Here is a 60183-nt window from a genome sequence, read left to right on the forward strand (position 1 = left end):
GAAGTGTCAGTCAGACTCCTATGAAACCCGATTCTTTGTCAGCACCAGACTGACAAACACTTAGAAAGTAATACAAAACAAGAGCACAAACGTGTGCAATATCTGTGAGGCCCCAAACCAGTCAGACACTGCTTCCTGAATTTAGGTTTTTACATGAAATATATAAAATAAATTAGGGACTCTCACTTGTTTAACTTGTATCATCCAAGTCAGCAAGAGGAAGGGTTGAGAGTTTCACACCTGATATGTGTCCTCAATTTTGTAATCGTGTTCTGGCTTTTAGGACTTTCATTCATTAGAACAACTGTAGTCTGTATACTGTAGGTTTATTACACTCTAAACAGACCCTATCCACCCTGCTAAAAACGTTATTAGAATGGTAATCAGCATATAGCGACCCCTGTAATATCCTCATCTATCTCCTAGTCAGTAGATTTCAGTGTTATCTGTTTGCCCAGAGTTCTGCTCTAACCAGGGTCACTGAGGACGGAAGAATAGATTATAGTTCTCTGTCAAGTCTTTCCTCTGTAGGTGTGCCCTTTCCTATGCCTGTTTGTATTATGCTTGAGAGCTTCTTCCGTCTTTTCAGTATTGTAGCATAGTTGAAACTTGCTATGGCAGACTCAGGGAAGCACAGTGTATGGAAATGTCTTGTGGATGTGGTTTCCTGGGAAGGGGTACTCTGTGTAAATGCAGACATGAGAAGTTGTATGTCTCCTGAATCAGAGGGTTCAGGGGAAGGTGTCCCTGAGGCAGCTGTAGGGATTGGGTATTCATACTCCTTTTAAACAGTCATTTCTGCTGATTTATATTGTTTGGTGGATCCTCTTAACCATTTCGTAGTGTTGTGTTGGAGAATACTCTTGGGAGTCCCTTGGACTGCAAGAAGATCCAACCAGTCTATCCTAAAGAGGATCAGTCCTGGGTGTTCATTGAAAGGACTGATATTGAAGCTGAAACTCCAATATTTTGGCCACTTCATGAGAAGAGTTGGCGCATTGGAAAAGAACATAATGCTGGGACGGATTGGGGGCAGAAGGAGAAGGGGACGACAGAGGATGAGATGGCTGGATGGCATCATCGACTCGATGGACATGGATTTGGGTAGTCTCCGTTAATTGGTGATGGACAGGGAGGCCTGGCGTGCTGAGATTCATGGGATCACAAAGAGTCGGACACGACTGAGCGACTGAACTGAACTCAAATCCACAATGTCTTTAGAAGCTGCAAGTTCTTTTATTTAGGTGACCATTTCTGAAGAAAACTTTAATCTCTTTTGAGAGCAAATCTCTTCAGTTGTGAAAAGTGAAAGTCGCTCTATTGTGTCCAACTCTTTGTGACCTGATGGACTGTAGCCCATGAGGCTCCTCTGTCCATGGCATTCCTCAGGCAAGAATACTGGAGTGAGTTGCCATTTCCTTCTCCAAGGGATCTTCCTGACCCAGGGATCTTCCTTGGGGGTTGAACCTGGGTATCTCGCATTGCAAGCAGATATTTTACCCTCTGAGCCACCAGAGAAGCTGTTGCTGTACGTGTGGCTTTAGTCTCAATGAAGCATCCTAGGCATTTCCAATGATTAGGTTATGGGGATACTCAGGATCAATGGAATGTCACTGCTAGTTGTCAAAACCTTACTCAGGAGCCCAGTCCTGATTTTGTGTTAGCCAGTCACAAGTAGTGCTTACTAAATATTTTTAAGTCCTTATTTCATGCATTTGAGGATTGTTAAGTATGCTGGAGTGGGTTGCCATTTCCTTCTCCAGGGGATCTTCCTGACCTAGGAATTAAACCCGTGTCTTCTGCACTGCAGGTGGAGTCTACTGATGAGCCATCTGGGAAGCCAAACAAAGGAAGAGAACTGGGATTTGACGTTGGACAGACCCAAGTTCAAACCCTATCTCTTGTATTTGTCAACTGGTAAGCTTTGGCAAGTCACCTCGCTTCTTTGAGTTTTAGTCTTCTTATCTGTAAAATAAGCATTGTAATTTGATCTGTATCATGAAATTGCCATCAGTTCAGTTCAGTCCAGTTGCTCAGTCGTGTCCTACTCTTTGTGACCACATGAATCACAGCACGCCAGGCCTCCCTGTCCATCACCAACTTTCGGAGTTCACTCAAACTCATGTCCATCGAGTTGGTGATGCCATCCAGCCATCTCATTCTCTGTCGTCCCCGTCTCCTCCCACGCCCAATCCCTCCCAGCTCAGACTCTTTTCCAGTGAGTCAACTCGTCGCATGAGGTGGCCAAAGTACTGGAGTTTCAGTTTTAGCATCAGTCCTTCTAATGAACACCCAGGATTGATCTCCTTTAGAAGGGACTGTTTGGATCTCTTTGCAGTCCAAGGGACTCTCAAGAGTCTTCTCCAACACCACAGTTCAAAAGCATCAATTCTTCAGCGATCAGCTTTCTTCACAGTCCAACTCTCACATCCATACATGACCACGGGAAAAACCATAGCCTTGACTAGATGGACCTTGGTTGGCAAAGTAATGTCTCTGCTTTTTAATATGCTCTCTAGGTTGGTCATAACTTTCCTTCCAAGGAGTAAGCGTCTTGTAATTTCCTGGCTGCACTCAGCATCTACAGTGATTTTGGAGCCCCCCCAAAATAAAGTCTGACACTGTTTCCACTGTTTCCCCATCTATTTCCCGTGAAGTGATGGGACAAGATGCCATGATCTTTGTTTTCTGAATGTTGAGCTTCAAGCCAAACTTTTCACTCACCTCCTTCACTTTCATCAAGAGGCTTTTTCTGCCATAAGGGTGGTGTCATCTGCATAAAGAGTTCAAATAAAGTAATGCATGTGGAAACATGGTGGCAATTGTAAACTCTTGTGCAGTACTCTTTGGTAATAATTCCAAAGGAGAAGGTACTTACTGTTCTGGGGAGTTTATATATTCTATCGGATCTTTGTATGTTTGAGAGGGATCCATTTTTCCACTGTAGCTGGGGATTTTGATAGAGGTGATTTTTTAAAATGGCCTTTCCCCCATTTGAATGCAGAACAACAATATTGCAGTAATTCTATTAATTAAAAAAAATCAACAGTGTATCCATTTTTAGGATACTGTTCAAGAAGAGAATGCAGAAGAGCCCATCTCCCCTGAGTTCTCTAAGCCCTGGTCCCTGAGTTGCTCTCTTGAGCCCAAGGTATGGGGCCAGATGCTCTCATCCAGGGATGGACACAGCATACACGAGATGTGGATGGTGTGCACTGGGACATCCCTTTCTATAAGAAAAAAGGGAATCAAGTTGACCAATGTATGTAAAATAACTTAGTAATGAGAGGTTCTAACATGAAGGTTCTTTTCATGGGTGTGTTAGGAATGTAATGACAAAGAAAAAAGAACTCCAAGATTGCCACAGACTGAAAAGAATAATAATAGTAAACTGCTGGTGGGAGTATAAACTGTCATAATCTTTTTGGGAGGTACTGTCAATAAGTACCAAACACTTTAAAAAGTATGTTTCTTTTACTCAGAATTTCTGCTTTGAGAAACTATCCCAAAGAAATAGTTAACAATCTGTGTGAGGATATGTGCAAGATGTTTAAATCACTATCCTTACAATATCAGAAAGTTGGAACTAACCAAAATTTGTGCAGTAATGATGGATTTGTTATTTACTAATATGTACAAGAGTTGACTCTCTGGAAAAGACTGATGCTGGGAGGGATTGGGGGCAGAAGGAGAAGGGGACGACAGAGAATGAGACGGCTGGATGGCATCACCGACTAGATGGACATGCATTTGAGTGAACTGCGGGAGTTGGTGATCGACAGGGAGGCCTGGCGTGCTGTGATTCATGGGGTCGCAAAGAGTTGGACATGACTGTGCGACTGAACTGAACTGAAATAGTCTCCCAAGATTCTCTTTGGAAAATTTCTTAATGATGCATCCACTCAATGTGAATTCTGCTTGGTTTAATACAAATAAAGTGAGCACCCTAGCCATCAATGTGTCATTTTTATCATGAGATCAACCTCTCTCTGAATTTACTCCCCATCTTGGAAAATGCCTCCAATACTTCCCAAAGAATACTTCTACTCATATTCCTCCACAGCATGTTCTATTTTGGTTTGTATTTGGCGTTAAACAACACACGTTACTATGTTATCACACACAGCCGGATGTACACATCCACAAACAGGCACTCTGTATGCAACCACTTTTTGATCGATCTCTTAACTCTTTCCTGAGGATGAACAGTAGAAGGAAATATTTTCTCTAGCTTATATCCCTTAGAAGATACAGGTTTATATATGATGTAATTTCAGTGTTCTCTGAAATAAGCATAAATACACACAAGTCAATGTAGTAATTTTTTATTCCTACAAGTCACATTAAAAAGAAAACTGACAGAATTTGTTGCACTAAGGAGCTTCATGGAAGAAATCATGCTCCGTTTGCTTTTATGATGGATATCCAAGCTGTTAAACTTTTATTTTTTATTTATTGGAGGCAAATTACTTTACATTAATATATTGGTTGGTTTTGCCATACATTGACACGAATCCGCCCCGGGTGTACCTGTGTTCCCCCTCTTAAACCCCCCTCCCACCTCCCTCGTCCCCCTATCCTCCCTCCAGTTCATCCCCGTGCACCAGTCCCAAGCATCCTGTATAATGCGTAGAACCTGGACTGGTGATTCATTTCACATATGATAATATACATGCTACAATGCCATTCTCCCAAATCATCCCACCTTCACCCTCTCCCACAGAGTCCCAAAGACTGTTCTATACACCTATGTCTCTTTTACTGTCTCGTATACAGGGTTATCGTTATCGTCTTTCTAAATTCCATATATATGCATTAGTATACCTCTTTCAGGCTCTGGATTGAAATTTGGATCACAAAGAGAAGGCAGTCCTTGTACATAGGATAAAGTTAGAGTACTTTCCTTTATTAACTATGTAGAAATTTTTGTCTTAAACAATAGTGAAAATCTGAGTTAGGAGAGGAAAAATAAGAAGGATGAAAGAAATGAATAATAACTCTTATTTTCATTTATTTTATACTATATCTAATGAGATATAAATTGAGCAAGTTTAAAGTGACTTGATATACCTGTATATTGTAAAGTGATTACTAGATAGTGTGAGCTAAGATCTTTATCTTGTCAAATATTTATTCTCCTTAAAAATTTTAGAAAGCTTTATTTTTTGACTCCTCACAAATTAATTTTTAGCTGGAAGTGCTTTTTGCCAAGATCTCCCATTTCTTCTACCTCTTTGCCCCGGGTAACCACCATTCTTCCCTCTGTTTGCAACAAGTTCAGTCTTTCTGGTGCCACATGTGTGTGAGATCATACAGTATTTGTCTTTCTCTTCTGACTTATTTCACTGAGCATAATTCTCTCAAGGTCCATCCATGTTATTGCAAAGGGCACTATTTCAATTTTTCTCACTGATGAATAATATTCCTTTGGATATGCACAGAACTTTTTCTTTAGCCATTGACCTCTTTGGTCACTTATGTTTTTTCCGTATCTTGTCTATTGTGAAAAATGAGGCCATTGAACATGGGAGTGCACCTAGAATTTGGATTGCTGGATAATATGGAAGTTCTATCTTTAGTTTTTTTGGTATCTTCATATTATTCTTCATAGTCGCTTACCAACTTATATTCCCATCAACAGTGCATAGGTGTTCCTTTTACAACTTCACCAATTGTTGTTATCCTTTCTTGTTTTAATGATAGCTGTTCTTTTATTTTCTTCCAGCCTCTTTGAGGAATAATATTTTCTTCTAAAAGTTTTATGAATTCATGTCTTATATACAGTATTGCATAAGTTTAAGATGTATAGTGATTTGAGTTACATACATTATGAAATGATGATCACAATATGTGTGTATATCGTTTTTCAGATTCTTAATTTTATCGGGTACAAAAATAGTTGCAAAATATTGACTATAGTTTCCTCTGCTGTACAGTTGGTCCTTGTTCTATTCAGCCTTTATCTTGTTCTCTTCTAGAGATAGAAGAGAAGATAGAAGAGATACAGTCTTCTCGGTTTTGACAGAAGTCTCAGGAGTCTTATTTTCTCAGCCCTGAAAGACTCTTGGAGCTTAAGTTCTGCCCCTCAAAGACGTATAGCTTAGCTTTTTAGCCCCTGCTACATGACGCGTCATAATTTGGCAACTGCCTTACTGAAGAGGACTATGTGTTAGAGAACAGACCCCTTACCCTAGTGAGTTTTTGTTTCCTAAGCACAATGGAGTTGTAGGATAGGTTATTCCATATTTTTGAAACTTTGGTCTGGCTTTCTGGCTTCCCAGGGAGTCCACTGGAAAATAGAAATGTCCACTGGAAACATCTGGCCACATAGTTAAGTCTCTTTAAGTTTTCAGCTTGTCACTCTAGCCTTACATGGGTGTTTGGCTTTTCATGTGTTCATGGCAAAGTCCCTCTCTATGGGCCATGCTCAATCCTCAGCTCACACTCAAGCCCATCAAATGCTCTATGAGAAAAAAAAGGCAGTTGCCCTTCAGCTAACCTCTGAATTGTTCAGTGCTTTCTGCTATTCATGTCTACACCAACCTCATCACTTTCACAACTTTCTAATGGCTTCAGAAATATGGTTGCTAAAATTAATTTGACCTTTCCAAGTGCAATTGTTCCTCAATATCGGCCAGGGGTTGTTTCAGGCACTCCCTCCCACCCACTCCTATACCAGAAAAGTTGGATGTTCAAATCCTTTATGGAGAATGACAGATCAAATGGATCCAATTTGGTTGAGCCTGTGGCTAAGGAGGAGTGACTGTACTTTCATTGGGAACTTTGGTCAGCTGTATCCTAACGCATCTTACTCGGAAATGCAATTCAGAAAAGGCTACCTGGAATGAAATGATAAATTTTCAGCATTTATTTGCTGAAAAGGAAAAATGTAAGCATCTAGATGATTATAAAGTATGGAACGTTTGTGCCAAAAGATGATACGGTTATCAGTGAAGCTAGCTGTCATGGTTTAAAAGAAGACCCCAAGGGGTTGTTATAAAAAAATCATATCTTCTGTATTACAACTCTTATTCATTACAAGCAGAGGTAAAAATAGTACAGAATTCAACAATTCAGCAGTCTATTTTCCCTTAAATAAAGAAAAATCCTTGTTCTGTTATTTCATTAGCAGAATGATACATGAAAATCCATGCAACTTACCATTATTAAATAAGAAATATTTAAGAAGAACATATTTGCACAAAGGTACACTGAGGTTACCAGACAATTATTTCTGTTTTTTACATTGTTTTATAAATTCTCTTCAGTATTTGCTCTTTTATCATATGCTATTAAATACTGAAAAATATTGAAATCTCTGGTAAGTGAAAATATCTTTGGCTACTAGCAAATTATACATTTTTGCATGCTATATTATACAAATACAGATATACAAGCAAATATTCACAAAAATGTCTTTTTCAGTCAAGATAAGCCTAATTCAAGGCAATATAATACCCAGTAGTAGAATTTTCATCTGAAAATTATCACTATTATTTTTGTCTCAAGACCTGGTCACTGAGTATCTACATGGAATGAAGAGACCAGGAGACTAACAGGACACATGATCTTGAATTGAAATCTTCAAGACAAGGTTCATCTGAGTTGGCCAAAAATTGCTAATATCTAAACACTGATGCTAAAGCTGAAACTGCAATACTTTGGTCACCTCATGTGATGAGTTGACTCGCTGGAAAAGACTCTGATGCTGGGAAAGATTGGGGGTGGGAGGAGAAGGGGACGACAGAGAATGAGATGGCTGGATGGCATCACCGACTCTGTGGACATGAGTTTGAGTGAACTGCGGGAGTTGGTGATGGACAGGGAGGCCTGGCATGCTGTGATTCATGGGGTCGCAGAGAGTCGGACACGACTGAGCGACTGAACTGATCTGAACTGAAACACTTTAAATCTATTAATGATGGTCAATGGATAGAAAAAAGATCACTTAGAAGATAAACCCAAATTTTATGTGAAAGTAACAAAAATACTTAGTGTGATCATTTAGCATCAAAGTATTCTGCTAATATCTGGTTTATTTAAAACTTTTAAGAAGTAAATGATTTGAAGTCCAGCATCCATACAGACAGTGCAAGTACTTTAAGTTTCACGTTTGATGAATTTTCACAGATTGAATACTTTATATCACCAACATCCAGATTAAGAATCTCAACCTGACCAGAACTCCAGAATGCCCCTCCCCCACATATGTTCCAAGGGGGATCTCCCAGTCCCCAGGGGAACCACTGTTCTGACTTTCAGTACCAGAGTTTCATTGTGCCTGGGTTGAATTTTATGTAAATGGAATCACACAGTAGGAATTATTTTGTATCTAGTTTGCTCACTCTAAGTCATGTTTGTAAGAATCATTCATGTTTTTGTATGTGTAATTATTGTTCATTCCCATTATTGTGTAGTACATGATATACCATAGTTTATTTTTAGAACATCTTATTTAGCATATATTCTCCCTAGCAAAAGGTTTAGCTCAATGGTTTAGCCTCTGTCTCACGATATGTCTCAGGTAACTGGAACACTGTCTTGCACATGGTTGGTGCTGTATAAGGATGTGTTGGATTAAATTAACTAGTTTTTAGTCACTCAGAAGTCTTCCATTGCAGAACTTCCTGAGCCTGCAAGCGCTGCATTAACTCTGTCTCACGTCTAAGATTCTCCTCATTTGTCTCCTTAGTGCCCCTTTGACTTCCTTGTTTCTCAAAGTGTAAATCAGGGGATTAAGCAGGGGAGTCACCAGAGTATAGAACAGTGCAATGCTTTTGTTCACATCCTGTGAATAGCTGGAAGGAGGCTGAAGGTACATGGAGATGAGCGTCCCAAAGAAAATAATGACTACCGTTAGGTGAGAACCACAGGTTCCAAAAGCCTTCTGTCTCCCTCGGGCAGACTTTATTTTCAGGACTGCATGGGTAATGTGACCGTAGGATACTAAGATGAGTGACAGGGGGACAACCAAGAAGAACACACTGACAGCAAAGAGTTCAGCTTCATTGAGGGAGGTGTTTGTGCAGGCCAGTTTCAGCATCACTGGAACTTCACAGAAGAAATGGTCCACTTGGTTTTTACCACAGAGGGGAAGAGTCATGGTCAGTGCTGTCTGGACTACAGAATTGCCGAAGCCTGTAAGCCAAGCAGTTACAACCAGCTGCAAGCAAAGCTGGGGATGCACGATCACCATGTAGTGGAGGGGACGGCACACGGCTACATACCGGTCATAGGCCATGACCGACAGGAGGACACACTCTACTCCCCCAAGTCCCAAGGCAATGAAGAGCTGGGTCACACAGCCGCCATAGGTGATGGTCTTGTCCTTCCCCTTAAAGTTGGCCAGGGTCTGAGGGACAGTGCAAGTAGTTAAACAAAGATCCATAAAAGAGAGGTTGGAGAGGAAGAAGTACATAGGGGTGTGGAGGTGAGGATCCGTCGTTGACAGAAGTATAATGGTGCCATTGCCCAAACAGCTCAAGAAGTAGATGATCAGGATGACCACAAAGAGAGCTGTTTCCAGCTGGGGCTGGTTGGAGAAGCCCAGGAGAATGAATCCAGAGAAGGCACTGTCGTTAGCTCTTTCCATTGTACTCTGCTTATGGAATTAAGAGAACTCCTTACTTGTAAGCTGCTTGTTTAATCCACGTCTTTTCCCCCTGAGTAAGGAGAGTTTATAAGGAAGCTTGAGGTGTTTTCACAGTTTCTCAAGGTGCTAGAGAGTTACTATGTAAGAGTATCTTCTGTGTTTCAGGCCCTGACCTAAGCATTTTCTATACAATTCGTCACAACTCTGTGAGTTTGGCATTACCATGATTTCTGCTAAATATGTGAAGGAATTGAGGGTTAAAGAGGTGTAGTGATTTTATCAGAGTGATGTACTTAATAAATCACAGAGGCATGCTTCCAACAGACTCTAAAATATGAGTTCTTAACTGCTGGGATACTGTCTTTATAATGTATGAACTTCAAAGATAACTCAAAAGCTTCTCAAAAATTAAATCTAGATTTTCAAAATAAGTTAAAAATATGTACTGCCTTAGTCCTTCCCTGGATGATTGAAATATTTAAACTGGCTTTCTTGCTTCTGCTTTGTGTAGAGAAAAATATTTCTTTCTGAAGATGCGCAGACAATAAAATTTACTATTAACAATTTTATTCAAATGGGAGATACATATTTTAATAAGTGAAGTCATGGAGTCTGTAATCATGTCTATTGATTGGAAAACATTTACTGGAAATGATTTAGAATTCACTGTATCCATAGTGTATGTTCCAGAGGGACTAAGCCTAAGAAACTCTCATTGTTACCCCTTTCAGTGAAAACTCAGCAAAGCATCATGAGTTTTTGTTTTCCTTCTTTATGTGTTTTAAAATTCCTTAATATGATAGAGCAAATACTCTTTTTCAACTTTTTGTGTGCACTTCCTATAAATTCAGACCTCACATTAATCATCCTCTTAAATCATCTGGTCTTGTTTTAGAAATCAACCTCTGTCTGTCTGTATATATATCTCTCTCATACACAGATACACCACACACAAACTATGAAGCAGGGTTTTAGAAACTGAATTTAGGAGTTAAAGTCTTCTTGCATATTGCCAAAAGAATTAGCCTTCCGAAAAGAATTGCCTCACTTCCCTTCTGGAAAACTTCCAGTGGTTTTCAATTGCCTTCAACTCAAATTCCAAATTCCTCATTATGGCATACGAGAGCCTTCATAATCCTTTTCTTACCTTCCCAGTATTTTCTCTTGCTATGCTCAATTTCCCATCTTTAGAATTTTATAAAAAATTTATTCATTTCAATTATTTTTGGCTGTGCTGGGTCTTCATTGATGTGTGGGGGCTTTCTCCATTTGCAGTGCGCAGGTTTCTCTTTTTGTGGAACACGGCGTCTGGGGCTGCAGTCTTCATTAATTGCGATGCATGGCTCCATAGTTGTGGTTCCCGGGCTCTAGAGCACAGGCTCAGGAGTTATGGTGCATGAGCTTTGTTGCTCTGAGGCATGTGGGATCTTCCTGGATCACAATCGAACCCGTGTCTTCTTCATTGACCGGGGGATACTTATTCCCTGAGCCACGAGGGAAACCCTCTCATCCTTAGAATTTCCCGACATATTAATACCCGAATGTTCAATGTCTATCTGGTTTTTCTCATTTTGAAATTCTCTGACCACCCCAACTAATACTCCCCTCAAGATATTGTCTATTATATGGCCCTGCTTTTCGTCTTCAGATCACTCATTACTATCAAGAATTTTTCTTGTTTCTTAAAAAAAATATCTTATTTCTTTTCTAATCTGCCTCAGTAAAATGACAGATTTACAGATCAGGAAATTTGTCTTTTTAAAACAAAATCATTATATGTGTAGAATAGTGCCTGACATACAGGAAACCATCAACACATGTTGTAATGCGTGCAGTTGAATGCAGTTGAATCAACATGTAATGTATGAATACATTAATATGGTTAAAGACTTAGAAAGTTTTTTCTTATATCAGATAGAAATATGTGTCCTCAGTGTTTATTTCATAGTGGTTTTTATTCCAGGCTATATAGCCCTGAGATTATTTATAAAATGTGTAATAAATATGTAAAATATATGCTATGTAAATATAGTATAGGCAAATATCTCTGAATATAAACATTTATGTATTTATTGTTTTGGTTTCAAGCCCCTTTTGTGCTTGTAAGATACTTTGGCGATCCCACGGACTAAATCATATTTGTTTTTGTGTACGGAAATCCAGTTTTATAAACGTAGACTTATATTTGCCTCTGAAGAGAGACTGATTTTGGGGTAGAATGAGATGCACGCCAGAGGATGCCAGACAACACCATCTCTGGTTCTATTACTGATTCTTCACCCAGCCCCACTGTCTTGTGTCTTAGCCAAAGGGATAGAGAGTCTGGTGGCAGAAGCTAAAGATACTGGAGGGCCTCTCTTGGGCTATTTTTTCAGTGAGTGAGTAATGAAACTCAATGGAAGAGAAAGGTATTCTACACAGAGATAGGCAAAGTGGAGAGAGGCACAGGTGCTTTAAACTCCAGAGAACACAGAGCTCATGCAAGAACTTCCTGGGAACTGCCAGAAACAATTCATTTTGCCCAGACTGCAGGGATTGTTTTTGTGTTTAGTCGCTAAGTCGTGTCTGACTCTTTTGTGACCCTGTGGACTGTACCCACCAGGCTCCTCTGTCCATGGGATTTCCCAGGCAAGAATACTGGAGTGGGTTCACCATTTCCTTCTCCAGACAATCTTCTGACCCAGGAACTGAACCCGTGTCTCCTGTATTGGCAGGTGGATTCTTTAACATTGAGCCACCTGGGAAGTCCTAGGTGGGGTTGAAATAATAGATAAAACAACAGCCTGTTGTTTATTATCACTCTTGGGCCTATGGGCTGATACAGTTTCAGGAAACATAGGCTAGAGCTGTATCATATCACTAGGCATTGCTCTTGCCACCTAGGGGGACATTCAGAAATGCTTGCTGAAAAAGTCTTCTCTGACATCTGTGGAGACTTTAGCATTTCACCACGGAATATCAAGTGGGCATACCTAGAGGGGAAGGCAGGCTCTGAGCTTTGCAAGAAGCAGAAGGAAGAAAATTATTAAAAGTCCTTCTTGTGAGGTTTCTTCTCTGTACTTTCCGTTAACTCTATGTCTGGCTGGCAAAACAGAAATCTCTGTTTTTATTATTTGCTACCGTTTCTATCTAGAGTCCCCAGAAAGTTCTCAAGTGAACTCTGTTCCCTCTCCCTGGTGAGCAGAACCCTCTATTTTCTTCCCCTTCTGATCTAAGTCTCTCATCACTACTGTTCTTCCAGTGCCTGCTTTGACAAAAAGGATGCTTTGTCGGGCACCAGTGCTCTCGGAGCTGCCAATGTGACTAATGTTGATGCAGCCCTGAGATTTCCGGGTCCCACAATGCCAATGGCTTTCACCACTTTGCAATTAAAATGTAGAAGGCCTCTCTACCTTACAGTAGCTACCGCTAGTGTGTAGATCTTTCTCTTCTCCTTAAAGAGAAATGTCCAAGAGAAAGTGGTCCCTGTGATTATCTCCACCTTTCATCAAAGACTCTGCCCTTTCACTCAGGGGTCTTTGAAGGGTGTTGGGGGATGGCCAGGTGAAGTATGGTTTGCTCTTGGGCAGAGGACATATGAAAATTTAGAATTTAAGCTATTACCACTTCATGCTGTGTGGACTGAATAACAAAGGAAACCTGCCTGCAGAGAGAGAAGAAAAAAGTAGATTTGAGAAAAAGAAAGAGAGTCACACAATGCTCATCTTCAAGTTTGACTCATTTCTTAACGGCTTTGACCAGGTAAAGGTCATCGTACTTACCAGATGCTCATATCAGGATGCAAATATCTTCTGGGAAGAGCGTTTGGCTTCCAAGTCAGCCTCCAGCGTAATGGGAAAAATAGAGAAGAGAAAATGTTGCTTTTGCCTCCAGATGTAAAAGGATGAGAAATGGAAATATTCTTGTGGAGTGTATGTCTGGCTTTTCAGAACCTGAGTGACCACAGGACTTCCTTACATTGAAATTTACAGCTTCTTTGTAGCCTCTGGGAACCCAGTCTTTCTCAACTCCAGTAATAGTATTTGTCCCCATGTGGGTTTCCCAGTATCAACCCTGGGGATAACGTCCCTGACAGACAATTCTCCAGGAGCTTCAGGGAATTATAAGATGTGGAAGTTGTTAATAGGCTTTCGGGAAGGGTATTAGAAAATCCTTCCCCCAACAGGCCCTGAGACAACAAATATCAAAGATTCGGTTCAGTTCAGTTCAGTTGCTGAATCATGTCCAACTCTTTGTGACCTCAGGGACTGCAGCATGCCGGGCCTCCCTGTGCATTGCCAATGCCTGAAGTTCACTCAAATACATGCCCGTTGAGTCGGTGATGCCATCCAACCATCTCATCCTCTGTCATCCCCTTCTCCTCCTGCCTTCAATCTTTCCCAGCATCAGGGTCTTTTTAAATGAATCAGTTGTTACATGAGGTGGCCAAAGTATTGGAGTTTCAGCTTTAGCATCAGATCTTCCAGTGAATATTCAGGGCTGATGTCCTTTATTAGACTGGTTGGATCTCCTTGTAGTCCAAGGGAGTCTTATGAGTCTTCTCAACACCACAGCTCAAAAGCATCAATTCTTTGGTGCTCAGCTTTCTTTATAGTCCAACTCTCCTGTTACCACAACTCCAATGACCATGAGTAGAACCAGACCAACAATGATGTCTGTGTTGAGGACGGAGGGCTGAGGAGATACTGTGGAGGAAAGAGAAGGGGCCCAGACTTCAGGTTTGACTCCTGACCTTGCTGAAGGGGTCCAGAAAGGCTCCAGCTTTATCTGAGAAGAAGCACCACCCCAGCCTCCTCCTGACCCCATCTCAGAGTGAGAGTCTCCTGAAGCCGCTTGTGCTGCACATGGCACCTGTATCTCTGCTCCTCTCCAGAAGGGACCACTAGGGACCCACTTCTGGAAGATTCCATTCACTGAAGGCCCAGGTTTACAAGCTCCATGTCCTGGGTCTGGTCCTCCATGTCATGCTGCCAGGTCACTGAGATCTCCTCAGGGTAGAAGCCCAGGGCCCAGCATCTCAGGGGGACCTTATGGTCAGAGATGGGGTGATGGGTCACATGTGTCTTTGGAGGGTCTGTGGAGGATGAATCAGAAAATTCCCATTTAGTGTTACCTCTATGGGTCCCTGAAGCAGCATCCTGTGACCATCCTGAGAATAAATAGGACAGTGGGTTTGGAAAGAAGCAGCACAAACACCAAACACCAACCTGGTCTTGGAGGCCTGGGCATGTTCCCGAGTCCTTGGAAAGTTCCGGAGTCAGGGTGAGAGCCAAGGTAGGAGGCACCATGTAAGGGAGAGAATACAGAGTAATGGTCCTGACTTGGATGGAGACCGAATGACCCAGAAAAGCTGGAGTCAGGCCTCCAAACATGTCCTTAGGGTGAGAACTGGCCCTGAGAGACAGTCATGGGTCACAAGATGGCACCCAGGGAGAAGGAGCACCGCCGACCATTTATATCAGGGATGGTTTACTGCTCCTTCCTCAAAGAGACTGGATTCCTTAATTGTCCTTCAGGGAAGTGGAGCCCCTGGGGAGTCACTCTCTTGTATGGAATATGAAAACCTGGGCGGATTCCTCCCTCTGCCGACAGGATGCTGGGGCACTGTTTCCCCAGGGTCCCCACTTTCTTCTCCTTGTGGGAATCCAGGTCCAGCCTGAGGGGGGATCAGGGAAGCCCCGTGCCCCTTGTACCTGTGTGCAACAGTGTGTCCTTCCCATTCTCTTGGTGTCTGGGTAGCCAATCTCCGCAGTCCCCCTGCAGGTCATTCCTACTGTGACCTGCAACACCTCCCTGCTCAAGTTTGAGCTTGGAGATCTGAGCTGCTGTGTCCACTGTGGTCCAGGAGTGCAGGTCCTCTTTCAGGGCAAGGTAATATTTGCCATCGTAGGCAATCTGACAGAACCCGAGGCAATAACTTATCAAATATGCAATTATCCCATCACTTCATGGGAAATAGATGGGAAACAGTGGAAACAGTGTCAGACTTTATTTTTTTGGGCTCCAAAATCACTGCATATGCTGACTGCAGCCATGAAATTAAAAGACACTTACTCCTTGGAAGGAAAGTTATGACCAACCTAGATAGTATATTAAAAAGCAGAGACATTACATTGCCAACCAAGGTCCATCTAGTCAAGGCTATGGTTTTTCCCATGGTCACGGATGGATGTGAGAGTTGGACTGTGAAGAAAGCTGATCGCCAAAAATTTGATGCTTTTGAAGTGTGGTGCTGGGGAAGACTCTTGAGAGTCCCTTGGACTGCAAGGAGATCCAGCCAGTCCATTCTAAAGGAGCTCAATCCTGGGTGTTCATTGGAAGGACTGATGCTAAAGCTGACACTCCAATACTTTGGCCACCTCATGCGAAGCGTTGACTCACTGGAAAAGACTCTGATGTTGGGAGGAATCGGGGGCGGGAGGAGAAGGGGATGACAGAGAATGAGATGGCTGGATAGCATCAGCGACTCGGACATGAGTTTGAACTCTGGGAGTTGGTTGGTGAGGGACAAGGAGGCTTGGCGTGCTGTGATTCATGGGGTTGCAAAGATCAGACAGGACTGAGTGACTGAACTGAACTGAACTGATACCTCTTTCAGGAGAAGATGGGGAGATGGGTGTTTCCATATGTTCCCTCCACATTGAGCCCTGGGTGGGCAGGTGCAGGTAGTGAGTTACAGGCTGTTCCTTTTATGCTACTGTCCTGTTGGACCCAGAAATGCAAGCCACTGACCAGGTGATCAAGGAGTGTGCCCTCTGGCAGCAGCCCCAAAATCTGGGTGGCCATACGAGTGCACAAATTCTTTTCACAGAGACACCTGGGGTGTGACAGAGGGAGAGCACGATGATGGTACCTGTTGGCTTCTCAGGTGCTTGGTGAGGATTGCAGTTGACCCCTAGATGTGTGTTAGAGGTCTTAGCTTTTAAGATAAGGGAATAGGCTTCTTTCAGGGACAAGCTGGAGGTTTCAGTCTGTGTCTGTGTGCTGTTCCCTGGAGAGAGAGCCTCAGTGAGTCTGGGTGAGCCTGCTTCTCAGTTCATTGTAGCCTCATGGATTTCATGGACACAAACTGCATTGACTCTCAGACGTATGTTTTGGAGGCCCATGTCTCCAACTCTCACATCCATACAGGACCACTGGAAAAACCATACCCTTGACTAGACGGACCTTTGTTGACAAAGTAATGTCTCTCCTTTTTAATATGCTGTCTAGATTGGTCAAAACTTTAATTCCAAGGAGTAAGTGTATTTTAATTTCATGGCTGCTATCACCATCTGCAGTGATTTTGGAGCCCAACAAAAGAAAGTCAGCCACTGTTTCCACTGTTTCCCCATCTATTTGCCATGAAGTGATGGAACCGGATGCCATGATCTTAGTTTTCTGAATGTTGAGCTTTAAGCCAACATTTCCCCTCTTCTCATTCACTTTCATCAAGAGACTCTTTAGTTCTTCTTCACTTTCTGCCATACGGGTGGTGTCATCTGCATATCTGAGGTTATTGATATTTCTCCCGGCAATCTTGATTCCAGCTTGTGCTTCTTCCAGCCCAGCATTTCCCATGATGTACTCTGCATATAATTTAAATAAGCATGGTGACAATATACAGCCTTGACGTACTCCTTTTCCTATTTGGAACCAGTCTGTTGTTCCATGTCCAGTTCTAACTATTGCTTCCTGACCTGCATACAGGTTTCTCAAGAGGTGGACCTTTGATATATTTACCTTAAAGATTAGGTAGACACTGCCTAATTGGTTAAAAAGATGCTTACTCCTTGGAAGGAAAATTACGACCAGCCTAGACAGCATATTAAAAAGCAGAGACATTACTGTGTCAACAAAGGTACATAGTCTAGTCAAGGCTATGGTTTTTCCAGTAGTCGTGTATGGATTTGAGAGTTGGACTATGAAGGCAGTTGAGCGCAGAAGAATTGATGTTTTTGAACTGTTGTGTTGGAGAAGACTCTTCAGAGTCCCTGGACTGCAAGGAGATCCAACCAGTCCTTCCTAAAGGATATCAGTCCTGGGTATTCATTGGAAGGACTGATATTGAAGTTCCAATATTTTGGCCACGTGATGCAAACAGCTGACTCATTTGAAAAGACCCTGATTTTGCGAAAGATTGTGGCAGGAGGAGAGGGGGATGACAGAGGATGACATAGCTGGATGTCATCTTCGACTCAATGGACATGAGTTCGGGTAAGATCCACGAGTTGGTGATGGACAGGGAGACCTGGCTTACTGCGGTTCATGGGGTCCTAAGGAGTCAGACACGACTGAGTGACTGAACTGAACTGAACTGTATTGGTAACTCTGTGATCCCTAAAAGTTGTTTATGAATATTAGATACAAATTAATTTGCATTTAAAATTAAATAACTGAATGACTTCTTATTTACATATGGAGAATATATATATATACTTTTGCAATTGTATAAAAAAGTCTTACGTGTTTAGTAAAATATCTAAGCTATTAAAAGAGGAGAACTAAGACAACTGGGAAGTTTAGGGAATTATCTGAGCTCTGTCATTTATGAGAAGTTATTAAAGAGGCAGATTAAGTTTTCTCTTACATTCTCCTTGATATTCATTTTCCCTGAGGATTGTCATTTCTGGGCAGCTAGGCAACATCAGCTAATTAACGGTAGAGGACAAACATTCCCCAGAGACTTCAGCCAGGTAAACCATTTTCACCAGACCAGTTTTACTGCAGTTTCATACTAATCTCATGCTTTCATAATGAGGTTTCCGTCATAGAGCCAAACATTATATTCAGAAGGAATCCTGAGAGTTTGAAATTTCCTTTCTATGTCATCCTACCAGCTAGGCACAATGCCGATCTTCAGTATTGTGTGAAGGTATTTGACGTTATCAAGAGAAAGCATCTTCTTGCTTAAGGAAAACTTAAGGATATTCCAGTGCTGATAGAGTCAACTTATGTACTCACTGCATGCAACCTGTATCCTTAGTCTACCTACTGAGGTGTCAATGCCCAGTACTGTATTAAAGGCAGGAACTGAAAATGAGGTTCAGTTCAGTTCAGTTCAGTCGCTCAGTCGTGTCTGACTGCGACCCCATGAATCACAGCACGCCAGGCCTCCCTGTCCATCACCAACTCCCAGAGTCCACTCAAACTCATGTCCATCGAGTCGTGATGCCATCTAGCCACCTCATTCTCTGTCGTCCCCTTCTCCTCCCGCCCCCAATCCCTCCCAGCATCAGAGTCTTTGCAAGTGAGTCAACTTGTCGCATGAGGTGCTTCATCTGATTTAATAAAATACTATTATGTGAGCAGCCTTCGAGGCACAAAGACTTATAACCAGTGGAGCAGGTAAACGCAACAGTGAACATGGATTTCAGTTCAGTTCAGTTCAGTTCAGTTGCTCAGTCATGTCCGACTCTCCGCGACCCCATGAATCACAGCACGCCAGGCCTCCCTGTCCATCACCAACTCCCGGAGTTCACTCAAACTCATGTCCACAGAGTCGGTGATGCCATCCAGCCATCTCATTCTCGGTCGTCCCCTTCTACTCCCGCCCCCAACCTTTCCCAGCGTCAGAGTCTTTTCCAGTGAGTCAACTCGTTGCATGAGGTGGCCAAAGTATTGCAGTTTCAGCTTTAGCATCAGTCCTTCCAATGAACACCCAGGATTGATCTCCTTTAGAACATGGATTTAGAATACCCATATTTAGACTGTACTTCAACTTGTTCACTATACGGCTTTTGATAACATAGCTTCTGTGAATTTAATATTAAATTATAGTGAACCTCAATTAGCATCATACTGTGAGATTATCTGTAGGATGCAAATATTAAGCAGTATTACTAGTATAATTTTTAGGATCACTCTACTGTCATTGCCTTCAATATATGTGGACAAATGGCATTTTTGTGGAAAGGCATGTGTTAGGATACAGTGGATACATGGAATTCCCTGCTTCTCTTTCTTCGTCTATAAGTCATTTCCCTCTCCCAGAGAAAATAAGACACTAATATCATTTAGTGCACAGTCTCGAAAGGTCCTTATTTTCAGTATCTCATAAAATGCACATTCCTGTTAAAGATTACTCTAAACACTGCACTTTGCTTTCGGTGAGTAAAACTGGTGGCACATAGCTCTGAAGAAGTTATACCATCTTTAATTGCCTTGTCAAAATAGACACACATACCCAAGTACTAGTGACTTTGCTCTTGTGTCTTTGGAAGTCTTCCAGACCTTTGACAGGGAACCACATTTAACATCTTGCAACAACCCACAAGGGAATGTAATCTATAGGGAAAAAAAGAGTCATTATGCTATACACTCAAAACTAATGCAATACCTATTGCAAAACAACTACACCTCAATTGAAAATAATAATAATATTTGCCACCATGCATTTTACATAGTGCAGTGCTTTTGAAGCACATCCATAATTTTTGACACTTGTTCAAAAGGAGGAAGGGTCTAATTCTTCTCCCAGTGATTATGGGCTGGTAGCAGCAACTCCGGAGAAGGCAATGGCAAGCCACTCCAGTACTATTGTCTAGAAAATCCCATGGATGGAGGAGCCTGGTGGGCTGCAGTCCATGGGGTCGCTAAGGGTTGGACACGACTGAGCGATTTCACTTTCCCTTTTCCCTTTCACACATTGGAGAAGGAAATGGCAACCCACTCCAGTGTTCTTGCCTGGAGAATTCCAGGGATGGGGGAGCCTGGTGGGCTTCCATCTATGGGGTCACACAGAGTCGGACACGACTGAAGTGACTTAGCAGCAGCAGCAGCAACTCACTTATAGTGAATAGAAGCCAGTGGAAGTGATGAGGTGTGACTCTCAGGGTCAGACTAGTAGAAGTGATACAGCTGCACCTGTCTGTTTGTCTCAGAACATGTGCCTTAGGTGTCCTGATCCCTCAGTGACCTTGCAGGGGTCCTTCAGGAAGGCCAGGTGGGGAGGTCCCTTGGGGACAGGGGAGATACCTGGGGAGTCCCAGCTGCCCCAGCCCCTGATGTTTGTCTCCCAGTCCCTGGAACCAGACATGGGAATGGGGAAGCCTTCAAAGTGACCCCAGTTCTAGCCACCAACTGACTGCAACCTTGTGAGAGACCACAAGTGACAATAGCCCAGCTCAGTTGCTTTCAAATTCTTGACCAACAACATCGACAAGAGCTAGTTTACAACTATGGCTGTTTTATCACTAAAATTTGAACTGATTTGTCATGTATTGATACATAAAAATACACATGTTATCAGCTAAGAACACAATGATAGGTATTGTAAGCTCGGTTTCAGAAATGAGAAAAACTAAAGTTTAGAGAACTTAAGAAATTCAAGGTCCTTTGGCAAGATGGCGGGGGGTGAGGAGTCGGGTGTGACCATGAGTCAGCCACATCTTTCTCGCCAGGATCTCTCCACATTGGATGTTACCAGGTTGACACCACTCTTGCATGAAGTTATCAGCAGACAAGCCACAATTAATATAGGTACAATTGGTCACATTGCTCATGGAAAATCTACCGTGGTAAAAGCTATTTCTGGAGTTCACACTGTCAGATTCAAAAATGAACTGGAAAAAAATATTACAATCAAGCTTGGGTATGCTAATGCCAAGACATGTTTCCTTTGTTGACTGTCCTGGCCATGATATTTTGATGGCTACTATGCTGAATGGTGCAGCAATGATGGATACAGCTCTTCTGTTAATAGCTGGTAATGAATCCTGTCCTCAGTCTCAGACTTCTGAACTGCCATAGAAATTATGAAACTGAAGCATATTTTGATTTTGCAAAATAAAATTGATTTGGTAAAAGAAAGTCAGGCTAAAGAACAGTATGAACAGATCCTTGCATTTGTACAAGGTACAGTAGCAGAAGGAGCTCCTATTATTCCAATTTCTGCTCAACTAAAATATAATATTGAAGTTGTCTGTGAGTATATTGTTAAGAAAATTCCAGTACCTCTCAGAGACTTTACTTCAGAACCCCGACTTATTGTTATTAGGTCCTTTGATGTCAACAAACCTGGCTGTGAAGTTAATGATCTTAAAGGTGGTGTGGCTGGTGGTAGTATTTTAAAAGGAGTGTTAAAGGTGAGCCAGGAAATAGAAGTCAGACCTGGTATTGTTTCCAAAGATAGTGAAGGAAAACTCATGTGTAAACCAATCTTTTCCAAAATTGTATCACTTTTTGCGGAACACAATGATCTTCAGTATGCTGCTCCAGGTGGTCTTATTGGAGTTGGACCAAAAATTGACCCTACTTTGTGCCGGGCTGATAGAATGGTGGGGCAGGTGCTTGGTGCAGTTGGAGCTTTACCAGAGATTTTCACAGAATTGGAAATTTCCTATTTTCTACTTAGACGACTTCTTGGTGTATGCACAGAAGGAGACAAGAAAGCAGCAAAGGTACAAAAGTTGTCCAAGAATGAAGTACTCATGGTGAATATAGGATCACTTTCAACAGGAGGAAGAGTTAGTGCCGTCAAGGCTGATTTGGGTAAAATAGTTCTCACTAATCCTGTGTGCACGGAAGTGGGAGAAAAAATAGCTCTTAGCCGAAGAGTTGAGAAACATTGGCATTTAATTGGTTGGGGTCAGATAAGAAGAGGAGTAACCATCAAGCCAACAGTAGATGATCAATGAAGATTATCAGTTAAATAATATATTTGGATGAAATCAGAATTTCTCTTCACAACCTAGTGGCATAATTTCAAAACAGTACTAGCAAATACATTTCATTTCTTTAGTAGAGCTGTTTTTATTTTTTTCTGATGAGAATTAGTTTTTATTCTAAAATAATAGGGTCAATGATAAGTTTAAGAATTAGCATGTTGATGGGTTCAACCCACATTTTAGCAGTGTCACTTGTGCATCAGTTCAGGTTTCAAATGAAGCTGCTATTACAACCAGCCTTTGCTAGAGTACGCATACCAGTGAACCTGTTTGAAATAAAGTTTTTCTCGGGGAGCACGGGAAGATGGCGGAGGAATAGGACGGGGCAGCCACTTTCCCCCCAACAAAATCAACAAAAGAACATCTGAACGCTGAGTAAATCCCACAAAAAAACTTCTGAATACCGGCAGAGGACATCAGGCACTCAGTAAAGCAGCCCATAGTCTTCGAAAGGAGGTAGGAAATAGATAAAAAGACAAAAAGAGAGACAAAAGAGGGAGGGACAGAGCTCCCTCCCGGGAAGGGAGGCTTAAAAAAAAGAAAAAAGAGAGAGAGAAGTTTCCAAACACCTGGAAACACTGGCGAGTGGAACCTCAGAGGGCCGCATAACTGGGAGACAAAAGACATAAATAATTAAAACTCACAGACTAAGTGCCCAGAGGAAACTCTCAGCGGAGAAGCAGCGCAGACACCCGCGCCCCTCACTAGCGGGCGGGGGCTGGGCAGGGAGGCGCCGGCAGCAGCGCTTAGAGGGAGAATTGGCGGCGGCACATAGAGGGAGAGCGGCTGTGCGCTTGGAGGGAGAACTGGCGGCTGTGCGCTTGGAGGGAGAACCAGCGGCTGCGCTTAGAGGGAGAACCGGGCTTGGGCGCCCCAGGGCAGACTGAGGGCTCGAACTTGGGATACCAGAGCAGAGGCTGCAGCTGAAGGGCGAGGAGGCTGGAAAAAGCCTGTGAAAAAGCCCCAAACCAGCCCCGCCCACAGAACCCTGCGCAGAGCGGAGCGAGCTGGCAGCGGGTTGCCCTTCCCCCAGCCCCTGCCAGCGCGGGTGGGGAGGGGAGCCAGCGCTGTGGTGAGGGCAGCCGCGGCCCCAGAGAGGCTTCCTGTGCCAAGCTGCAGGCAGGCTTCCTTGCTGGCCAGGACTTCTAGGGTTCGGGCTGGTCGATACCTGCCTGAGAAACTGCGCTGGTTGTACCCCCAGAAAACCGAGTGGCAGGGACGGGGAAGGCGATAAGTCGCAGTGACCACGCTCGCCAAACGCCTGGTCACCTGAGCTGCTAGGACCGGGGAAGGCACAAAACGCAGGCCCAGCCAAGTCTGCGCCTTTGTCGAGTACCCGAGGACCTGAACCTGAGCCGCTCAGACCTGGGAAGTGCATGCAACCCAGCGCCACCCGAGGACAGCTTGCAGCAGAGCAAACTAAAGCCTAAGCAGCATAAACAGGGAAAGCACACACGCCTCGAGCGGGAGCATTCCCAGTGTAGCCGAGACACCACGAGCACTCCCCACAGACGCCAGGGATATTTGTTAGCTGTTCCTCCCTCCCTACAGCAGGACTGAATAGGAGAGCCAGGAAAAAAAAAAAAAGTGTCCACCACTGCATCCTGGTGTCAGGATGGGAATTAGACCCTGAGGAGACCAGAAAACAGAAGAGGGAGAAGCCTTGAGCCTCCTGCAAGAATAAGACTGAAAACCAGAGGCAGAGGCTTAAGGCCAAATCCTGAGAACACCAGAGATCTCCGGTTCCAGAGAACATTAATTGATAGGTACTCATCCAAGGCCTCCATACATACACTGAAACCAGGCACCACCCAAGTGTCAACAAGTTTCAGTGAAAGGCATACTACGCAAGCTATCCAGCAACACAGGAGAATAGCACTGAGCTTTGATATACAGGCTGCCCAAAGCCATCCCAAACCCACGGACATCTCAAACTCATTACTGGACACTTCATTGCACTCCAGAGAGAAGAAATCCAGCTCCACCCACCAGAACATCTACTCAAGCTTCCCTAACCAGGGAACCTTGACAAGTCACCCATCCAACCCCACACACAACGAGGTAACTACATAATAAAGAGAACTCCACAGACTGTCAGAAGACAGAAAGGCCACCCGAACACAGCAATATAAGCAAGATGAAGAGGCAGAGAAATACCCAACAAGTAAAGGAACAGGATAAATGCCCACCAACACAAACAAAAGAGGAAGATATAGGGAACCTACCTGATAAAGAATTTCGAATTTTAATTGTGAAGATGATTCAAAATCTGGAAAGCAAAATGGAGTTACAGATAAATAAACTGGAGAAAAGGATTGAGAAGATGGAAGAAATGTTCAATAAGGAATTAGAGGAAATAAAAGAGTCAATATACAATGAATAATACAATAGATGAGATCAGAAACACTCTCGAGGGCACAAACAGTAGAATAACGGAGGCAGAAGACAGGATAAGCGAGCTAGAAGATAGAATTATAGAAATAAATGAAACAGAGTTGGAAAAAGAAAAAAGAATAAAAAAAATGAGGACAATGTTAGAGACATATGGGACAATATTAAATGCCCCAACATTCGAATCATAGGAGTCCCAGAAGAAGAAGACAAAAAGAAAGACCATGAGAGAATACTTGAGGAGATAATAGTTGAAAATTTCCCTAAAATGGGGAAGGAAATAATCACCCAAGCCCAAGAAACACAGAGAGTCCCTAACAGGATAAACCCAGGGCGAAATACCCCAAGGCACATATTAATCAAATTAACAAAGATCAAACACAAAGAAAAAATATTAAAAGCAGCAAGGGAAAAACAACAAATAACACACAAGGGGATCCCCATAAGGATAACAGCTGATCTTTCAACAGAAACTCTTCAGGCCAGGAGGGAATGGCAAGACATACTTAAAGTGATGAAAGAAAATAACCTACAGCCCAGATTACTATATCCAGCAAGGATCTCATTCAAATATGAAGGAGAAATCAAAAGCTTTACAGACAAGCAAAAGCTGAGAGAATTCAGCATCACCAAACCAGCTCTCCAACAAATACTAAAGGATCTTCTCTAGACTGGAAACACAGAAAGGGTATATAAACTTGAACCCAAAACAATAATGAAAATGGCAACGGGATCATACTTATCAATAATCACCTTAAACGTAAATGGGTTGAATGCCCCAACCAAAAGACAAAGGCTGGCTGAATGGATACAAAAACAAGACCCCCATATATGTTGTCTACAAGAGACCCACCTCAAATCAAGGGACACATACAGACTGAAAGTGAAGGGCTGGAAAAAGATATTCCATGCAAATAGAGACCAAAAGAAAGCAGGAGTAGCAATACTCATATCAGATAAAATTGATTTTAAAACAAAGGCTGTGAAAAGAGACAAAGAAGGAAACTACATAATGATCAAAGGATCAATCCAAGAAGGAGATATAACAATTATAAATATTTATGCACCCAACATAGGAGCACCGCAATATGTAAGACAATTACTAACAAGTATGAAAGGGGAAATTAACAATAACACAATAATAGTGGAAGACTTTAATACCCCACTTACATCTATGGATAGATCAACTAAACAGAAAATTAACAAGGAAACACAAACTTTAAATGATACAATAGACCAGTTAGACTTAATAGATCTCTATAGGACATTTCACCCCAAAACAATGAATTTCACCTTTTTCTCAAGTGCACACGGAACCGTTTCCAGGATAGATCACATCCTGGACCATAAATCTAGCCTTGGTAAATTCAAAAAAATTGAAATCATTCCAAGCATCTTTTCTGACCACAATGCAGTAAGATTAGATCTCAATTACGGGAGAAAAACTATTAAACATGCCAACATATGGAGGCTGAACAACACACTGCTGAATAATGAACAAATCATAGAAGAAATCAAAAGAGAAACCAAAATATGCATAGAAATGAATGAAAATGAAAACACAACAACCCAAAACCTCTGGGACACTGTAAAAGCAGTGCTAAGGGGCAAGTTCATAGCAATACAGGCACACCTCAAGAAACAAGAAAAAAGTCAAATAAATAACCTAACTCTACATCTAAAGAAACTAGAAAAGGAAGAAATGGAGAACCCCAGGGTTAGCAGAAGGAAAGAAATCATAAAAATTAGGGCAGAGATAAATGCAAAAGAAACAAAAGAGACCATAGCAAAAATCAACAAAGCCAAAAGCTGGTTCTTCGAGAAGGTAAATAAAATTGACAAACCACTAGCCAGACTCATCAAGAAACAAAGGGAGAAGAACCAAATCAATAAAATTAGAAATGAAAAGGGAGAGATCACAACTGACAACACAGAAATACAAAGGATTATTAGAGAATACTATCAGCAATTATATGGCAATAAAATGAATAACTTGGAAGAAATGGACAAATTCCTAGAAAAGTACACCTTGCCAAAACTGAACCAGGAAGAAATAGAAAATCTGAACAGACCCATCACAAGCACGGAAATAGAGGAAGTAATCTGAAAGCTTCCAGCAAACAAAAGCCCAGGTCCAGACGGCTTCACAGCTGAATTCTACCAAAAATTTAGTGAAGAGCTAACACCTATTCTACTCAAACTCTTTCAGAAAATTGCTGAGGAAGGAAAACTTCCAAACGCATTCTATGAGGCCACTATCACCCTAACCCCAAAACCTGGTAAAGATCCCACAAAAAAAGAAAACTACAGGCCAATATCACTGATGAACATAGATGCAAAAATCCTTAACAAAATTCTAGCAATCAGAATCCAACAACATATTAAGAAGATCATACATCATGACCAAGTGGGTTTTATCCCAGGAATGCAAGGATTCTTCAATATCCGCAAATCAATCAACGTAATACACCACATTAACAAACTGAAAAATAAAAATCATATGACTATCTCAATAGATGCAGAGAAAGCCTTTGACAAAATACAACATCCATTTATGATAAAAACTCTCCAGAAAGTGGGAATAGAAGGGACATATCTCAACATAATAAAAGCCATATATGACAAACCCACAGCAAACATTATCCTCAATGGTGAAAAACTGAAAGCATTTCCCCTAAAGTCAGGAACAAGACAAGGGTGCCCACTCTCACCACTACTATTCAACATAGTTTTGGAAGTTTTGGCCACAGCAATCAGAGCAGAAAAAGACATAAAAGGAATACAAATTGGAAAAGAAGAAGTAAAACTTTCACTGTTCGCTGATGACATGATCCTCTACACAGAAAACCCTAAAGACTCTACCAGAAAACTACTAGAGCTAATCAATGATTACAGTAACGTTGCAGGATATAAAATCAACACACAGAAATCCCTTGCATTCCTATACACTAATAATGAGAAAACAGAAAGAGAAATTAAGGGAACTATTCCATTCACTGTTGCAACAAAAAGAATTAAATACTTAGGAATATATCTACCTAAGGAAACAAAAGACTTGTACATAGAAAACTATAAAACACTAGTGAAAGTAATCAAAGAGGACACTAATAGATGGAGAAATATACCGTGTTCGTGGATTGGAAGAATAAATATTGTGAAAATGAGTATACTACCCAAAGTAATTTATACATTCAATGCAATCCCTATCAAGCTACCAACGATATTTTTCACAGAACTAGAGCAAATAATCTCACAATTTATATGGAAATACAAAAAACCTCGAATAGCCAAAGCAATCTTGAAGAAGAAAAATGGAACTGGAAGAATTAACCTGCCAGACTTCAGGCTCTACTACAAAGCCACAGTCATCAAGACAGTATGGTACTGGCATAAAGACAGAAATATAGATCAATGGAACAAAATAGAAAGCCCAGAGATAAACCCACACACCTATGGACACCTTATCTTCGACAAAGGAGGCAAGAATATATAATGGACAAAAGACAGTCTCTTTAACAAGTGGTGCTGGGAAAACTGGTCAGCCACTTGTAAAAGAATGAAATTAGAACACTTCCTAACACCATACACCAAAATAAACTCAAAATGGATTAGAGAGCTAAATGTAAGACCAGAAACTATAAAACTCCTAGAGGAGAACGTAGGCAAAACACTCTCTGACATAAATCACAGCAGGATCTTCCAAGACCCACCTCTCAGAATATTGGAAATAAAAGCAAAAATAAACAAATGGGACCTAATTAAAATCAAAAGCTTCTGCACAGCAAAAGAAATTCTAAGCAAGGTGAAAAGACAGCCTTCAGAATGGGAGAAAATAATAGCAAATGAAGCAACTGATAAAGGATTAATCTCCAAAATATACAAGCAGCTCCTGCAGCTCAATTCCAGAAAACTAAGTGACCCAATCAAAAAATGGGCCAAAGAACTAAACAGAAATTTCTCCAAAGAAGACATAAAGATGGCTAACAAACACATGAAAAAATGCTCAACATCCCTCATAATCAGAGAAATGCAAATCAAAACCACAATGAGGTACCATTTCACACCAGTCAGAATGGCTGCTATCCAAAAGTCTACATGCAATAAATGCTGGAGAGGGTGTGGAGAAAAGGGAACCCTCTTACACTGTTGGTGGGAATGCAAACTAGTACAGCCACTATGGAGAACAGTGTGGAGATTCCTCAAAAAACTGGAAATAGAACCGCCATATGATCCAGCAATCGCACTCCTGGGCATACACACCGAGGAAACCAGAATTGAAAGAGACACATGTATTCCAATGTTCATTGCAGCACTGTTTATAATAGCCAGGACATGGAAGCAACCTAGATGTCCATCTGCAGATGAATGGATAAGAAAGCTTTGGTACATATACACAATGGAGTATTTTTCAGCAATCAAAAAGAATGCATTTGAATCAGTTTTAATGAGGTGGATGAAATTGGAGCCAATTATACAGAGTGAAGTAAGCCAGAAAGAAAAACACCAATACAGTATACTAACGCATATATATGGAATTTAGAAAGATGGAAACCTGAACCCTGTATACGAGACTGTAAAAGAGACATAGGCATATAGAACAGTCTTTGGGACTCTGTGGGAGAGGGTGAAGGTGGGATGATTGGGGAGAACGGCATTGTAGCATGTATATTATCATAAGTGACCAGTCCAGGTTCAACGCATGATGCAGGATGCTTGGGGCTGGTGCACGGGAATGGCATGGAGGGAGGATATAGGGAGGAGGGAGGTGGGAGGGGGGTTCAGGAGGGATAGCACATGTACACCTGGGGCGGATTCATGTCAATGTATGGCAAAACCAACCAATATATTAACGTAAGGTAATTTGCCTCCAATAAAATAAATTAAAAAAAAAAAAAAGAAAGAAAGTTTTTCTCTAAGTTTTTTTTTTTTTTAAAAAAAAAAGAAAAAAAAAAGAAATTCAAGTAAGTTGCCACTCAGAAGACAGAGAGCAGGGTCACAAATGCATGTCCACCTGATTCCAGAGTCCATGCTCCATTCACCACACCGGGGCTGCTCATTTGATCCTCTTGTATCTCTGAACCATTTTAGGCCACTCACATAAGGTGAATAAAACTGAGAGGACTGGAACTCGATCTTTGTGGTACTTTAGCAATTGAAAGTTAGCTTTTTTCAGTTGCAAGTGTTCTTTAAAGCTTACATTGAGTAAGGTACATGTCAGTTGGTAAAAGAAACAGAAATTCCTATAGAAAATCACCAACTTTAAGAACTTAACTGTTCCTTATGGAAGCCAACATTTTGTTCCTAGACATTTCATCCTATTGTAGTGCATTCATTATGTCTCAGTATGGATATATGGAGCAATTTAAATTCAGGGTATTTTTCTGTCATTAAACATGCCCTTCAGTAATTGAGTAGTAGCACATATGTGAATGTGAGCATATTAGATTGTACACTTTCATTTTTCCTCAGCTCCTATTTCTCTGAAATTACAGAATGTTTCTTAAAATGTATGGTCAATATCTGTAGTTTTAAAATGTCCATTTTCTCAAAGAAGTGAATGTATGTAATCTTCCAAATGCTAGTTTGATAATTACAACAATGAAGGTCCATTTTGTGGTTTTATATCAATGTATTTTTGAATTTATTGTTAATAAAAAATGATCATTCTTCAATTGAGGAGAAATACTAATTTGAGAGGAGACACGTGGGTCAGAAAAGGTGATCTGAATGTTTAATTTATTGGTGAATTAGGCAAGTGACAAGGTGGTGTGAAATATACACTGGTGACTGTCCTTCCATCCTTGCACACACTTATGAATGGACTCTACATTTTATATGAGTGGACTCTCGTTTTTTTGAATGCTTTCAGTGACCAGCTCAGATATTTTCTACTGGCTGCTGGACTGACCACACATATTTGTCATGAGTATTGACTGACAGCTTCACAGCCCTTTCCTTCTTTAGAAAATTGCCATCAGTTGAATGGAGCCACATTGCCAGAAGTTCCGAATATGGTTGGGGCAGCTTGTAGTCAATGACAGACTGGTGGGATTTATAAAAGTCTCCTTTTTGTCAAGGTGGAACTACATCTGACACAATGCATGCTCCACAGCTTGTTATTCTGTATAGTAGTAACTAATCACATCTAAATAAATAGGTATTTAAGTTTACCTGAATTAAAATTAAATTTAAAATTCAGTTTTTTATCTGCCCCACTTGAAAGGCTCAGATAGCAGCAGATAGATAGCAGTGATTGTGTAAGTGAAGACAATATTTTTATCAGCAGATAGCTCTATTTGGAGAGTCCTTTTCCAGCTTTCTATGGGATCATGTTCATGCTATTCCATTTGAGATCACATCCTTGCTTAACACATTATTTTATTTTATTTTTTTTAAATTTCAATAAAACTGCTTTTATTTTTTTTCATGTTTTAATAAACACTTCGTCTTTTTGTATTGCTTTCTTTTTCATCACAATAATAGAAATATAACACCATATATCACTGTAAAACACATTTCCACATAAATGCTGATAAGCACAAAATATTTTTCATCATTTACATTTTAACTGTAATAATATATGGCAGGATTAAAGCTGCATCCATCATGTGTCTAACTAACCTTGCTGTAATGAATTTTTAAATGTAATGGTTTCTGTCGCAAAGTAAAATCGTACATAATGTCTAGTGACACAGTACGCTGGTGGATGGGTGGTTTTGGAAAATGGAAATGCAACTTCATTTTTAATTAGATTTATAAACTTCAGCACCTCCACCTCCAGCCAGCTTCCCAACCCTCCCTCCCACCACCATTATTTATTTATTATTTTTTTTAAATGAGGCTTTTAATTAATGTTTGACAGAGCTGATTCAGGTTGAATAGACTAAATTTCTTGAAACAAACTTACTTATATTCCAGAGTCCTTTAAAAACTTAATAGCATTTATACATTGAAGGTATTTGATTTTCTTGTAACTAGCACTTCAAATGCAACAAGCATTTGAAGCAACAAGCATTTGACCCAACAAGTAAAACTTTCTACAGTTCATAACTTTTATAAATAAAATAAATTAAATGTACAGTGAATAAGTTCTCTGAAATATTTCAATATTTCTGCAGGTTTAGTAACATCATAAAATACATTTCAACTAAAATTCACAAATCTAAAAACCTGTTAGGCATTTTTAGGCGTTTTAAGTTGGAAATGAAGACCAATGTTACATCGTAATATGCCAATTACAAATAGTACTTCAAATAGCAAATACTACAGTTTCTCCCAAACTTTAAAAACTGTTCATGAACTCAACACTGAACTATTGATGGCTATGAGAATTGTTTCCTAGCCTTTTTGAAAATTTCAACCCATTTACGTTTAAGGTAATTATTGATAAGTACGATCCCGTAGCCATTTTCTTTATTGCTTTGGGTTCAAGTTTATACACTCTTTCTGTGTTTCCTGTCTATAGAAGATCCTTTAGCATTTGTTGGAGAGCTGGTTTGGTGATGCTGAATTCCCTCAGCTTTTGCTTGTCTGTAAAGCTTTTGATTTCTCCTTCATATTTGAATGAGATCCTTGCTGGGTACAGTAATCTGGGCTGTAGGGTATTTTCTTTCATCACTTTAAGTATGTCTTGCCACTCCCTTCTGGCCTGAAGAGTTTCTGTTGAAAGATCAGCTGTTATCCTTATGGGAATCCCCTTATGTGTTATTTGCTGCTTTTCCCTTGCTGCTTTTAATATTTGTTCTTTGTGTTTGATCTTTGTTAATTTGATTAATATGTGTCTTGGAGTATTTTGCCTTGGGTTTATCCTGTTGGGGACTCTCTGGGTTTCTTGGACTTGGGTGATTATTTCTTTCCCTATTTTAGGGAAGTTTTCAACTATTATCTCCTCAAGTATTCTCTCATGGTCTTTCTTTTTGTCTTCTTCTTCTGGGACTCCTATGATTCGAATGTTGGAGCGTTTAACATTGTCCCGGAGGTCTCTAATATTGTTCTCATTTCTTTTAATTCGTTTTTCTTTTTTCCTCTCTGTTTCATTTATTTCTACAATTCTATCTTCTAGTTCGCTTATCCTGTCTTCTGCCTCTGTTATTCTACTGTTTGTTCCCTCCAGAGTGTTTCTGATCTCATCTATTGCATTATTCATTGTATACTGACTCTTTTTTATTTCTTCTAAGTCCTTATTAAATCTTTCTTCCATCTTCTCAATCCTTTTCTCCAGGTTATTTATCTGTGATTCCATTTTGCTTTCAAGATTTTGAATCATTTTCACCATCAAAATTTGAAATTCTTTATCAGGTAAATTCTCTATATCTTCTTCTTTTGTTTGTGTTGGTGGGCAATTATCTTGTTCCTTTACTTGCTGGGTATTTCTCTGCCTCTTCATCTTGCTTATATTGCTTTGCTTGGGGTGGCCTTTCCCTCTTCTTGCAGTTTGTGGAGTTCTCTTTATTATGTAGTTTCCTCGCTGTGTGTGGGGTTGGACGGGTGACTTGTCTGGTTTCCCTGGTTAGGGAAGCCTGTGTCGGTGTTCTGGTGGGTGGATCTGGATTTCTTCTCTCTCCTTTAGAAGACAAAGGGCTGCTTTTCTGGGAGCCTGATGTCCTCTGCCAGTATTCAGAAGTTGTTTTTGGACTTTACTCCGCGTTCAAATGTTCCTTTGATGAATTTGTGGGGGAGAAAGTGGTCTCGCCGTCTTATCCCTCCGCCATCTTGTTCCTTCCTCCCCAGAACACTGGATTCTTATATTCCACTTGGTCGTGGAGTATCTCTTCCCAGCTGCTCCAGCAAGGTGCAGCCGCTGTACCTTACCTTGGACGAGGGGTATCTCCTCAAGGCCGCCCCTCCTGCTTTGAATGTGGATCAGTTCCTCTCGGCCCTGCGGTACCCAAGCAGCCACTGCCTCCTGGACGTGGTACAGCTCCTCTCGGCCACCGCGCTAACCCTGGGCGCGGGGTAGCTCCTCTCAGCCACGATTCTGCACGTGGTCGGTTGCGCCAGAGCCGGGCGTCTCTCCTGCTTAACACATTTGTCTGTGCTGTTTTGCTTCCCTGATTCTCTTTGTCTTGAGGATATTCACTCAATAAACAGCATGCAAAGGAATTCCCATTTCAACCTCTTTATCCCAACCTAGTCAAACTCTATCCATAGTGATTAGAAGTGTTATTTCTGAGACTGTGACAGATCCATTGCTTCCTCATTTATGTGTTCTTCATTGCCATTAGAATGTCGATAGTGAATAATCCTATCTCCTATAGGAATTCCAGGCATTTTAGTTGTTGGTAATATATGAACCTGAAATCAGCAGAAAGAAGAGGTAAGTACTGGTCACTGGAGGTTGAAATTCTGTTGTGAAGTGACTACTTTTGTTGCTTAGTCACTAAGTCAAGTCCACTCTACAACCTCATGGACTGTAGCCTGCCAGGATTCTCTGTACTGAAGTGGATTCCATTTTCTTCTTCAAGTATCTTCCCGATCCAGGGACTGAACCTGCCTTTCCTGCATCTCCTGCATTGGCAGGTGGTTTCTTTACCACTGAGCCAACAGGGATGCCCGTGAACTGATTGTGCACAGTGAATAAATTTTTGGAGTTCTTGTTAAATTGGTATAGTAATTTTAGGTATCTCAGGGACAAAAGTTAAGCACTATAATCGAAGGTGGTATTTTCAGGCTCTGAGCAATTTATTTTTTACTCAATACAAAAAGACCAGCATATAGCATTCACAAATATAATGCATTAAGAGTAGAGATAACTTTAGCCAGAATATATCTATGAGGAAGTATCTTAGTGATACATTGAATGTAATATAATCCTTTGTATAAGTACATTCTAGCTCATAAATTTCTATATCTGAATGCATTTTAGAGATCATTTTGCATTATTCTCTTACATGTGAGGTATGTGAAAATCAAGTTATGTAGAATTATGAGATACATATTTAAAATAAACTTTCTCCATCGGTCTACATTTTGTTACTCTTTCTAATCACTCTCCCTTGATTTTCTCTCATTCCCACTTTCTCTAAGATGTACATAAATAATCATCATACTTTCATCCTATTAAACTCAATCTAAAACAGACATTTTATATCTATGATTGATGCAACTCGAGGTTCATTACTTGATTTTATTAATATTATTTTCTTATATTAATTTCAATATAAAATTTTTGTGAATAGTAAAGAACTAATTGATTTAAGATATATCAGTTTCAATGGATACATCATTTATTCAAATATTTGCATATAAAATCACACGACCATGTCTTTGAACATGATAGATTTTCCTCTTCATCTCTGCGCTTTTTTGGAAGATACCTTTAATAAATTGCTAAACGCTTGATTTGACAGGAGCTATGTGCTAACAAAGGATGGAACAGAGAAGTGAAAGCTCTTTCACTGGATTTATTATATGGGCTTCTCTGACAGGCTTCAACTTGAGCCAGTCCTCTTTGTGGTCCTTCTGATCTTCTACATCTTCACTTTGCTGGGAAACACAACCATCATTGCATTGTCCCACTTGGACCCATGTCTTCACACCCCGATGTACTTTTTCCTCTCTAACCTGAGCTTTCTGGACATGTGCTACACCACCAGCATTGTTCCACAGCTCATATTTAATCTCAGCAGAGCAGACAAATCCATCTCCTTTGGTGGCTGTGTAGTTCAAATGTACATCTCTCTGGCATTGGGATGTACAGAATGTATTCTTCTAGGAGTTATCGCAATTGACCTCTATGCAGCTGTTTGCAGGCCTCTTCACTACACAGTAATCATGCACCCCCGTCTGTGTGCCCTGATGGCTTCTGCTTCATGGATCATTGGTTTTGCCATTTCTTTGTTGCAGACAGTGCTTGTCTTCCTTTTACCACTTTGTGGGAGAAATAAATTAGACCACTTCCTTTGTGAGATCCCTCCTTTTCTCAAACTTGCCTATGTTGACACTACTATGAATGTGTATATGACCTTTTTGGCAGTGTCATCACTCTTCTCACACCTGTTTCATTAATCATGTTCTCCTATGGTCGGATTGTCAGGGCGGTCTTAAGAATCAAGTCCACTGCAGGGTAAAGAAAAGCATTTGGCACGTGTGGATCCCACCTCATGGTGGTCTCCCTGTTCTTTGGCACAGCCATCTCTGTGTATTTTCGGCCCAGTAGCAGGGACTCCAGGATCAGGACAAGTTCATGTCTCTCTTCTACACTGCCATTATCCCCATGACCAACCCCCTCATATATACACTGAGGAACAAGGACGTGAAGGGAGCAATGAAGAAGGTACTTTGGAAGGACTCTGACTCCAGATGGTTGGCGAGGAGGACAGTTTAATGGAACGTCTTTGAACGCCAGAACTATTCAGATATATATGTGTGTCCCATGAGTCATCTAAAATTTCCTCTGGCAACTCTGATTGGAATTTGTTTACTTCATTCCCTTTGAAAAGTGAGTGTTCAAATTCTAAGTTCATGTATTTGTTTCAATTGCCAGAAATGTGTATTCAGTGTTCCGACAGCATCTGTTCTGTAGTTATTTTTATAAACAGTTCCAGGGTTTTTCTTGTTTGCACTCCCTTTTAGGTACATTATTCCACATCTATTTGCAAAATGACATATGAATATATTACATGAAATCACAGTCAAAGTAAGAACAAGAAACCACTGAAACACTGTATGGAATATTAACATTTTATCATTTCCTAAGAATTGCTAATGCTACAACTCATCAATTCAGATGCTAAAGGGTAGATATCAGTTAGCTTCTTCTGTATAACAAATCACTTCAAAGCTTAGTTGCTTAAAACACCAACCATTAATTTATCTCACAATTATGTGCATCAGCATTTGGGCTAAGCTAAGTGGACAGTTCATCTGGTCTCGGCTGGACTCACTCAAATGCCTGCAGTAGGCTTCTGGGTCTACCTAGGGCTTCCTGATCTAGAATGCCACAATTGGCATGGTTTTCATCTTCTTGATGTGGTGTCTTATCTTCCAGTACGATGGCCTGGAATGTTCATATGGGGGAGGCCGATTTCCAAGTCCTTGTGACCGATTTATTTATTTTTCTTGATTTTTGGATAACTTTATCTTTTTTTAATTTTTATTTTTATCGGAGGCTAATTATTTTACAATACTGATGTACACCCGGGGTGGACTCATGTCTATGTATGGCAAAACCAACCAATATAAAAACCAAAAAAACCGATTTATTGTTTAAGATATGGCTACTCTCCTGCTTGCCTGTCCTGTCTTTGTGCATTGTTTACCGCTACAAATAGTAACTGTTAGGGTCTGTTCTTTGTTCCACATGGGGGGTCTAGGAGGTCACAGTGTATTTCCATAGTCTCTTTCCTCAGTCAACAATAAGTAGGGGCTTTCCTGTTGATCTAGTGGTAGAATCCTGCTGCCAATGCAGTGAACACAAGTTACATTCCTGGTCCAGGAAGTTCCTACATGATGCCGAGCAACTCAGGCCATGCGCCACAGCTACCAATGCAACTCTCTAGATCCATGAGCCACAACTACCGAAGCCGGCATGTCCAAGAGCCCGTGGTCCCCAACAAGAGAAGCCACAGCAATGAGAAGCCCTTGCACCGCAGCTAGGGAAAGGCTTCATGGAGCAATGAAGAGTCACAACAAAGACTGAGCACAGCAAAAACAAAAGAAAAAATCCAACCAATGGGAGGTCTTTCCTGTTGGCCCAGTGGTTAAAGTCCTCGCTTTCACCGCAGAGGTCGAGGGTTCTAGCCCTGGTCAGGAAACTAAGATCCACATACCATGCAACATGGCCAAACATTAAAAGACAAAGAGAACAAATCAGTAAGTGGGGACACAGAGGGGTCTGTCACCAGCAAGGGCCCTACATGGAACTGCTCAGATTCAGAGTGAAGATTTGACTAACGGGAAATGGGAGCTGATGAGCAAATTATTTTTCCTTTCTTCTCCTGGGCTGGGGATCTGTTGGATGTCTCCTAGGACATGCTTCAGGGGGACACTTCAGGTCAGAGTGCATTACCCAGATTCTATTTTTGTATCCTGGCAACTGCTAATGGTCATTAATCCTGGGAACGAAATGAATGGACATTCTCGAATCACCAGTTCAGGGTCGATGCATATTACAGGATGCTTGCGGCTGGTATGCGGGGATGACCCAGAGGGAGGATAAGGGGAGGAGGGAGGTGGGAGGGGGGTTCGGGAAGGGGAACTCATGTACACCCGGGGCAGATTCATGTTAATGTATGACAAAATCAACCAATATAATATTGTAAAATAATTAGCCTCCGATTAAAAAAAAAAAAAAAAAAGAATGAAGGACATTACATGAGGAGAGATTTTATAGAAAGAAGAGGTTTGAAGACCAAGGTTTGAGGCAGCTCAACATTTAATGATTGGGTAACAAAGAATTTTAAGACTCTTCATGAGATTGGAAGGAAAATCCAGAGATGTGAGAGGAAAACTCTATTAGTTGAATTAAAGGCTAAGCAGCTGTAAGAAAAAGACCCTGAAAATCCAGTAGTTTAAAAAAGAGTCTTTCTCTGTCTACCGCTGTCTCTGTCCCCTGCTTTCTCTCTCAGGCAGGGGAGTAGCTTGTTAACAACTGTGGAATATTTCTGGTCTACCTTATACTTAGTGGCTCCCAGCCTTTAAAGGTTTGTCAAGACCTCTTAATGCTCTAAAGCGGAGGATCTCAGTCAGCGTCTAGATGGAGGCTGACTGGAAGGTGGACCATCAGGGAATAACTTCAAATATGTAAGTATACCGTTGATAGCTTACAGTGAACGATGTCAGATTCGTGATTTCCGAAGAAGAAAATTTAACTTCGGGACCAGGGACCAGGCTTGATCACTCAAGAGCTTTTGTGTAGCAGAATTTTATTAAAGTATAACAAGGGACAGAGAAAGCTCCTGACATAGACATCAGAAGGGGGACAGAGTGTGGCCCCTGCTAGTCTTTAGAGGGATGTTTCTAACAGCTGCTGCTGTTAGAAAACTATTAATCAGATAAGAGAGACACATGAAGACTGACAGAGTTTCACCAGGCCCCTTTCCTACAATATGCATTTTTGAGATAGGGTGGCAGGAGGTGTGTCATCCCTCAGCCATAAATCAATTGATATGAATACTGGTTTGTTGAGCGATTATCAGTCAAAGTTAGTCTTAGTTGGAACCATTTTGAAGAAAGGCAAATTGCAAAGTAAATACATGATTTAATTAACATAGCTTAGGAAAAACATTTCCATGAGAAAAACGTATTGGTTAGCTCAAGGTTTGAGAAAAGTTAAGTTCAGGTAGAACAAGGTGTGGTCATGGCAACAGAGAATTTTAAGAGAAAAAAGTCTGACACTTGTAGTTTATTTCCTCCTGCCTCTTAACAGAGAGAGAACAAATGTCTGAGACTTGCAGCCTATTTCCTCTGTTTGGAGACCCCTGGCATTCTTGCTTGTTACCCTCTCATCTGTTTCAGGAGAAAAGTGGGAGATGTGAGCTTCTGTCTGTTCCCTCCACATTGAACCCTAAGTTGGGGGGCGGGGGGAGGCACAGGCAGCCAGTTAGGAGCCTTTCCTTAGTTTGCTACTGTCCTGTTGGATCCAGGAACATAAGCCCTGGCAGGGGCCTGGACTACACGATAAGGAGTGTCTCCTCTGACAGCAGCCCCAAAACCTGGGCGGCCACACATGTGCACAAGATCCTTTAGAGACACTGGTGACCTGGGGTGGGACAGAAGGAGAGCATGATGATGGCACCTGTTGGCTTCTCAGGAGTTTGGTGAGGATTGCAGTTGACCCCGAGATACTTGTTAGAAGTCTTAGCTTTTAGGATAAGGAAATAGGCTTCTTTCAGGGACAAGCTGGAGGTTTCAATCTGTGTCTCTGTGCTGTTCCCTGGAGAGATAGCCACAGTGAGTCTGGATGAGCCTGTTAAGAACTGTTTCTGAGTTCTTTATAGCCTCATGGATTTCATGGATACAAGCTTCATTGGCTTTTAGAGTTCTATGTTTTGGAGGCCTATGTCTCAGGTATTAAGTCTTCAAAGTTAGGGTCCAAGATGTGGGACATTTTGCTCCTCAGGGAGAAACTGACAGTGGTGACTTCCCACCTGCTTCTATATTGTGGCTCCAAGGATGGGTTTTATATAGCGATTTTGTCTCTGCCTCTTCTAATGATTTATTTATTTTTTAAAATCTTCTAATGATTTTAGTTTGGGCTTGTCTTATTCACCTTGTGTATAAGATTCACCCAGCTAGTTTCCACATTTCTTTTCGAAGAAGTTGTTCTGTGTAAAACTGTAGATTCATTGTGTCCATGGGAGCAGAGAAGATCTGGAGCCAGTATGTCATGAGTGAACAGGAACCTTCTACCCTTTTGAGCAGCTTCATCTCTCCTTTTCTCTCTCTTTGCCATTCTTGTTACTTTGTGTCTCTGTCTGTCCCTCTTTTTCACATTCTCTAGCTCTTGGGATGGAGAAGGAAATGGCAACCCACTCCAGTATTCTTGCCTGGAGAATCCCGGGGACGGGGGAGCCTGGTGGGCTGCCGTCTATGGGGTTGCACAGAGTCGGGCACGACTAATGTGACTTAACAGCAACAGCAACAGCTCTTGGGAAAGGTTGGGGGCGGGAGGAAAAGGGGACGACAGAGAATGAGATGGCTGGATGGCATCACCGACTCTGTGGACATGAGTTTGAGTGAACTCCGGGAGTTGGTGATGGACAGGGAGGCCTGGCGTGCTGTGATTCATGGGGTCGCGGAGAGTCGGACATGACTGAGCGACTGAACTGAACTGAGTTCTTGTTCTATTCAAGTCTTTTTCCTTTTTAGACTTTTCATTTTGAAGTAATTACAGATTGAAGGGAAAGTCCAAAGTTATTAGAGAGAAGTCTTGGATACATTTGATCTGTTTTCTCCCAGTGATTTTATATTATATAACTATGCTGTGCTGTGCTTAGTTGCTCAGCGGTGTCTGACTCTTTGCAACCCATGGACTGTAGCCCGCCAGGCACCTCTGTCCATGGGGATTCTCTGGGCAAGATTACTGGGGTGGTTGCCATGCCCTCTTCCAGGGAATCTTCCCAACCTAGTGACCTAACTGAGGTCTCCTGCAATGCAGGCAGATTGTTTCCATCTGAGCCACCAGGGAAGCCCAAGATTACTGGAGTGGGTAGCTTGTCCCTTCTCCAGGGGATCTTCCCGACTCAGGAATTGAACCGAGTCTCCTCTTTGCAGGCAGATTCTTTACCAGCTGAGCTACCAGGGAAGCCCATTATACAGCTATAATACAATTTAAAAACTAGGAAACTGACATATGTGCATTGTGTGTGTTTCAGTTCATTTCAGTCGCTCAGTCGTGACCGACTCTTTGCGACCCCATGAATCACAGCACGCCAGGCGTCCCTGTCCATCACCAACTCCCGGAGTTCACTCAAACTCAGGTCCATCGAGTCGGTGATGCCATCCAGCCATCTCTTTCTCTGTCGTCCCTGTCTCCTCCCGCCCCCAATCCCTCCCAGGATCACAGTCCTTTCCAGTGAGTCAACTCTTCGCATGAAGTGGCCAAAGTATTGGAGTTTCAGCTTCAGCATCTGTCCTTCCAATAAACACCGAGGATTGATCTCCTTTAGAATGGACTGGTTGGATCTCCTTGCAGTCCAAGGGACTCTCAAAGTCTTCTCCAGCTGTGTGTGTTTAAGTTTACTTAAATTTTTCCCTGTGTAGATTCCTGAGGCTACCATCGCAATCAAGATATGGATTTATCCCATTACCACACACATCTTCTTTGTGATACCCCTTTACAGTCACAGTCCCTCCCGTCCCCTGAAAGTGAAAGTCATTCACTTACATATGATGCTTTAGACCCCCTGCACTATACAGTCCATGGAATTCTCTAGGCCCGAATACTGGAGTGGGTAGCCTTTCCCTTCTCCAGGGGATCTTCCCAACCCAGGAATCAAACCAGGGTCCGCTGCATTGCAGGTGGATTCTTTACCAGCTGAGCTATCAGAGAAATAGCCCTCTCCCCTGAACCCTCTGTAAAACCATCCCTAACGCCTGGGCAGTACTAATTTGGTCTCTGTCTCTATTATTTTGTTATTTCATGGGTGTTATATAGATGGGATCATATTTAACCTATTAACATAGACTTATTTTCATTTAACATAATGCCCTTGAGATTCATCCAAGATGTTGTGTGTATCAATAGCTTATTCTTTTTTATTGCCAAGTAGTACTCCACGGTATGGATGTACCAGTATTTGTTTAGAATATTTTAGTTGTTTTCAGCTTTTCCCTGTTACAGATAAAGCTATTATGAATAATTGTGCACAGGTTTTTGTGTGGAATAAATTTTTTTTTCTCTGTCATAAATGCCCAAGAGCATGATTACTGGGCTGTATGGAAAGTGGATATTCGGTTTTTAAAGAAACAGCCAAGATCTTTTATCAAGTAGCTGCATCATTTTATATTCTCATTAGTAATGTATGAGTGATTCAAGTTTTCCACAATCTCACCTACATTTGGTATTGTTCCTATATTTTTCATTTTTGTTGTTCTAGTAGGTGGGTGGTGATATGTCTTCATGGTCTTAGTCTGCATTTTGCTGATGGATAGTGATGCTAGACATGTTTTCATGTTTCATAAAGACATCTTTACCACGTGTATATTTACACTGGTGAGTTATCTGCTCAAACATTTTTTAATTGAGTCATTTTCTTATTGTAGAGTTTTGAGAGTTCTTTGTATATTCTAGATATGAGCATTTTCTATGAGAAGCAGTTTGAAAAAATTTTTTTTCCGGTTTGTAGCTTATCTTATTATCCTCTTAACAGGGTCTTTAATAATGATTTTATTTTGATGAATTGTCACTTGTAGATTAAAAAAAAATAGATCCTGCTTTTGTTGTATTATATTCCAATATGAAACAAGAATTTTGAAAAATAGCATAACAAAAAAAATCATGTGATTTCAAGTAAGCATTCCTAGATAATATCAAATTATTAGTCTACATTATTTTACCAATTAATGTTTGCAGCAGCAAGATTGAACTGGGAAGAAGTATTAATAGCAGGTCTATGATTCTCTCCATCTCTGGACACCCTATGCCATATTGGTCTTTCCTCGACTTCCTTGTAAATATTGTGTTGAGATTTAACTAGTGGAGAGATTACTTTGAAAATTCTAATTAAGACTATTTTAAGGAAGAGATAGTTTCTGTAGGAGCCCGGCAGTGACCACGAGAAAGAATGGTTAAGGAAGCAGAGATGTGCCTGCAAACAAGACTCTCTGCTTGGGCAGAGCGTGCTTGCAAACAGGATGTTCTGCCAAGAAGCCTGCACACAATATCCAAGGTTAATGGTCTGCTCGCATACGAGGGAACATGCCCTCCTTAAAAATAAGGAAAAGGCTGGAGTTCTGGGCAGGCTTCTTAGTAAACATGCTATGGTCACTTCCTCCCTTTGTTCCTCCCGTCCTTGAAATGTGCTTGGCTTTTTGTCCTTATTTGGTAGAAGAATGCATTGCTTAGATTTTGGTATGTGTCCAGCTACCGGGATATAAAAATAAACCACAAGGGGGCTTGCGCAGAATTTTTCCTCCGGCCGGAGCTGTGTCTTTGTCTGTCTTTTGTGTGTCTTGTCTTTGTGTCATTGCGCCCGCAACAGTTTCTCCTTACGGATAGAATATTATTAAAAAAAAGGATTTATGCCTATATCGAAATGGCTGGCTATAAAATGTAAGTTAATTATCGAAGTTCTCTGTGCTTTTCTGACTAATAACATATAAAACCCAAGATGCTTTAAACCTAAATATCTTTCTCTGAGATAGCTTATACTACTAGCTAACAGTGGTCTATTACTCTGAAACTAAATGTGTTCCACAGGAGAAAAGAGATTTCATATTTTTTGAAGCTGCATTTGATGGTTAGGCCGAAGCCTTCCATAGACAGATGTTAAGTATTTCTGCCGTTTCCTTGTATAGTCAAGTGTATAAGTTGTTTTGAAATTGATTGATCTTCAAACTTCAAAACCCACAATACCCTTCATTTCTTTCAATTTACTTTAGCAATTCTAGCTATCTTGATTTACGCAATCATGTGCATCGTAAATGCAAAGACGGGTTGAAGCAAAACACAGAAGTTCCATTAAAAAAGTCAACAGCTTTTTTGTTTGGTTAAGTAAATTATTGCAACTGTCCGATAGAAATTGAACAATGTTATAGAGGACTTGGTGTTTTTCCTTAGCCACATTAGAAGTTTGGGAGTAAAATGTGGGTGTTGCCATTTAATATATTATCTTAAAGGTTAGAATCTGCCTAAACTCTAACTCTGTGATCTCTTAGAAGCTGGTTGTAATTTGCTGTATGACTCAGGGACTCAAACAGGGCCTCTGTAAAACCTAGAGGAGTAGGATGTGGAGGGAGGCTCAAGAGGGAAGGGACATAGGTATACCTAAGGCAATGGCAACTCACTCCAGTACTCTTGGCTGGAAAATCCCATGGAGGGAAGAGCCTGGTAGGCTGCAGTCCGTGGGGTCACTAAGAGTTGGACAGGACTGAGCAACTTCACTTTAACTCTTTACTTTCATGAATTAGAGAAGGAAATGGCAACCCACTCCAGTGTTCTTGCCTGGAGAATCCCAGGGACGGGGGAGCCTGGTGGGCTGTCATCTATGGGGTCGCACAGAATCGGACATGACTGAAATGACTTAGCAGCAGCGGCAGCTTGGCTGATTCATACTGATGTTTGGCCGAAGCCAATACAATACTGTAAAGCAATTCTCCTTCAATTAAAAATACATAAATTTAATTATAAAGCAAAGCAAGAATTTGGCTATGAATATTAGGTGAAAATTAATTTATATTTAAAGTTAAGTAACTGAGTTCTTATTTATATATGTAGTATTTTTTTTTTTTTTTACAATTGTGTGAAAAAAATTTCAAGTGTTTAGTAAAATACCTAAGCCATTAAAAGAGGAGAGCTAAGATAACTGCAAAGTCTAGGGGGTTATCTGACCTCTGTCATTCATGAGAAGTTACAAAACAGGCAGATTAGGTATCCTCTTGCATTCTCTTTGATATTCATTTTCCCTGAAGAGTGTCATCTGTCAGCAGCTAGGCAACATCAGTTAATTAATAGTACAGGACATCCATTCCTCAGAGACTTCAGTCAGGTAAACAGTTTTCACTAGACCTGTTTTACTGCCGTTTGATACCAACCTCACGCTTTCATGAGCTGTCCGTCGTAGAGCAAAGACATTATATTCAGAAGGAATCCTGCGAGGTTGACATTGCCTTCCTATGTCATCCTACCAGCTAGACAGAATGCTGATCTTCAGTACCCTATGAAGGTATTTGAAGTTATCAAGAGAAAGCATCTTCTTGCTTAAGGAAAACTTAAGGATATTCCAGTGCTGGTAGAGTCAACTTGTGTACTCATTTCATACAACCTGTGTCCTTGGTCTACATACCCAGGTTCCAATGCCCAGTACTGTATTAAAGGCAGGAATTTGGAAATGAGGTAGAAAGCTTAGTACACTCACAGAAGGTGAATAAAACTGAGGGGCCTGGAACTTGATCTTTGTAGTACTTTAGGAATTGATAAGTTAGCTTGTTTTCAGTTACAAGTGTTCTTTAAAGGTTACATTGAGTAACGTCCAGAAATTCTTATAGAAATTCACCAACTTTAAGAACTTAACTGTTCCTTATGGAAGCCAACATTTTGTTCCTAGACATTTCATCCTATTGTAGTATATTCATTATGTGCCAGGATGTATATATGGAAAAATTGAAATACAAGATTTTTGGCTATAATAAAAAAAGTCCTTCAGTAATTGAATAACAGCGTAAATGTGAATGTGAAAATATTAGACTATACACTTTCATTTTTTCCTCAGCTCCTTATTTTCTGTGAAATTACAGAATGTTTCTTAAAGTGTATTGTCAATATCTGTAGTTTTAAAAGGTTCATTTTCTTAAAGAAATGAACATTAAACACGCTAGTTTGGCAGTTAAAACAATGAATGTCCATCTTGTGGTGGTTGTGTCAAAGCATTTTTGAATTTATTGTGAATGAAAAATGATCATTCTTCAATTTGAGAGGAGACACGTGGTCAGGAAAGGTGATCTGAATGTTTAATTTATCAGTAAATTAGGCAGATGACAAGGTGATGTGTAATATACACTGGTGACTGTCCTTCCATCCTTGCACACACTTAAAATGGACTCCACGCTTTGTATGAATGCTCCCGGTGTCCAGCTCAGATCTCTTTTATTGGCTGGTGCACCAGTCCACACCATATTTGTCATGAGTCTTGAGTGATAGCTTCACAGATCTTTCTTTCTTCAAAAAATTGCCGTCAGTTGAATGGGAGGCACATTGCCAGGAGGTCTCCTGAATGTGTTTGGGGCAGCTTGCAGTCAATGACAGACTGGTGGGATATATAAAAGGCTGCCTTTTTGTCAAGGTGGGACTACATCTGACACAATGCATGCTCCACAGCTTGTTATTCTGTATAGTAGAAACTAGACTCATTTAAATGACTAGGTATTTAAATTTACCTGTGTTAAAATTAAATTTAAAATTCAGTTCTTTATCTGCCCCACTTGAAATGGTCAGGTAACATTGATTGTGTAAGTGAAGACAGAATATTTTTACTGGCAGATAGTTCTGTTTGGAGAGTCCTTTTCCAGCTTTCTATGGGATCAGGTTCATGCTATTCCATTTGAGATCACATCCTTGCTTAGCACATTTGTCTGCTCTGTTTTGCTTCCCTGATTCTCTTTGTCTTGAGAACATTCATTCAATGAACAGCATGCAAAGCAATTCCCATTTCAGCCTCTTCTCCCCAACCTTGCCAAACTCTGTCCATACTGATTAGAAGTGTTATTTCTGAGATTGTGATTGATCCATTTCTTCCTCATTTATATGTTCTTCATTGCCATTAAAATGTTGATAATGAATAATCCTATCTCCTATAGGAATTCCAGGCATTTTAGTTGTGGTAATATATGAAAATGAAATCAACAGAAAGAAAATGTAAGTACAGGTCATTGAATTTGAACATCTACTGTGAACTGAATACTTCTGTTGTTTAGTTGCTAAGTCACGTCTAACTCTTTTCAACTCCATGGACCCACCAGGATATCCTGTACTGAAGTGGGTTGCCATTTTCTTTTTCAAGGTATCTTCCCAATTCGGGGATTGAATCAGTGTTTCCTGCGTTTCCTGCATTGGCAAGCGGGTTCTTTACCACTGAGCCAAGAGGGAAGCCCATGAACTGACTATACAGTGAATAAATTTTTGGAGTTCTTGTTAAGTTGGTATAGTAATTTTAGGTATCTTAAGGGCAAGCAAATTTGGAAAACTCAGCAGTGGCCACAGGACTGGAAAAGGTCAGTCTTCATTCCAATCCCAAAGAAAGGCAATGCCAAAGAATGCTCAAACTACCGCACAATTGCACTCATCTCACAAGCTAGTAAAGTCATGCTCAGAATTCTCCAAGCCAGGCTTCAGCAATATGTGAACCGTGAACTCCCAGATGTTCAAGCAGGTTTTAGAAAAGGCAGAGGCACCAGAGATCAAATTGCCAACATCCGCTGGATCATGGAGAAAGCAAGAGAGTTCCAGAAGAGCATCTATTTCTGCTTCATTGACTATGCCAAAGCCTTTGACTGTGTGGATCACAATAAACTGTGGAACATTCTGAAAGAGATGGGAATCCCAGACCACCTGACCGGCCTCTTGAGAAACCTGTATGCAGGTCAGGAAGCAACAGTCAGAACTGGACATGGAACAACAGACTGGTTCCAAATAGGAAAAGGAGTACTTCAAGGCTGTATACTGTCACCTTGCTTATTTAACTTATATGCAGAGTATATCATGAGGAATGCTGCGCTGGAAAAAGCACAAGCTGGAATCAAGATTGCTGGGAGAAATATCAATAATCTCAGATATGCAGATGACACTACCCTTATGTCAGAAAGTGAAGAGGAACTCAAAAGCCTCTTGATGAAAGTGAAAGAGGAGAGTGAAAAGGTTGGCTTGAAGCTCAACATTCAGAAAACAAAGATCATGGCATCTGGTCCCATCACTTCATGGGAAATAGATGGGGAAACAGTGGAAACTGTGTCAGACTTTATTTTTTGGGGCTCCAAACTCACTGCAGATGCTGATTGCAGCCATGAAATTAAAAGACGCTTACTCCTTGGAAGGAAAGTTATGACCAACCTAGATAGTATGTTGAAAAGCAGAGACATTACTTTGCCAACAAAGGTCTGTCTAGTCAAGGCTATGGTTTTTCCCGTGGTCATGTATGGATGTGAGAGCTGGTCTGTGAGGAAAGCTGATCGCCGAAGAATTGATGCTTTTGAACTGTGGTGCTGGAGAAGACTCTTGAGAGTCTCTTGTACCTCAAGGAGATCCAACCAGTCCATTCTAAGGGAGATCGATCCTGGGTGTTCATTGGAAGGACTGATGATAAAGCTGAAACTGCAATACTTTGGCCACCTCATGCGACGAGTTGACTCACTGGAAAAGACTCTGATTCTGGGAAAGGTTGGGGGTGGGAGGAGACGGGGACGACAGAGAATGAGATGGCTGGATGGCATCACCGACTCTGTGGACATGAGTTTGAGTGAACTGCGGGAGTTGGTGATGGACAGGGAGGCCTGGCGTGCTGTGATTCATGGGGTCGCGGAGAGTCAGACACGACTGAGCGACTGAACTGAAGTGAAGAGCAAGAGTGAAGCAGTGTAATTGAAGGTGATTTTTAAGGTTTTGAGCAATTTACTTTTTAGTTCTATACAAAAAGACCAGGATATAGCATTCACTAATATCATGTATTAGGAATAGCGTAACTATTCTGCCAAAATGTTTACATGAGGCAGTATCATAGCGATACTTTGAATGTAACATAGTCCTTTGTACAAGTATATTCTAGCTCATAAATTTCTTTATCTGAATGCATTTTAGAGATTATTTTGTATTATTCTATTCCTTGCGAAGTGAAAAATGTTCAGTCCTGTCTGACTTTTTGTGACCCCATGGACTATGTAGTCCATGGAATTCTCCAGGCCAGAATACTGGATTGGGTAGCCTTTCCATTCTCCTGGGGATCTTCCCAACCCAGAACAGAACCCAGGTATCCCATATTGCAGGCAGATTCTTTACCAGCTGAGCCAGAAGAGAAGCCCCTATTACATGTGATGTGTGTGGAAATCCATTTATGTAGAATTATGAGATACATATTTAAAATAAACTTTGTCCCTTTGTCTACATCTTTCTTTCTCTTTCTAATCACTCTCCATTGATTTCCCTCATTCCCACTTTCTCTAAAACGTACATATATAATGATCATACTTTAATCCTAGTGAACTCAATCTGAAAAAGGCATTTTGTATGTGTGAGTGATGCAAACCAAGGTTCATTATTTGATTTTATTATTATTATTTATTATTTTCTTATATTATTATCAACATATAACTCAATATATAACTTTTTGTGATAGTATAGAGCTCGATTTCAATGAGTACATCGTTTATTCAAATAGTTGCATATAAAATCGCATGACCATGTCTTTGAACATGACAGATTTTCCTCTTTATCCCTGAACTTTTTTTGGAAGATACCATTAATCAATTGCTAAATGCTTGATTTGACAGGAGCCATGTGCTAACAAAGGATGGTACAGAGAAATGAAAGCTCTTTCGCTGGATTTATCTTACTGGGCTTCTCTGACAGGCTTCAACTTGAGTTAATCCTCTTTGTGGTCCTTCTGATCTTCTACATCTTCACTTTGCTGGGAAACACAACCATCACTGCATTGTCCTACTTGGACCCACGTCTTCACACCCCAATGTATTTTTTCCCCTGTAACCTGAGCTTTCTGGACATGCGCTACACCACCAGCATTGTTCCCCAGTTCCTATTTAATCTCAGTGGAGCAAACAAATCCATCTCCTTTGGTGGATGTACAGTTCAAATGTACATCGCTCTGGCGTTGGGAGGTACAGAATGTATTCTTCTAGGAATTATGGCAGTTGACCGCTATGCAGCTGTTTGCAGGCCTCTTCACTACACAGTAATCATGCACCCCCGTCTGTGTGCCCTGATGGCTTCTGCTTCATGGATCACTGGTTTTGTCAACTCCTTATTGCAGACAGTGCTTGTCTTCCTTTACCTCATTGTGGAAGAAATAAGTTCAGTTCAGTTCAGTCGCTCAGTCGTGTCCGACTCTCCGTGACCCCATGAATCACAGCACGCCAGGCCTCCCTGTCCATCGCCAACTCCCGCAGTTCACTCAAACTCATGTCCACAGAGTCGGTGATGCCATCCAGCCATCTCATTCTCTGTCGTCCCTGTCTCCTCCCACCCCCAACCTTTCCCAGAATCAGAGTCTTTTCCAGTGAGTCAACTTGTCGCATGAGGTGGCCAAAGTATTGAAGTTTCAGCTTTATCATCAGTCCTTCCAGTGAACACCAGGATTGATCTTTAGAATGGACTGGTTGAATCTCCTTGAGGTACAAGGGACTCTCAGCCCACTTCTTTTGTGAGGTCCCTTCTTTTCTCAAACTTGCCTGTGTTGACACCACTATGAATGTGTATGAGACCTTCTTTGCCAGTGTCATCATGCTTCTCACACCTGTTGCATTAGTCACGTTCTCCTATGGTCGGATTGTCAGGGCGGTCTTAAGAATCAAGTCCACTGCAGGGCAGAGAAAAGCATTTGGCACGTGTGGATCCCACCTCACAGTGGTCTCCCTGTTCTTTGGCACAGCCATCTATGTGTATTTTCAGCCCAGCAGCAACAACTCCCAGGATCAGGACAAGTTCATGTCTCTCTTCTATACTGTCATCATCCCCATGACCAACCCCCTCATATATATGCTGAGGAACAGGGATGTGAAGGGAGCGATGAAGAAGGTGCTTTGGAAGGACTCTGACTCCAGATGATGGGTGAGGAGGACAGTTTAATGGAAGGACCTTGAACACCAATGCTCTTTAGATGTAATGTTTGTCCCGTACGGATCATCCAAAATCTCCTCTGACAACTCTGAAGGGAATGTTTACTTCATTCCTTTTGAAAAATGAGTGTTCAGATTCTAAGTCCATGTATTCATTTCAACTTCCAGAGATGCTGATTCAGTGTTCTGATAGCATCTGCTTGGTAGTTACTGTTTTAAAATTCTCCAATTGCTTTTCTTGTTTGCAGTCCCATTTGTATATATTGTTCCATATCTATTTGCAAAAAGACATGCGTCTATATTACATGAAGCCCAAATAAGAACATAAAAACACTGAAACACTGTAAGGAATACTATTAATAATATTTTCTAGGAGTTATTAGAAGATACCATTCATTCTTTTATTTTGATCATGGCTCTACTAAAATTCCATGGTTTGACGGTTTGATCAGAGGTTTTTCACTGATGTAGGTGGAGCACTTGTGGGGAAAATAATGTTGAATCTCAAAGAAAATCTTGCTGCATTAATCCTGATAAAGCCATTCAGACATCAGGTGGAACTGTAACCTCAGCAGTGCATCATCCACACTGTACATGATCATTTCAGAGAAGGCCACGCATGGGACTCATTGAGTGAAGCGTGTGATGCACTGATGGCAGTGACTGTGGTAGCCCTTCATTGGTAAGAGCACCAGGTCGTTCTTACACGCATTTTTGTACACAGCAGGAGAGAAACACTGATGTGAGGTATAAAGCTGGTTATTTTAATTTTGTGACCCACTTAGGTCCTCTCTAAAATGAGTTTTTTAAACGAGGAATTTTCGAAGGCATTATATCTGAGTAGCATATGACCCAAGTTCTACTACATATTCTATACATTTTACCTACTGTGATGCAGCAAAGGTTTCAAAGGGCAAACTATATTTAGATTATTCTGATTGTGCCATTTTATAAACTCTTTGATTTTGGCATTAATTTGTTAAGACCTTAAAATCTCTCCTCTGCCATACGCCCCATGAAATTTGGATTTAGTGAAGTATAAAAATATTGGATATGACCACTGATTCCCAGGTAATCCCATGTTTTGTGCAGATGTCCTCAGACTCATCAGAAGGAAATTGAAAAAATAAATATTGTGTCTTCTTATTTAAAAATACATGCCTAAGCTTTAGTTCAGTTGAGTTCAGTTCAGTTGCTCTGTTGTGTCCGAAGCTTTAGTAGTAGCTGTCTAATTGTGAAATAACTGTCACAGCGTTCTCAATGATGAGTATCAAAATAAACTATCCAGAAAAAGATTAATCTGACATTTTAGCTTTTAGATCCCCACTCAAGCTCAGTTTACAGCATAAATGTATTTTCAGGTATAGATTCTGCTTTTTTGTGTGAGTAATTTAAGTGTCATGAACAGTGTATTTTTCTCTGCAGCTTAGAGCTTTGACTGTGCCATCATCACAGAAATGTTTAAGATTTTAGGTAGGTTTTCCCAGCATGTATCACTAGGCAAGTAAGAACATTTGTGTTTCTTAGTGGAGACAAAAGCATGACAAGTATCACACAGTTCCCTATCCTAGAGGCTAATCATCCTCCTGGGTCTCGAACCCTCTCGGCCAGTTTGCCTGAGAAGTGGTCTTGCAAGCTGGACATGGCAGTGTGGGTAAATTATATACAGGGTCAAGATTTTATCTATATTCCTAACAACACCACACTCTTTACCAGTGAGTTAAATACTTGTGAAACCAAGTATTTTGACCCCACAGTAATGCTGAACATATATCTGATTAAAAGAAGTTTGGAGTGCTGTGTATTCTGAATGGTGAGAAATTTCCCCCTCTCCTTATTACTCAATCAGGTCTTGATCGGTTCGGTTCGGTCGCTCTGTCGTGTCTGACTCTTTGCGACCCCATGAATCACAGCACGCCAGGCCTCCCTGTCCATCACCAACTCCCGGAGTTCACTCAAACTCATGTCCATTGAGTCCAGCCATCTCATTCTCTGTCGTCCCCGTCTCCTCCCACCCCCAATTCTTCCTAGCATCAGACTCTTTTCCAGTGAGTCAACTCGACGCAAAAGTATTGGAGTTTCATCTTCAGCATCAGTCCTTCCAATGAACATCCAGGATTGATCTCCTTTAGAATGGACTGGTTGGATCTCCTTGCAGTCCAAGGGACTCTCAAGAGTCTTCTCCAACACCACAGTTCAAAAGCATCAATTCTTTGGCCATCAGCTTTCTTCACAGTCCAACTCTCACATCCACACATGACCACGGGAAAAACCATAGCCTTGACTAGATGGACCTTTGTTGGCAAAGTAATGATAGCTATGCCCAAATAGTCACTTACAAATCCCTCAATGATACTTTCTTTGGTGCAGAGACCCTCAAGTTCACACGAAGTCACAAAGCCTATTTTCCTGAGTGCATAGCTACTTGTCTGCTCCTAAGAACTGCCACAAAACAGATATATTTGCTTTAAGCAAATGCTTGAGCATCATTTGGATGTGTATATTACTTCAAAATAAATTACAGATAATAAAAGTATCTAGATCCCAGGCTACAATAATAATATAAAAAATCACTTAAAAGATACCACGTACCCGAAGTTCAGTTCTGTTTTGTAAGTTTTTCAAATGATGTCTACCTTTCCAAGCTTTCCCTCTTTAGATCCCAGAACAGAGATACAGAGATTGAACCCATGTCCCCTGCAGTAGACGAATGGAGCCTATACCCTTGAACACCAGGGAATTCCCTCCTTTTGAATTCTTAATATTTGTGAAATGGCTGCAGTGGGTGTACCCAGGCCTTGGCTAAATTATTTGATCCCATTTGTAGCTCAGAACTGTCAATATGCCCAAGAACAAATAATCTTTCATCATTTTTGCCTTCTGAGGAACAGAAGGTGAACACAGTGTGCTCAGGCAATGTGTCACCTTGGAAGCCTGAAGTGTCAGTCAGACTCCTATGAAACCCGATTCTTAACCAGCACCAGATTGACAAACACTTAGAAAATCATACAAAACAAAAACACCAACATGTGCAATATCTGTGAGGCCCCATACCAGTCAGACACTGCTTCCTGCATTTAGGTTTTTAACATGGAATATATAAAATAAATTAGGGACTCTCACTTATTTAACTTGTATCGTACAAGTCAGCACAAGGAAGTCTTGAGTGTTTCTCACTTGATATGCGTCCTCACCTTTGTAGCCGTGTTCTGGCATTTAGGACTTTTATTCATTAGAACAACTGTAGTCTTTATACTGTAGGTTTATTGCACTCTAAACGGACCCTATCCACCCTGCTAAAAACACTGCTGCTGCTAAGTCACTTCAGTCGTGTCCAACTCTGTGTGACCCCCATAGACGGAAGCCCACCAGGCTCCCCCGTCCCCGGGATTCTCCAGGCAAGAACACTGGAGTGGGTTGCCATTTCCTTCTCCAATGCGTGAAAGTGAAATGTGAAAGTGAAGTCGCTCAGTTGTGTCCGACCCTTAGCGATCCCGTGGACTGCAGCCTACCAGGATCCTCCATCCATGGGATTTTCTAGGCAAAAGTACTGGAGTGGCTACTACTAGAATGGTAATCAGCATATAGCGACCCCTGTAATATCCTCATTTATCTCCTAGTCAGTAGATTTCAGTGTTATCTGTTTGCCCAGGGTTCTGCTCTAACCAGGGTCAGTGAGGAGGGAAGAACCGATCATAGTTCTCTATCAAGTCTTTCCTCTGTAAGTGTGCTCTTTCCTATGCCTGTTTGTATTATGATTGAGAGCTTCTTCTGTCTTTTCAGTATTGTAGCATAGTTCAAACTTGATACGGCAGACTCAGGGAACCACAGTGTATGGAAATGTCTTGTGGACGTGGTTTCCTGGGAAGGGGTGCTCTGTGTAAATGCAGAAATGACAGCCCTCTCCTGAATCACAGGTTTCAGGGGAAGGTGTCCCTGAGGCAGCTGTAGGGATTGGGTATTCATGCTCCTTTGAAATAATCTATTCTTCTGATTTATATTGTTTGGTGGAATCTCTTATCCATTTTGTAGTGAATTAAATGCACAATGTCTTTAGAAATTGCAAGTTCTTCTAATTAGGTGACCATTTCTGAGGATAATTTTAATCTCTTTTGAGAGTGGAACTCTTCAGTTGTGAAAAGTGAAAGTCGCTCCATTGTGTCCCACTCTTTGTGACCTGATGGACTGTAGACCGTGAGTCTCTTCTGTCCATGGCATTCCTCAGGCAAGAATACTGGAGTGAGTTGTCATTTCCTTCTCCAGGGGATCTTCCTGTCCCAGGGATCTTCCTTGGGGGTTGAACCTGGGTATCTTGCATTGCAAGCAGATATATTACCCTTTGAGCCACCAGGTAAGCGGTTGCCGTACCTGTGGCTTTAGTCTCACTGAAGCATCCTAGGCATTTCCAGTGATTTGGTTATTCGGGATACTCACGATCATGATTGTCATGGTTAGTTGTCAAAATCTTTCTCAGGAGCCCAGTCCTGATTTTGTGTTAGCTGCTCACAAGCAGTGCTTACAAATATTTTTGAGTCCTTATTTCCTGCAAGAAATACTCTCCCAAGATTCTCTTTGGAATGTTTCTTAATGATGCATCCACTCAATGAGAATTCTGTTTGGTTTAATATAAATAAAGTGAGCACCATAGCCATCAATGTGTCATTTTTATCATGAGATCAACCTCTCTCTGAATTTACTCCCCATCTTGGAAAATGCCTCCAGTACTTCCCAAAGAATGTTTCTCCTCATATTCCTCCACAGCATGTTCTATTTTGGTTTGTATTTGGCGTTACTATGTTATCACACACAGCAGGATGTACACATCCACAAACAGGCACTCTGTACGCAACCACTTTTTGGTCGATCTCTTAACTCTTTCCTGAGGATGAACAGTAGAAGGAAATGTTTTCTTTAGCTTATATCACTTAGAAGATACAGGTTTTTATATGGTGTAATTTCAGTGTTCTCTGGAATAAGTACAAACACACACAAGTCAATGTGGTAAATTTTTATTCCTACAAGTCACATTAAAAAGAAAACTGACAGAATTTGTTGCACTAAGGAGCTTCATGGAAGAGATCCTGCTCCTTTTGCTATTATGATGGATACATAAAATGTTAAACTTTTAGAAGTGCCATTCTTTCAGGCTCTGGATTGCAATTTGGATCAAAAAGAGAAGGCAGTCTTTGTACATAGGATAAAGTTAGAGTACTTTCCTTTATTAACTATGTAGAAATTTTTGTCTTAAACAATAGTTAAAATCTGAGTTAGGAGATGAAAAATAAGTAGGATGAAAGAAATGAATAATAACTCTTATTTTCATGTATTTTCCTCTGTATCTAATGAGATATAAATTGAGCAAATTTAAAGACAAGAAAGTATGATTTGATATATCTATATATGGTAAAGTGATTACTAGATAGTGTTAGCTAAGATCTTTATCTTGTCAAATATTTATTCCCCTTAAAATATTTAAAAAAGTTTATTTTTTGACTCCTCAGAAATTATTAATTTTTAGCTGGAAGTTTGTACCTTTTTGCTAATACCTCCCATTTCTTCTACCTCTTTTTGCCCCTGGTAACCACCATTCTTTCTTCAAGTTTGTAACAAGTTCAGTTTTGCTGATGCCACATGTGTGAGATCATACAGTATTTGTCTTTTTCTTGTGACTTATTTCACTGAGCATAATGCTGTCAAGGTCCATCATGTTATTGCAAAGGGCAGTATTACATTCCTCCTCATTAATGAATAATATTCCTTTGGATATGCATAGAACTTTTTCTTTAGCCATTGACCTCTTTAGTCACTTATGTTTTTTCCATTGTCTTATTTATTGTGAAAAATGGGACATTGAACATGGGAGTGCAGATAGTGATTTCATTTTATTTGGTGTACCGAGAATTTGGAATGCTGGATAATATGGAGGTTCTATCTTTAGTTTTTTTGATATCTTCGTATTATTTTTCATAGTGGCTTACCAACTTACATTCCCATCAATAGTACATAGGTATTCCTTTTCCAACTTCACCAACTGTTATTATCCTTTATCTTTATAATGATAGCTATTCTTTTATTTTCTTCCAGCCTCGATGATGAATAATATGTTATTCTAGAAGATTTATGACTTCCTTTCTTATATACAGTATTACATAAGTTTGTGATGCCATCAAACCATCTCATCCTCTGTTGTCCCCTTCTCCTACCGCCTTCAATCTTTCCCAGTGTCAGGGTCTTTCAAATGACTCAGCTCTTTGCATCAGGTGGCCAAAGTATTGGAGTTTCAGCTTCAACATCAGTCCTTCCAATAAACACTGATCTCCTTTAGGATGATCTCCTTTAGGATGGACTGGTTGGATCTCCTTGCAGTTCAAAGGACTCTCAAGAGTCTTCTCCAACACCACAGTTCAAAAGCATCAATTCTTCTGAGCTCAACTGTCTTTATAGTCCAACTCTCACATCCATACGTGATTACTGGAAAAGCCTCGAATAGACGGACCTTTATGGGTAAAGTAATGTCTCTGATTTTTAATATGCTTTCCAGGTTGGTCATTACTTTCCTTCCAAAGATTAAGGGCAGGAGGAGAAGTGGACGACAGAGGATGAGATGTTTGAATGGCATCACCGACTCAATGGACATGGGTTTGGGTGGACTCCGGGAGTTGGTGATGGACAAGGAGCCCTGGTGTGCTGCGTTTCATGGGGTGGCAAAGAGTCAGACATGACTGAGAGACTGAACTGAACTGAACTGAACTGAAGATGTATGATTTGAGTTACATACATCATGAAATGATGACCAGAATATGTGTGAGTGTATATATCGTTTTTCAGATTCTTAACCTTAATCGGGTACAAAAATAGTTACAAAACATTGACTACACTTTCCTCTGCTGTACAGTTGGTCCTTGTTCTATTCAGCCTTTATCTTGTTCTCTTCTAGAGATACGATCTTCTCTTGGGTTTTGACAGGAAGTCTCAGGAGTCTTATTTTCTCAGTCCTGAAAGACTCTTGGAGCTTAAGTTCTGCCCCTCAAAGACAACTAGCTTAGCTATTTAGCCTCTGTTTCATGAAGCTTTAAAATTTGGCAACTGCCTTACTGAAGAGAACTATGTGTTAGAGAACGGACCCCTTACCCTAGTGAGTTTTTGTTTCCTAAGCACAATGGAGTTGTAGGATAGGTTATTCCATATTTTTGAAACTTTGGTCTGGCTTTCTGGCTTCCCAGGGAGTCCACTGGAAATACAGATGTCTACTGGAAACATCTGGCCACATAGTTAAGTCTCTTTAAGTTTTCAGCTTGTCACTCTAGCCTTGCATGAGTGTTCAGCGTTCCATGTGTTCAAGGCAAAGTCCCTCTCTATGGGCCATGCTCAATCCTCAGCTCACACTCAAGCCCATCAAATGCTCTATGAGAAAAAAAAGGCAGTTGCCCTTCAGCTCACCTCCGACATGTTCAGTGCTTTCTGTTATTCATGTCTACACCACCTTCATCACTTTCACAACTTTCTAATGGCTTCAGAAATATATGGTTGCTAAAATTAATTTGACCTTTCCAAGTGCAATTGTTCCTCAGTATCGGCCAGGGCTTGTTTCAGGCACTGCCTCCCACCTACTTCTATACCAGAAAAACTGGATGTTCAAATCCTTTATGGAGAATGACAGATCATATGGATCCATGTTTGGTTGAGCCTGTGGCTAAGGAGGAGTGACTATACTTGCAGTAGGAACTGTGTTCAGCTGTATCCTAATGCATCTTACTGGGAAATGAAATTCACAAAAGGCTACCTTGAATGAAATGATACATTTTCAGCATTTATTTGCTGAAAGGGAAAAATGTAAGCATCTAGATGATTATAGAGTATGGAACTTTTGTGTCAAAAATGATATGGTTATCAGTGAAGCTAGCTGTCATGGTTTAAAAGAAAACTCCAAGGGGTTGATATAAAAAAATCATATCTTCTGTATTCCAAAAAATATCAGAAATCACTCATATTCAGTACAAGCAGAGGTAAGAATAGTATAGAACTCAACAATTCAGTAATGTATTTTCACTTTTACAAAGTAATTGTACTTTTCTATTATTTCATTAGCAGAAAAATACATGAAAATGCATCCAACTTACCATTATTAAAGAAGAAATATTGAAGAACATATTTGCACAAAGGCTCCTTGAGCTTACCAGACAATTATTTCTGTTTTTTATATTGTTTTATAGATCCCCTTCAGTATCTGCCCTTTTATCATATGCTATTAAATACTGAAAAGTATTAAAATCTCTGGTAAATGAAGATATTTTTGGGTACTAGTAAATTATGCATTTTTGTATGCTACATTATAAAAATACAGACATACAAACAAGTATTCACAATATATGTCTGTTTCAGTCAAGGTAAACTTAATTCAAGGCAATATAATACCCAGTAGTAGAATTTTCATCTGAAAATGATCACTATGGTTTTTGTCTCAAGACCTGGTCACTAAGTATCTACATGGAATGAAGAGACCAGAGAGACTCACAAGACACATGATCTTGAATTGAGATCTTCATTAAATTGAGATTTTCAAGACAAGTTTCACCTGAGTTGGCCAAAAATTGCTAATATCTAAACAATTTAACTTCATGGTAAATAGATGGGGAAACAGCAGAAACAGTGTCAGACTTTATTTTTTGGGGCTCCAAAATCACTGCAGATGCTGATTGCAGCCATGAAATTAAAAGATGCTTACTCCTCGGAAGGAAAGTTACGAGCAAGCTAGATAGCGTATTAAAAAGCAGAGACATACTTTGCCAACCAAGGTCCGTCTAGTCAAGGCTATGGTTTTTCCAGTGGTCATGTATGGGTGTGAGAGTTGGACTTTGAAGAAAGCTGATTGCCAAAGAATTGATGCTTTTGAACTGGGGTGTTGGAGAAGACTCTTGAGAACCCTTTGTCTGTGAGGAGATCCAACCAGTCCATTTTAAAGGAGATCAGTCCTGGGTGTTCATTGGAAGGACTGATGCTAAAGCTGAAACTCCAATACTTTGGCCACCTCATGTGAAGAGTTGACTCACTGGAAAAGACTATGATGTTGGGAGGGATTGGGGGCAGGAGAAGAAGGGGACGACAGAGAATGAGATGGCTGGATGGCATCACCGACTTAATGGACATGAGTTTGAGTGAACTCTGGGAGTTGGTGATAGACAGGGAGGCCTGGCGTGCTGTGGTTCATGGGGTCACTAAGAGTCGAACACTACTGAGTGACTGAACTGAACTGAAACACTTTAAATCTATTAATGATGGTCAATGGATAGAAGAAACTTAGATCACTGAGAAGATAAATCCAAATTTTATGTGAAAGTAACAAAAATACTTAGTGTGATCACTTAGAATCAAAGTATTCTGCTAATATCTGGTTTATTTAAAACTTCTAAGAAGTAAATGATTTGAAGTTCAGTATCCATACAGAAAATACAAGTACTTTAAGTTTCAGGTTTGATGAATTTTCCTAGATTGAATCCTTTATATCACCAACATCCAGATCAAGAATCACAACCTGACCAGAACTCCAGAATGCCCCTCCCCCACATATGTTCCAAAGGGGAACTCCCAGTCCCCAGGGGAACCACTGTTCTG

General features: G+C 40.8%; 1 protein-coding gene and 4 pseudogenes across 1 annotated transcript; 3 read left to right on the forward strand and 2 right to left on the reverse strand.

The window, feature by feature from the left end:
• Nucleotides 1-8647: 8647 nt before the first annotated feature.
• On the reverse strand, nucleotides 8648-9592 carry LOC148774172 (olfactory receptor 2B8-like). The gene has a single exon (XM_088831474.1). It carries the CDS (start codon nucleotides 9590-9592, stop codon nucleotides 8648-8650), a length of 945 nt encoding a protein of 314 aa, XP_088687600.1.
• A 4578-nt stretch (nucleotides 9593-14170) lies between these two features.
• Nucleotides 14171-18473, reverse strand: LOC129550928 (BOLA class I histocompatibility antigen, alpha chain BL3-6-like; annotated as a pseudogene).
• A 2443-nt stretch (nucleotides 18474-20916) lies between these two features.
• Nucleotides 20917-22312, forward strand: LOC148774173 (eukaryotic translation initiation factor 2 subunit 3, Y-linked pseudogene; annotated as a pseudogene).
• Nucleotides 22313-34999: 12687 nt separating this feature from the next.
• LOC129543315 (olfactory receptor 2B8-like) lies at nucleotides 35000-35956 on the forward strand (annotated as a pseudogene).
• A 13333-nt stretch (nucleotides 35957-49289) lies between these two features.
• On the forward strand, nucleotides 49290-50560 carry LOC148774174 (olfactory receptor 2B8-like; annotated as a pseudogene).
• The last annotated feature ends 9623 nt before the right edge of the window (nucleotides 50561-60183 follow it).

This window comes from Moschus berezovskii, chromosome 23, assembly GCF_049115385.1.
Source record: "Moschus berezovskii isolate FMDL1 chromosome 23, NW_MosBer_1.0, whole genome shotgun sequence".
Lineage (NCBI taxonomy): Eukaryota > Metazoa > Chordata > Mammalia > Artiodactyla > Moschidae > Moschus > Moschus berezovskii.

Excerpts from the sequence above, each read along its gene's own strand:
- LOC148774172 (XM_088831474.1), bottom strand. The coding sequence starts at position 9,592 with ATGGAAAGAGCTAACGACAGTGCCTTCTCTGGATTCATTCTCCTGGGC.